General features: G+C 33.5%; 3 protein-coding genes across 3 annotated transcripts; 1 reads left to right on the top strand and 2 right to left on the bottom strand.

Annotated features, from left to right (window-relative positions):
* Nucleotides 1–45381: 45381 nt before the first annotated feature.
* On the bottom strand, nt 45382–49614 carry LOC139891104 (uncharacterized). Its single transcript, XM_071874032.1, has 2 exons — nt 49384–49614; nt 45382–46652 (listed from the first exon to the last, which is right to left on the bottom strand). The coding sequence occupies exon 2, from the start codon at nt 46427–46429 to the stop codon at nt 45668–45670; it is 762 nt and encodes a 253-aa protein (XP_071730133.1). The 5' UTR covers nt 46430–46652; nt 49384–49614; the 3' UTR covers nt 45382–45667.
* A 368-nt stretch (nt 49615–49982) lies between these two features.
* Nucleotides 49983–50809, top strand: LOC139891103 (VQ motif-containing protein 4-like). Its single transcript, XM_071874031.1, has one exon. The coding sequence runs from the start codon at nt 50020–50022 to the stop codon at nt 50659–50661; it is 642 nt and encodes a 213-aa protein (XP_071730132.1). The 5' UTR covers nt 49983–50019; the 3' UTR covers nt 50662–50809.
* Nucleotides 50810–53229: 2420 nt separating this feature from the next.
* Nucleotides 53230–56300, bottom strand: LOC139891102 (probable bifunctional methylthioribulose-1-phosphate dehydratase/enolase-phosphatase E1 1). The gene is made up of 8 exons (XM_071874030.1): nt 56064–56300; nt 55327–55506; nt 55077–55232; nt 54632–54781; nt 54459–54560; nt 53883–53992; nt 53675–53793; nt 53230–53523 (listed from the first exon to the last, which is right to left on the bottom strand). The coding sequence occupies exons 1-8, from the start codon at nt 56250–56252 to the stop codon at nt 53426–53428; spliced, it is 1104 nt and encodes a 367-aa protein (XP_071730131.1). The 5' UTR covers nt 56253–56300; the 3' UTR covers nt 53230–53425.
* Nucleotides 56301–72089: the final 15789 nt, after the last annotated feature.

Here is a 72089-nt window from a genome sequence, read left to right as displayed (position 1 = left end):
AGATGAATCCCTCAACCAGTTCAAATTCCTCGGATTCTGACAGCTATTCCGATATGGAGTTTCACTTAAGCTCTGAAAGCAGTGTCACCAGAATGAATCAACCAATTCATCTTATGGGTTCGTAGCCTACTTAATCATTGGAGACAAAAAGAAGGTGATCCTTTCCATCAACCAAATTCACCTCTTGGCGATGAACCTGAAACACTCACCGGCGAACCAATTCGGAACACCATCTTCTCACTCATTTCCAGAATATCTCGCCATGATTATATAATATCACGAATTCTAAATCTTATTCATTCACTTGTACCAACCGCCAATCATCCCAGAGTAATCGAAGAAGTCAACGAGCTTCGCGCCTGAGTAATGAATTTGAAGAATATGGTGCAAAATTTACCAGCTTCAGCAACATCATCAGCACCAACAGTACCATCAGTAACAACACCAGTACCATCAACAACCCAAGTTTCAACCTCACATGCCTCAACATCTCATTCTGTACCTCGAGTATAATCATCGTTCTACATAACGTTCTACATCATTTATCTTCGTTCGTCATGGCGGTTATGTAATCTCTAATGTTTTAGAGATTATATATTTTGTTCTAACGGTAAATCAAATGAGTTTAATATCACATTGATTCATTTAATCCATGATTACATCTGAAGAAAATATATATCTAAGTATATTTTAATAAAGATTGTAATTAAAAATTCTTTCGTACAAACAGTTAATGGTGAAAATATTTTAACGGGTAGGTAATACCCGAGGAATATTTAGATTTCACATTAATAAGTTACACTGTACATTCTTTCAATCTGATTCAACGATCTTTTACTATCCTATTTATATCCACAGATATACGAATCCGTTCACCGCAGAATAACCATTTTCATTCAATTTCATATTTAGATTTTGACCTATCAGAATCCAACAAGTGGTATAATGAAGAAAACATTGGATAAAATTAAAATTTGTTAGAAACAAACAAATTAACTATGAGAAATTTTGTTAAGAATCCACGCTAACAAAATCCTATCTAACTGTTCCTAGCTAACTGTTAATTCCTTATTACATTTATCTATCGCAATTTTAATTCTCGCAATTTTAATTATCGTCATTGGAATTCTGTTATTTATTTTACGCACTTTAAATATCGGGACATGTATACAATGTTTTGACATATCATATCGACCCATATATATATATATATATATATATATATATATATATATATATATATATATATATATATATATATATATATATATATATATATATATTTCGAAACAACCATAGACACTCTATATGCAGTAATGTGGGAGTTAGCTATACAGGGTTGAGGTTGATTCCAAAATAATATATATACTTTGAGTTGTGATCGAGTCTGAGACATGTATACAATGGGTCACGAATACGTATTAATTAATTCGAATATTATATATTAAACTATATATGAATTGTTGAATTACTAACTGTGGACTACCAACTGTGGACTACCAACGTTAGACAATTAAAATGAATTAAAATATTGATTATAACATATGAAACTAAACATCTCTTCAAGTTTGCCACTTGATTTCATCTTAAACCTCATTTGTATCTTGACGATTACAATCTGCGTTCAAACCTTTCATGATTCTTGAAAACACCTCAATCGAGAGGATGAACCAACCGCACTTCATCTATGGAAGAAAAGATTGATTGCATATAGTATACACCTGAAAACACTCGGAACCTGAGTAAACGTTTAACACGTATCTGTGATAGCTCTTTTGGCGTTGTTATTACCGAAAATAATTTTTACAATTCCTCTCCAAATTAGCCAATTTTGTCACAGCTCCAGCAAATCAACTTCAACTTTTCGTTCGAAACAACCTTATTATAACCTTGATATATACGTGTGCTCTTTTATTGTTACCGGGGAACTTTTTATATTCCATCATATTACCAGTAGATGTACCAGCAACCTCGTTGCTCCTTGGATTAAATCTCTTCGACAAAACACTATATTTATCTATTGAAGTCCTATCATGAACTCATCAGCATCTTGTAACAAGAATTGCCATACCAAGTATCGGGAAATCAGCAATCAGTATTTTGAATCTCACAGCGTTTCTACATCAAAAGTTATATATACGTATAACATTTATCTCTTAGAATTATGATATCTCATTCTGAAACTCTGAACAAATCACAAGGACTGAACCTGTACTTACCGAATCCAGATGATTCAATATCTAATGAAATCTTTAGCGAATACCTTGTTCCTTACTTATTCTAAATCCTTGAGGAAAAATTTTCTTCATCATCCTTCGTTCTTAGAAATTCTAAGATATCACCGTATCTTTTGTTATAAATATCCTCGATATTTCTGAAGATATTTTCATAACTATTCTTGTCTAAAATAATTTATCTCTTCGTGCTATCTATATTACATCATAAAAGAAACTATTTTAATTTCTATATTCTGTAACAATCGAGTTTAAATTATGAATGATTTCCTAGAGAAGTGTTGGGAATTGAAGCATGAGTTAGTATAATATAATGACGTCAGGCCAACGTAGTTATATTACAGTAAGTCATGCTGAATTTCTAATGGAATGTGATGATTCACGGACAGTATCGTCATCATGTGCCATGTTACACGACTCTTTCATTCTACTTAAGCTCTAAGCATATCACGGAAATATTTTCTTTGATATTTATGTTCTTCCGTAATTCCAACAGTTGCTAATAAATCGTGTTATTACATTCTCTTTCTGATTAGAAGATTTCTTTAAATTTCTTAAATTCCAAAAATTCAAACGTGACTACGTCAAAAGTTAAATCTCTATCTCAGTCTCTTGTGACAGCTTCACTCGTATGCTTCACATAATCAAATCGTTTTATCTATATTAATCAATAATGATAAAACTCTATTTATCAACTCATATTCATCATGAAAACATTTTTATTATTAGCCATGACGACCACGATCAAATTTCGGGACGAAATTTCTTTAATGGGTAGGTACTGTGACGACCCAGAAATTTTCGACCAAATTTAAACCTAAATCTTATATAGTTTCGACACAATAAGCAGAGTCTATAATATTGAGTCTTGAAAATTTTGGAACTATTTCATATATTCATTTGACCTTAAACTATTCCCGACGATTCACGAACAATAAATTGTAAATAAATATGTATATATATATATATATATATATATTTATATATATATAAATGTAAGTATATATAATAGATTGATAAGTTTAAGTTATTGTATTATTATTGTTAATATTATTATTATTATCAATGAAGTTAATATTATTAAAACTGATAATATTATTAGTACCATTAATACTATTAATATTTTCATTATCATTAGTAATAATAATAATAATAATATTATTATTATTATTATTAACATTATATTTGTATTACTATTACTTATAATATTAAGAGTATTATTATCACATTTATATTATTAATAAGATTAATTTATAATGTATAAAAAGAATAAATATATAGATATAATATATATACAACTTGGGATAAATACAGGTATACCAAAAATCAGTGTACAGATTATATACAAATACATACACATTTACAAATTATAATTAGTAATATAGTTATATATATTTAAATACAAAAACTGATTTATGCAATCAAAGTTATCTTCCATCACTTTCATAAATATATTGCTCTTTGATAAAGGTTATACAATGAATTCTGTTATGCATTACACTCCTACTTTTTTTTGTGTTTTTCTCATTTGTTTCTTCTTCTCCTACCATTCTTCTGTGGACTAACATACACTAACCAACAAGTAATTTACTGCTTCAATTGTTGAATTAAGATCCTCATCATCGTTATATAATTATTGTAGCTGAGATTAAAAGAAAGAAAAACAGAAAACTCATGAAAACATATCTCTCTTTCTCTGTTCTTCAACTTTTTAATCATATCTAAAAATCGAATCAATACTCGAATTCAAATCCTAATACAATCCAAATCTGCTATCAATCGTTTTCATTTTTTTCTTCTTTGTGTCTGCTTCAATTATTTTTTTTACCTTTCAATCGAACAACTTAGGATGATAAGTAAACCATTTAACCTTCTACTAACATTGAACCCGGCCACTATTCTGTTCACGTTGTCGTCTGAGCCAACAACAAACAACAGACCACCTCCTTCTTCATTCTTCTCTTTTCGTGATCTTGTTCCTGATTCAGTTGGACAAAAACCCAACAACACTTTCTTGTTCTATCCATGTTCAAATCAGGATCATCAAACAACCAACGATTCATCACTGTTGCAGCTGTTTGAAGACTTAAAACATCACCTAAAACCATGTCTGTTGCTGCTGTCTGTGCTACGGCTTCCAACAAAATCATTGTGAATTGCTGTTGGTTCAAATCTATTGTTGTTATCGTGAGACACAACAACCATTTCCTTCTACTTTGAAAGATGATCAACCTTACACCCGACAACCAATCATCACGAGATCATCATCATAATCATCTAACAAAAATCAAGACCCTCCTTAAATGATTTCAAATTAAAACTACCATTTTGTTCGGTTACCTTCTGTTACCACCGAGACCCTCACATCTCCACCAAATTTTTTACCCACTTCACAACCAACGAGCCATCATGAACAACCATCCACCTTCGCCTACAACTAACATCAACTTCTATAAATCTCTCATTCTCACTCTCTTCCCCATCGCAAAACAACCATGCAAAACACCATCCTTGAATCACCACTTACTATATATATAGTTCTTTATATTCTTTTGAAAGCCGCCAATATTACTCGAGCATTGTCCTTATTTTCCTTCTCTTTTGGACGGCAATTTCAAAAGTAAGCAGCCCCACTTATTTTTTTTAAAGGAAAAAGGAAACCGATTAAATTAATGCTTGAATCACATGTTATTTTTTTTATTTGCTGATATACTTGTTTATTTAGTTTGGACCCATGTGGCACATGTGGTTAGAACCACTTTGGCACTAGTTAATAAATTACTTAGAAACTTTAGTTGGTGATGAGCTGTAAGTTGTCTAAAGCAAAAGCAAAGTTCCATTGTTGTTTGTTTAATGGTTGTGGACTGCAACTTGAGCCAACCTTTATTATGATTCAGTGGGCCGTATAAATTTCTTGGACAATTATGGGAATGAAATAATTAATGATAGCTAGTCAACATCCTTCTTTTTCCCTTTTAAAACCTGTCTTAAATCGAACACAAGATTACAGAGTAATTGTTTCTGCAGTTGGGCCGAGGGCCTTTGGATGTCGTAGCGTGGGGGTACGAAATAGTTTATATTTTTACAACGAAAAACTATTAAATATGCTACAATTTTACACAAGTTTTAATTATTTATTTACAAATGGGATATACCTAAACCTTGCTACAACACTATAGGCAGTGTACCTAATCGTAGAGTAGTATAGTTTTTAGTAAGTTCGGTTCGTTCCACAGGGAGCTGGCTTATTTCACACTATATTTTAAACAATTATATTCGTACAAAATATATTATATTAATAATATATAAAAGGGGGTTTACCGTTTAATGACCGGTTTGTCGATTTTATATTTTAAGCGAAGCGTAAAGTAAATGACGATATTTAACTAACAATATAAAATAAATAACAATAATTAAAATGATAATAAATAAAAGTACGAGGAAATATGAAATAAAATATATTATTGCTTATTTAAACTTCCGTAATCATGATGTTTGACGTGTTGATTTTAGTTTATTCCCATGGGTTAATTGTTCTTTGTCCTGGATTATTTAATATGCCCGTCTGGTTTTTGTCCATAACAGTCCATCAGTCATAAATATAAAGTGCGAGTGTCCTCGTCAAATTATCCTTATATCCGAAGTCAAATATTCCAACTAATTGGGGACTTAAACTGTAACAAGGTTTTAATACTTTGTTTAATAATTACACCAGGATATCGACTGCGTGTAATCCAAGGTTTAATACGTTGTTAACAATTACGCCAAGTGTCCTTGTACATAATTTCACCCCTGTTTTAATAATTCCATAAACTATTAATCCATTCCAGTGTCCGGTTAAATGAACGATTATTCGTACATATAAATATCCCATCCATCGTGTTCGATCGAGTGTATATGGTTATTTATAGGGACATCCAATTGTAAATCTTTATATTAAAATTAACAAACTATCATTTAGTTAAACAAATATAAAGCCCATTAATAGCCCAGAGTCTAATTTCCACAAGTGTCGTTTTTTTATCCAAACCCCAATTATGGTACAAAGTTCAATTACCCAATTTTAATATTTTTAGCCCAACATCATGATTACTTCGTCTTAAATAAACATAATAATAACTTAAGTACGAGACATTAATTTAAAAAGGAGAACATAGCTTACATTGATTATTTATCGCGTAGTGTTACACGGACAAAGCTTCGACTTTAAAACCCGTAAAATAACCTTTGCATAACCCAAACTAATCTAATATAAAACTAAACTAATTTATATTATATATATATATATATATATATATATATATATATATATATATATATATATATATATATATATATATATATATATATTATATCAGAGAGAGATTGATATTGGGGATGGTTGAACTCGGCAGAAGCTCGTTCATTTTATAGGGAAATTCTGATTTTTCAAACTCCGCGAGTCGTGGAGTTTTAAGCCTGCAAACTCCGCGAGTCGTGGAGTTTGAAAATCCAGCTCACACAATTTTGGAACCTTGCTTGTCGACATAATTTATATATAAATATAAAATATAAATAATTAATATAATTATTTATATATTATATTATATTCTTGTGCATAGTAGACTTGTAATTTTTAGTCCGTTGCGTCGGGCGTTGATAGTTGACTCATGTCCCGATTCCGGATTTTCGAACGTCCTTGCGTAAAATTTAATATCATGTACTTTGCGTTTTGTAACTTGTACTCTTGTCATTTTGAGACGTTTCTCATCAATAAATTGAACAACTTGGATTGTATCTTGTACATTTGAGCTTTTTGGACGTTTTTGTCTTCAAATCTTCGTTTTCGCCTTTTGTCTTCGCACTTAATTATTTAAACAATTACAATGAAAATATAATACAATTACATATGAAAACCTATTATTTAGGAGGGCTATTGCTATGAAATATATGTTCCTTTTTAGTCTTATCAAATATCCCCACACTTGAGCGTTGCTTGTCCTCAAGCAATACAGAACTTGAAATAATATAATACATCACACGAATCACTTCTTTATTCTTCACACTTTGTACATCAGTGATTTTGATATGGTGGTATGAACAATGGTAGTAACGATGTGGTTTACAGTCCCACATGACTATGAAAATTTAGATCCTTAAGGAAATTGGATTTTTATGAAAACATTTGATCTTTTGAAAATTTATTCTAGCTTTTACCCTAGATAAGTTTTCCGGAATAACCCTTCACCGGTGTTAGCAAAATGTTTTTATGGGTTTTGTGGGTTTCAGATTTGAAAATTTTGGCTCAAAACTTATGGTTTTGTGTCACCCACTTGCTAACCTTGTATTAGGAAAGCAACACGTCCAGTATACTTGCTCCGTATATTACCTTTCGGCAAACTACCGTCCGGTTGTAAAGGAAAGCGATGAACAAGCAACTGTTAAGGCAATGTCTAATGACATGCATTTGATTATGGTCCAAAAACGTGTCGGACGCAATTACTATCCTTGGTAGGAGCAATAGTAAAGCTCACCCTTATAATTTTTCGGTCTGGCACAAGGTCCTGTCTTTGACCATGCTATGCAACCACCGTTCTTACGGTTGACACCCAATTTGGTTCAGGTGACCTAATGAATTCCAGGTGAATTCCTAGAATTTTACGTTCAATGGTAATGAACGCATTGAAAATAGGTTTTCAGAAAACAAATCGTTTTGTAATTTTGATCAAAATATTTTCTTGTTCAAGCTCGAGTTTAGATATCATCGAATTCCATGAGTTTGTAATTCTCAATCTTTAAGGTCAATCTCAAGGATTGAGTAATATCAGGCTTAAAAGCTGATTTTTAATCTTTATGGAGATTATCCTTTCTGGGAGTCTGATTCATTAGTCTTATCAAGCTAATTTGCACGGCGCCCTCCCCATTTTACGAGACAGATCCTCTCATGGTTAGGATTAGTCCGACCACGTGGCGACCCTGTTTGATGCTGAGGTCCATGGATTTCCTGCTGATTTTAGTGATGACTTTTCTAGATTTTTCATCAACCTACAGCTGGTTTGGACGACAACTTCATGACCTAAATCAAGAAGCACGTGTCTTTTTTGGAATACTTTACTTCCTTTTAATGATGGAATTGATTCATCGTGTAGATCCATCTTTTCTTTCAAATGTATTACAGTAAATCGGGTAAAACTGATTAAAATCGTCCAAAACAAAAGTACCTGCAATAACTTTACAGAAACATGTGATAGATAGTTTTTAATTGAATAACTTGGTACATTCTCCCCACACTTAGTTTCTTTCTTTGCCTTTTTATTCTCCTTTATTCCATTTTAAATGAATTCAATCGTTTTAGGGTGTTTCTCAATTTATGTCCTTTCCGAGGTAACGATAATTTCGGTATTAACACCTAATTTTCATCGTTCATAAATATGTATAAACATGATTTTGAATTCATTTATTTGAAATTTTTTAAAATTTTCACAAAATTTGGCAAATAAACTAAGTACAAACCCGAGAGAATTTATAACCTTTCCCCACACTTGAGATCATGCAATGCCCTCATTTGCATGAAATCAGACTATAATTATAACTTCACGAGGGTGATAAGTGTAGAAAAGTGATTAAAAATACCCAGTTTGTAATTACAAAGCTCGTCGAATGATAGATGGCGCGCCTCATCGTTCATTCCTTCTTGTTTTATCGCACATGTTTTTCTTCAAAAACGGTTGCTTTTCTGGACTGTTTGCTAATTTTTGAAAATGCATCTTTTACCCTAATAGTGCATTTTTATTAACTAGTTATGCACTAACCCGAACCCCTAATTTAACGTTAAGTGGGGTTAGACTTCCCCACACTTAGCTGACGACATGTGAAGTCGGTAGAATAAGTTCCACGAATTAGAATAGTGAGCCAGTTATTTACATCTCGGGTGGTGTATAATATATCAATGGGTTTAAAGTTTAGACTCTCCCGATCGTCACTACTTAATTCTTTTTTAAGTGTAGCTTTTAGTAAATGGATATGTCTCTTTTCTGGTTCTTGGTCAAATGGATCGATATACATCGACATACATATTATAGGGCGGACAATTCCTAACATTTCCTTCCGTTCATTCTCGGGATCAAAGGTTTCACCTCTATTACCCAATTGGGTGAAATTCGAGGTGTCATTATCTATTACAGCTCGTAGTTCATTTTCGGTAGATGACTCGTCTATTGAGAATATTGGGTTGGAAGGTTGTGGAATGGTGAATTTCGGGATCAAAGCAAATTCTTCTTCATTAATGGTACTTATTGGTCTCACCATTTTGTTCTCGGGGGAATAATTTTCAACGTTATCGTTTTCCCAAGAGTACCATTTTGTCACCCTTACTTCTTCTTCATTCATTGATGGATCGATGATTTCGTCGGTTGAGGCTAATGTGTCGATATGTTGTGAAATTGCTAAAGCTGAATAAAAAGTATCATCGGGATAATTGGTGATTTCGGAGCTCTCGAATTCATCAAAATTCGATGATATGAGATTTTCTTGCACACGACTCCTCAGATCAACAGGTGTGTAATCTGATAGAGTTTCAGCTTGCCGATTTACAAACTCTCTCATTTGTTCATTTTGAGCATCAAGTTCTTCGAGTTTGATTTTCATATAATCTAAAGAATTTTCAGGCACATAATTTTCCTCGTCTTCTGGTTGTTGAGCTTGGATATATTCTTGGAAATAATCCCAATTAGAATTGTATTCCTCATAATCGTTCCATTCAGGTTCCATGGGTGCATAATTTTCCATTGGAACGTAATAATAACATTCCCATATTGAGTGATAATCTCCACAGATTTCACAGCCAGTTATTGTTTCATCATTCGTGATCCAAGATTGACCGAACGAATTGTCATCAACAACCGTTTGAGAGTATTGATTAAATTGATTTCGGTTGTCATAAAGAGTTTCCAAGGCCTTGTTTTCAAAATTTTCCATTTTATTGCGATGGCCAAATTTTAGCTACAATGTGGTACATTCACTAATTATCCTATTAGTTATAAAAATATAAAAATTATTTAAAGTTATCAAATTAATAGACTTTTCTGCTTTTGCTCACGTTTCGAATAGCCAAAAGATGTAGCAGGGAGCCAGAACCCTTTAAATCGGAAGCTCACAACTCAGCCACTAACAAATCCAACTATTACTATGAAGCAGAAAATTTGGATGTCTATCAATTTAACCGCTTAAAATAATTTTTCGTTTTGAATTATTAGAGAAGAAGTAGAGAAAATTTCTAAGTCCTAAAACTAGCGTGGCGAGAAATAAAAAAGAAAAAGAGTGCGCGTCGAAAAACGTCGAAAAATAAAAATAAGAAAGAAAAACGTCGAAACTTAAAAGTCTAAAAATTAAATCTAAAAGTTACGCCTAAAGGTATTAAAGCTTACAGGAATTCTATATCCAAAACGGCAATAACTTAAAAGGCACTAAAATTTAAAACGGCGTCGTAAAATTCTAAAGCGCCTAAATCTTAATCTAAAGAAAAAGCACTTAAGGGATTTTACGGCAAAGCCTAAAAATCTAGAAATAAAAATAAGCTACGGCAAAATACTAAATTTAAAACTAGCTACGAACAATAAAAATACAAATATTATGCTAAAAACAAATAAAAATAAACAAAAAAAATAAAAATAAACTTAAAGTTGTAAAAAGTACAATTTTTATAAAAATATTATTTTTATATTTTTATTTTATAAAAGTATTAATTTTTATATATAATAAAACTAATTAAAAGTAATTATTACAAATTTAATTAAAACTAAAAATTAAATATTAAATTAATTAAACCTAATTAGGGTTTTAAAATAATAATAATTAATAATATTCCGTAATAAATGCGAAGTAGGGTTCCTGGGTGCGCCTGTCAGGGTGGCTCCGCGAGTCGCGGTGCTACGTAGCAGAAAATCTCCGCAAGTCGCGGAGTTTGCAAGACGTTTTTTTTTTTAAATTTTATATTGTTTTTCTAAAATGATATATAAATATATTTATACAAAAAAAAATTAAAAATATAGTGTTTCGCCGAAGTCCCCGGCAGCGGCGCCAAAAACTTGATGTCGTAGCGTGGGGGTACGAAATAGTTTATATTTTTACAACGAAAAACTATTAAATATGCTACAATTTTACACAAGTTTTAATTATTTATTTACAAATGGGATATACCTAAACCTTGCTACAACACTATAGGTAGTGTACCTAATCGTAGAGTAGTATAGTTTTTAGTAATTCCGGTTCGTTCCACAGGGAGCTGGCTTATTTCACACTATATTTTAAACAATTATATTCGTACAAAATATATTATATTAATAATATATAAAAGGGAGTTTTACCGTTTAATGACCGGTTTATCGATTTTATATTTTAAGCGAAGCGTAAAGTAAATGATGATATTTAACTAACAATATAAAATAAATAACAATAATTAAAATGACAATAAATAAAAGTACGAGGAAATATGAAATAAAATATATTATGCTTATTTAAATTCCGTAATCATGATATTTGACGTGTTGATTTTTAGTTTATTCCCATGGGTTAATTGTTCTTTGTCCTGGATTATTTAATATGCCCGTCTGGTTTTGGTCCATAACAGTCCATCAGTCATAAATATAAAGTGCGAGTGTCCTCGTCAAATTATCCTTATATCTGAAGTCAAATATTCCAACTAATTGGGGACTTAAACTGTAACAAGGTTTTAATACTTTGTTTAATAATTACACCAGGATATCGACTGCGTGTAATCCAAGGTTTAATACTTTGTTAACAATTACGCCAAGTGTCCTTGTACATAATTTCACCCATGTTTTAATAATTCCATAAACTATTAATCCATTCCCGTGTCCGGTTAAATGAACGATTATTCGTACATATAAATATCCTGCCCATCGTGTCCGATCGAGTGTATATGGTTATTTATAGGGACGTCCAATTGTAAATCTTTATATTAAAATTAACAAACTATCATTTAATTAAACAAATATAAAGCCCATTAATAGCCCATAGTCTAATTTCCACAAGTGTCGTTCTTTTGTCCAAACTCCAGTTATGGTACAAAGCCCAATTACCCAATTTTAATATTTTTAGCCCAACATCATGATTTCTTCGTCTTAAATAAACATAAAATAACTTAAGTACGAGACATTAATTTAAAAAGGAGAACATAGCTTACATTGATTATTTATCGCGTAGTGTTACACGGACAGAGCTTCGACTTTAAAACCCGTAAAATAACCTTTGCATAACCCAAACTAATCTAATATAAAACTAAACTAATTTATATTATATATATATATATATATATATATATATATATATATATATATATATATATATATATATATATATATATATATATATATATATATATATATATATATATATATATATATATATATATATATATATATGTATATATATATTATATATCAGAGAGAGATTGATATTGGGGATGGTTGAACTTGGCAGAAGCTCGTTCATTTTATAGGGAAATTCTGATTTTTCAAACTCCGCGAGTCGTGGAGTTTTAAAATCCAGCTCACACAATTTTGGAACCTTGCTTGTCGACATAATTTATATATAAATATAAAATATAAATAATTAATATAATTATTTATATATTATATTATATTCTTGTGCATAGTAGACTTGTAATTTTTAGTCCATTGCGTCGGGCGTTGATAGTTGACTCATGTCCCGGTTCTGGATTTTCGAACGTCCTTGCGTACAATTTAATATCATGTACTTTGTGTTTTGTAACTTGTACTCTTATCATTTTGAGACGTTTCTCATCAATAAATTGAACCACTTGGATTGTATCTTGTACATTTGAGCTTTTTGGACGTTTTTGTCTTCAAATCTTCGTTTTCGCCTTTTGTCTTCGCACTTATTTATTTAAACAATTACAATGAAAATATAATACAATTAGATATGAAAACCTATTATTTAGGAGGAATATTGCTATGAAATATATGTTCCTTTTTAGTCTTATCACCTTTACATTGCTGATTGGGCCGAATTAATCCCTTTCTCCTTTTGGGCTTATAATAGTTGGTGAGCTAGACCTGGTGAGATTATTGGGTTAACGTGATAGTTGGGCCGAGAGATATTGGACTAGGATGAGGATACGGGATATATAATTTTTTTCAGGATGATATTTAGTTATTAATGATGGCAATTCAATTTAAGGATGTTTGATAATATGCAAAAATAATAGATGTTATAAAAATATATAAAGATTATACTGGTATGTGATCATGACGCATAATGAGTTAATGGTGATGATATTATGATATTATGGTATTTGATAAATGATTATGATCACGAATCGATGATGAAGGGTATTCATGATGATAATGATTTTGTTGATGATAAAAGATAGTAAAAAGATTTTTTATGATCATAAGTATGGATATGTTATGATTAGAAAATATATATAGATGATTTGGTGATGATAGTTGATGATGGTAACGGGTTATGTATATATATATGGGTCAATATATAATTTAGAAAAAACAGAAAAGAGGATTTAAAACAATTTAGGATGGTAATTATTTCAGAAAAGCTGAGACAGAGGAATGGTTTAGATTGTTATCGGGTAGCGGGACGTCACAGGTTCAAAGTCGGACTTGATTTTTTTTAAGGGCTACTCCTTTGAGGTAGTTTAGTTATTTATCATTATCATCATTATTATTACTATTATTATTATTATTATTATTATTATTATTATTATTATTATTATTATTATTATTATTATTATTATTATTATTATTATTATTATTATTATTATTATTATTATTATTATTATTGTTATTATTATCATCCTAAGTATTATTAATGACACAATTAGTATTAGAATAGGTATTATTAGTATTACGACTAAGCTTATTGATATTAGTAATATTATTAGTATCATTATTTTAAGAATTAACACTTTTATTAAAACTATCATTTTATATAAAAATTATCATTTCTAATATTATTATTATTATTATTACTAGTATAAAAGTTATCATTTTATCATTAATATTAAAAGTATCATTTTTAACTCTATTATCATTATTATTATTTTAATCATTTCTAATATTATTTTTATTTTAACAAAACAAAAGATATATGTACATATACATACAAAAATGTATTAAATACACATAACATAACAAAATTTATAGTTTTATTTATTTTAAAAATATGAAACATATAGATTATTAATATAAAAATGATATAACTAATGAATAACTATATATAAAATTTGTTCGATTATTATTTTGTGTTAATATATATATATATATATATATATATATATATATATATATATATATATATATATATATATATATATATATATATATATATATATATATATATATATGATATAGGTTCGTGAATTCGAGGTCAACCCTGCATTGTTCAATATTATCATATGTATTTTTACTACAAAATATAGTATGGTGAGTTCATTTGCTCCCTTTTACTCTTTACATTTTTGGGACTGAGAATACATGTGCTGTTTTTACAACTGCTTTATTAAATGCTTTTGAAATACATTTTGAACTGCGAATACATGAAATGCTTTTATAAATGTTTGACGAGATAGACACAAGCAAAACATTCCTCGAATGAATTATGTGGACGTGATAATTGCCAGTATTGAATTATGTGGACGTGATAATTGCCACAATTGAGATGAATATTTTTCCCCTGATTATTATTGCTTGGTAACCTAATAATTAGGGAACATCACTAATTTTGAGAATTAGTGCACGCCTAATTGACGCGAATCCTAAAGGTAGCTACCAGGTTTAACACCCCCACCCAGAATGTTCACTAGACGGAAGGACTAGTGGGCGTGGTGTTTAGTACTTCGAAATTTATATGATTAATATACAGACGAGATTTTCTGTTTTGGGGATATTATTTTGCGCATTATATGTTAAGGTCGGTTACCAAGCCAAGCTATGAAAGTAATGAAAAGTGAATGTTATGTATCGAGAGAATGATTTTATACACAGGTTATGTGTATGTTATTTTGTGCACAAGATATGTGTACGGTTACTAAGATTTATGAAAGTTGATTTCGTACACGAGAAAGGTGTACTGTATTTAAAAGATATTGCATGTACATTACAGGTGGGTATAGGATTCGGGCCCATTTGTACCATGCAGGATTTAAATCTTGTGGTATATCAAAATGATGAATTTTACTATTTTATGATAAACTTATGAACTCACCAACCTTTTGGTTGACACTTTAAAGCATGTTTATTCTCAGGTATGAAAGAAATCTTCCGCTGTGCATTTGCTCATATTACATGGAGTCGTTCATGGCATATAGAGGTCAGAACCTTGCAATAGGACCAACTGTTGAAGACTTCATCCAGATAGATTAGGACGGGTCACTACACCCAAGTGTAACTAATGATAATCAAATTGAGGATTTTGTTCTAAAATCGTATGTAGAATGTTTGTTTTACTGTACTTGTGTTCACTTAGTAAAAGGAAACGTTTATGTTTTCTCATCCCAAATGTATGTTCAAAAGAGTAAAAGTGGGACTATGATCTCACCTTGAGTGCACGTATGAAAAAGTACTTCAACAAGTAAACGTGTGTAAGAACGAATGCTAGTCTTGACCTAAACAAATAGGTTTGTATCAATATCGGTAAACACAGTCGGTCAAAGTGTTCAATTAGTCCTATGGCTCGTTAAGACTCGATTACTATAGCATGTGAGTCAAGTTTTCACGTTTCATGTAAGATACAAGTATAAAATCATGTTAGAACGTTTGCACAAACATTTGGTTAAGTTTGGACAAAAGTCAACTTTGGTCAAGTCAAAGTCAATGAAAAAGTCAACACGTTCGGGTCGGGTCCCGAACTATTTTTCTGAGGTTTTTATTCATATATAAGCATGTTAGAACAAGTTACATGTGAATCGGAGGTGCGTAGCATAGCAAACATTTTTCGTAAAAGTGTAGGCTTGGTCAGAACCCAAACACGGTAAATGCCGCGCCGCGACCAAAGAGTGCCGCGCCGCGGCAATCAACGTGATCTGATGCCTGGTCTGTTTCAATTTTCCAAGTCCCAAACCAATTTTCATTTAAACACAAAACGTAAACCGTAAACTCTTATGACACGTATCTTATATCGTTGGAAAGGTAATTTGACAAGGAACACAACTAACCACTTTTCATCAAGAAAAAACATCAATTACAATAACCGAAATCTCGTCAAGTGATCATTAAAGGTTTATTTTCAAAGTTTCAAGTTCACAAAATGCATTTTAAAATTCGGGAATTCAATTCACACATGTGACATGCCGTTTTGAAGGTAATGAAACATACATTACAACTAAATACTTACTAATAACATTTCATGGCATTCAAAACATCAAAGGTTCGTTTTAAGTCTATCAAACCCTAACCAAAATTTACAAAAATTAATAATCATGTGTTTGAAGTTTTCTTAATCAACCTACGCATCAAAATGAAGCTAGTGATACTAGTAACACAATTAAAACATGAACTTTAACAATTTAACAACATTAACTCATCCAAAATCAAAGATGAAGCGCACCCATTTTCAAGTTCATGCTAGTTACTCTAAAACAACAAATCGAGCAAACAAAACATATATTCATGTTATACTTGAGCCATAGACACTAACTAACACCATTTCAAGTATATAAAACAAATTTAGAGAAATCTAGTGTTTTAGAAATGTTACCCAAACGAGATGAAATTGGTACCAAAATGTAGAGGATGAAGAGAGGATCACGAATATGTAATTTGTTTTGATGTTGGCCTCCTAGATCGAATTTAGATGATGAATGATTGAATTGGGTGTTTGTGTGTGTTCTTGAGATGGAGAGAAAAAGAGAAGTAAGAAAAAGAAAGAGGAGGTTGAATGAGTGGTGGTGGTGAAGTGGTTGACTAGTTGACCTAGTCACTACTTTGCCCACTTGGCAACTTTGGTCCCACAAGTTTCAAAGCGGGCGCGGGAATTAACCAAACGAATTATTTTGAATTACACGAGAGTACGGGAGATGTTATAATCCGATAGCGAAAATATTAACAATGTTAGCTAACGGAGGATACGAATCTAGATACGAAGGATATTATTAAAATAAAAAGACGGGCGTTAAAATAATTTAACGGAAAAATGCGGGATGTTACAACCTACAACTAGTTGTCCACAGTTAGATATACAGAAATAAAGCAATATATATTATCTCAAATCAATCCACTACCTCGTGTATACAAGTCTCAGGCTAGATCACAACTCAAAGTATATATAATATTTTGGAATCAACCTCAACCCTGTATAGCTAACTCCAACATTACTGCATATAGAGTGTTTATGGTTGTTCCGAAATATATATATAGATGGGTCGATATGATATGTCAAAACATTGTATTAGTGTCTATGGTATCCCAAGATTACATAATATATGTTAGAATACATGTATAATACAATATAAGTTAGTTAAGTAATGATTTGTATAAATTTGTTACAAATTTCACGTAGCTACAACAAGCAAAATTATCCAATCTTGTTTTACCCATAACTTCTTCGTTTTAAATCCGTTTCGAGTGATTCAAGTTGCTATGGTTTCATATTGAACTTAAGTTTATGAATCTAAATCGAAAAAGTATAAGTTTATAGTCGGAAATACAGGTTACAAGTCGTTTTTGTAAAGGTAGTCATTTCAGTCGAAAGAACGACGTCTAGATGACCATTTTTGAAAACATACTTCCACTTTGAGTTTAACCATGATTTTTGGATATAGTTTCATGTTCATAAGAAAAATAATTTTCTCAGAAGAATAAATTTTAAATCAAAGTTTATCATAGTTTTTAATTATCCAAACCAAAACAGCCCGCGGTGTTACTACAACGGCGTATATCCGGTTTTACGGTGTTTTTCGTGTTTTCGGGTTTTAAATCATTAAGTTAGCATATCATATAGATATAGAATATGTGTTTAGTTGATTTTAAAAGTATAGTTAGAAGGATTAACTTTTGTTTGCGAACAAGTTTAGAATTAACTAAACTATGTTCTAGTGATTACAAATTTAAACCTTCGAATAAGGTATTTTTATATATATGAATCGAATGATGTTATGAATATCATTAGTACCTCAGGTTTTGTGGATAAACCTACTGGAAATGAGAAAAATATATCTAGCTTCAAAGGATCCTTGGATGGCTTAAAAGTTCTTGAAGTAGAATCATGACACGAAAACAAATTCAAGTAAGATTTCCACTCGAAATAAGATTGTTAAAGTTATAGAAATTGAATCAAAGTTTAAATATGAGTATTACCTTATATTAGAAAGATATATTACTGTAAATAAGAAAGATTTCTTGAGGTTGGATGATCACTCAAAGTGGATTTGCAAGATTGGAAGTAAGCTAGCAAACTTGGAAGTGTTATTGGTGTGTTTTTGAGTAGTTGTTTTATAACTTGGTTTATGTATGGATTTATGAACTAGATTGAGCTAGATTTTGATGAAGATGATGAAGAAAACTTAGAACAATGGAAGAACACTTGAGATAGAGTAGTTTGATGCATGTAAGTTGCAAAAATGAAAGTGTTTGTGTACACCATGCTTCACGTGAATGTTGATCCATCATATAGGCTCCATTAGTTTGTTATTTTGTGAGATATTTCATACTAGATGTTAAATGATGGTTCCCACATGGTTAGGTAACTCACATTGGCTGCTAAGAGCTGATCATTGGAGTGTATATACCAATAGTAAATACATTTAGAAGCTGTGTATTGTACGAGTACAAATACGAGTGCATACGAGTAGAATTGTTGATGAAAATGAATGAGGATGTAATTGTAAGCATTTTTTTTAAGTAGAAGTACTTTGATAAGTGTCTTTATGTCTTTCAAAAGTGTATGAATACATATTAAAACACTACATGTATATACATTTTAACTGAGTCGTTAAGTCATCGTTAGTCGTTACATGTAAATGTTGTTTTGAAACCTTTGGGTTAATGATCTTGTTAAATGTTGTTAACCCATTGTTTATTATATCTAAAGAGATGTTAAATTATTAAATTATCATGATATTATGATATATTAATATATCTTAGTATGATATATATACAGTTAAATGTTGTTACAACGATAATCGTTACATATATGTCTCGTTTCGAAGTCATTAAGTTAGTAGTCTTGTTTTTATATATGTAGTTCATTGTTAATACACTTAATGACATGTTTACTTATAATTTATCATGATTAAACATAGTGTATCAATATCTTAAGATAATTCATATGTATTTAGTAAGACGTTGTCATAACGATAATCGTTATATATATCATTTTCGAGTTTCTTAATTCAATAGTCTCATTTTTATGTATATAACTCATTGTTACAATACCTAATGAGATACTTATTTATCATAATATCATGTTAACTATATATATATATATATCCATGTATGTCATCATATAGTTTTTACAAGTTTTAACGTGTGTGAATCACCGGTCAACTTGGGTGGTCAATTGTCTATATGAAACCTATTTCAATTAATCAAGTCTTAACAAGTTTGATTGCTTAACATGTTGGAAACACTTAATCATGTAAATAACAATTTCATTTAATATATATAAACATGGAAAAATTCGGGTCACTACAGTACCTACCCGTTAAATAAATTTTGTCCCGAAATTTTAAGCAGTTGGAGGTGTTGACGTATCTTCTGGAAATAAGTGCGGGTATTTCTTCTTCATCTGATCTTCTCATTTCCAGGTGAACTCGGGTCCTCTACGAGCATTCCATCGAACATTAACAATTGGTATCTAATTTTGCTTAAGTCTTTTAACCTCACGATCCATTATTTCGACGGGTTCTTCGATGAATTGAAGTTTTTCGTTGATTTGGATTTCGTCTAACGGAATAGTGAGATATTCTTTAGCAAAATATTTCTTTAAATTCGAGACGTGGAAAGTGTTATGTATAGCCGTGAGTTGTTGAGGTAACTCAAGTCGGTAAGCTACTGGTCCGACACGATCAATAATCTTGAATGGTCCAATATACCTTGGATTTAATTTCCCTCATTTACCAAATCGAACAACGCCTTTTCAAGGTGCAACTTTAAGCAAGACCATCTCTCCAATTTCAAATTCTATATCTTTTCTTTTAATGTCAGTGTAGCTCTTTTGTCGACTTTGGGCAGTTTTCAACCGTTGTTGAATTTGGATGATCTTCTCGGTAGTTTCTTGTATTATCTCTGGACCCGTAATCTATCTATCCCCCACTTCACTCCAACAAATCGGACACCTGCACTTTCTACCATAAAGTGCTTCAAACGGTGCCATCTCAATGCTTGAATGGTAGCTGTTGTTGTAGGAAAATTCTGCTAACGGAAGGTGTCGATCTCAAATGTTTCCGAAATCAATAACACATGTCTTGAATGGTAGCATGTCTTCAAGCATTTATATCGTCCTTTCGCTCTGCCCATCAGTTTATGGATGATAGGCAGTACTCATGTCTAGACGAGTTCCTAATGCTTGCTGTAATGTCTACCAGAATCTTGAAATAAATCTGTCATCCCTATCAGAGATAATAGAGATTGGTATTCCATGTCTGGAGACGACTTCTTTCAAATACAATCGTGCTAACTTCTCCATCTTGTCATCTTCTCTTATTGGTAGGAAGTGTGCTGATTTGGTGAGACGATCAACTATTACCCAAATAGTATCAAAACCACTTGCAGTCCTTGGCAATTTAGTGATGAAATCCATGGTAATGTTTTCCCATTTCCATTTAGGGATTTCGGGTTGTTGAAGTAGACCTGATGGTTTCTGATGCTCCGCTTTGACCTTAGAACACGTCAAACATTCTCCTACGTATTTAGCAACATCGGCTTTCATACCCGGCCACTAAAAATGTTTCTTGAGATCCTTGTACATCTTCCCCGTTCCAGGATGTATTGAGTATCTGGTTTTATGAGCTTCTCTAAGTACCATTTCTCTCATATCTCCAAATTTTGGTACCCAAATCCTTTCAGCCCTATACCGGGTTCCGTCTTCCCGAATATTAAGATGCTTCTCCGATCCTTTGGGTATTTCATCCTTTAAATTTCCCTCTTTTAAAACTCCTTGTTGTGCCTACTTTATTTGAGTAGTAAGGTTAGTGCGAATCATTATATTCATAGCTTTTACTCGAATGGGTTCTCTTTCCTTTCTGCTCAAGGCGTCAGCTACCACATTTGCCTTCCCCGGGTGGTAACGAATCCCAAAGTCGTAATCATTCAACAATTCAATCCACCTGCGCTGCCTCATGTTCAGTTGTTTTTGATTAAATATATGTTGAAGACTTTTGTGGTCGGTATATATAATACTTTTGACCCCATATAAGTAGTGCCTCCAAGTCTTTAATGCAAAAACAACCGCGCCTAATTCCAAATCATGCGTCGTATAATTCTACTCGTGAATCTTCAATTGTCTAGATGCATAAGTAATTAATTTCGTTTGTTGCATTAATACACAACCGAGACCTTGCTTTGAGGCGTCACAATATATCACAAAATCATCATTCCCTTCAGGTAATGACAATATAGGTGCCGTAGTTAACTTTTTCTTCAACAATTGAAATGCTTTCTCTTATTCATCTTTCCATTCAAATTTTTTCCCTTTATGCGTTAATGCAGTCAAGGGTTTTGCTATTTTAGAAAAATCTTGGATGAATCTTCTGTAGTAACCAGCTAGTCCTAAAAATTGGTGTATATGTTTCGGAGTTTTTGGGATTTCCCACTTTTCAACGGTTTCAATCTTTGCTGGATCCACCTGAATACCTTCTTTGTTCACTATATGACCGAGGAATTGAACTTCTTCCAACCAAAATGCACACTTTGAAAACTTAGCGTACAGTTTTTCTTTCCTTAACAACTCTAGCACTTTTCTCAAATGTTCTTCGTGCTCTTGGTCATTCTTTGAGTAAATAAGTATGTCATCGATGAAAACAATGACAAACTCGTCAAGGTATGGTCCACACACTCGGTTCATGAGGTCCATGAACACAGCTGGTGCGTTAGTCAAACCAAATGGCATAACCATAAACTCGTAATGACCGTAACGCGTCCTAAAAGCTGTTTTTGGAATATCATCCTCCTTCACCCGCATTTGATGATATCCAGAACGTAAATCGATCTTCGAATAAACCGACGAGCCTTGTAGTTGATCAAATAAGTCATCGATTCTCGGTAGTGGATAACGGTTCTTGATGGTGAGTTTGTTCAACTCTCGGTAGTCGATACACAACCTGAATGTACCATCCTTCTTTTTGACAAACAAAACAGGAGCTCCCCATGGTGATGTGCTTGGTCGAATGAAACCACGCTCTAAGAGTTATTGTAATTGGCTTTAGAGTTCCTTCATTTTTCTGGGTGCGAGTCTGTATGGAGCACGAGCTATTGGTGCAGCTCCTGGTACAAGATCTATTTGAAATTCAACGGATCGGTGTGGAGGTAGTCCCGGTAATTCTTTCGGAAATACATCGGGGAATTCTCTTGTGACGGGAACATCATTGATGTTCTTTTCTTCAGTTTGTACTTTCTCGACATGTGCTAAAACAGCATAGTAACCTTTTCTTATTAGCTTTCGCACCTTCAAATTACTAATAAGATTTAGCTTCGCGTTGCTCTTTTCTCCGTACACCATTAAGGGTTTTCCTTTTTTCCGTACAATGCGAATTGCATTTTTGTAACATACGATCTCTGCTCTTTCCCTTTTCAACCAGTCCATGCCAATTATCACATCAAAACTTCCTAACTCTACTGGTATCAAATCAATCTTAAATGTTTCACTAACCAGCTTAATTTCTCGATTCTGACATATATTCTGCTGTAATTAATTTACCGTTTGCTAATTCGAGTAAAAATTTATTATTCAAAGGCGTCAATGGACAACTTAATTTAGCACAAAAATCTCTACTCATATAGCTTCTATCCGCACCCGAATCAAATAAAACATAAGCAGATTTATTGTCAATGAGAAACGTACTCGTAACAAGCTCCGGGTCTTCCTGCGCTTCTACCGAATTAATGTTGAAGACTCTTCCACGGCTTTGCCCATTTGTATTTCCTTGGTTTGGGCATTTACTCTTGACGTGGCCCGGTTCTCCACATCCATAACAAATAAAGGCGACATTACTTGTCCCGACATTACTCGTTGCATTATTTTTGTTAATCACCGGTTCGTAGATTTCACACTTCGTCGCGCTATGACCACCTCTCTTACACTTAGTACACGTTGTCGTGCAGAACCCAGTCAGATGGTATCCTTCACCCCTCTGACATGGTTTTTGCCTTTTGTTATTATTGTTGGGATGGTTGCTGTTGTAGTTGTTGTAGTTGTTGTTGTTGGGACGTTTATTGTGGTTATTGTTAGGATTGCAGTTATTGTTGCGATTGTTGTTGCGGTTATTGGGATAGTTGTTGCAATTGTGGTTGTAATTATTGTTGTTGTTGTTGTTGTTGTACTTTTGACTCTTGTCACCGTTTTCCTCCCACCTCCTCTTGAGTTGTTTCGTGTTGGCTTCTTCGGCCGCCTGCTCTTTAATTCTTCCCTCAATCTGATTTATGAGTTTATGAGCCATTCGACTTGCCTTTTATATGGAAGCGGGCTCGTGTGAACTCACATCTTCTTGAAACCTTTCTGGTAACCCTTTTACAAACATGTCGATCTTCTCTTCTTCATCTTCGAACGCTCCCGGACACAATAGGCACAACTCTGTGAATCGTCATTCATACGTGGTAATGTCGAACCCTTGTGTTCGTAACTCTCTAAGATCTACCTTGAGCTTATTGACCTCGTTTCTGGGACGATACTGCTCGTTCATCAAGTGCTTGAATGCTGACTACCGTAACGCATAGGCAGTATCTTGTCCCACCTGCTCGAGATAGGTATTCCACCATGTTAACGCAGTACCTGTGAAGGTATGCGTAGCGTACTTTACTTTGTCTTCTTCAGTACATTTACTTATGGAAAACATCGATTCAACCTTCTCGGTCCACCGTTTCAATCCGATTGGACCATCGGTTCCATCAAATTCCAAAGGTTTGCAGGCAGTGAATTCTTTGTAGGAGCATCTTACACGATTTCTTGTGGAATTAGTTCCACTGCTAGAACCAGAATTATTGTTGTTATTTTGCATTGCGGCCTGCACGGTGGCTATGTTCGCAGCAAGGAAAACACGAAAGTCTTCCTCACTCATGTTCAAGTTCTGACGAGTCGTCGGTGCCATTTCCTTCAAAAATAGCCAAAAGAATTGAGTTAATCATATAGAATTTAAGAGTAGTCAATAGTATTTCGTAGCATAATATGAACTTATTTATAAAAGCTTTTCTTCATATTAGCATTTTATAGTTTTAATTCGGGTAGTACCTACCCGTTAAGTTCATACTTAGTAGCTATTATACAATTCAACTACTACGATTCTATATGAAAAACTTATTACAATAATATTTCCCGTTCAAACTTTTATACAATATTTTACAAACATACAATACCACTATTATACATATAGGATAAAATATAGCACATAATAACTTGCTACTCGGCAGCTATAAAGGCAATTCTAGTTAGTACGCAAGCTTTTCAGCAAAAGAAATAAAGACACGTAATTCATAAGTCCAGAAACAAGTCATGCATTCTGGTTGTACTAATATTATTTCCCATCTTTGGTTATGTAGCAGATAACCATTATGACCGTTAGCTAGGCAGCATGTTGTAACATCGTCAAAAGGACGAGGGTTTCGTAATGCCCAACAGCCCCATAACAATCTAAAAACCTTGTTTCTCACCTCAACTACCGAGTCCGTCACTTGTGGAAATGTTTTATTTAAAAGTTGCAACCCAATGTTCTTTTTCTCAATTTGATGAGAAGCGAACATTATTAACCCGTAAGCATAACATGCTTCTTTATGTTGCATGTTAGAAGCTCTTTCTAAAGAACGAAGTCCTATGTTGGGATATGTTGAGTCAAAATAGGTTCGTAACCCGTAGAGTAAAATTGCATCTGGGTTTCCCGCACTAAATACCTTAAAGAAAACTTGGTGTAACTTAAAGTCTCCTCAATGTGATATACCCCACCTATCAAAGGAAAGCCTTTTATAAACTAAGGCATTTCTGGAAAGTCTTTCAAATGTTTGACAAGTTAATTTCGCCATAACTAATTGTGCTGATGAATTCTGACCGACTCTAGATAAGATTTCATCAATCATATCCTCTGATAGGTCTTCTAAAATATTCGGTTGTTTACCCTTAACGTCCATTTTGTGTTTTTATACTGTAAAATAAACAAGGATTAGATTAGTAAAAGATAATTAATAAACAATACAAGCAATTTTTACATAGAACATAAAAGTACAAGCACACTACAATACATATAATACACAACATGATTTCAACCCTCTAATCTGAATCACTGGTTTCTTCTTCTTTGGACTTGGTTCATTTTCCTAATTTTCTATGGATATATGGTGTTCCTCTAATACGAGCCGTCGTTTTCCACAATGGTTTAGAAAAACCTTGTGGTTTAGATGTTCCTGGATTATTGTTAAAATCTAAGAAATACGGGCGTTTACGATATATATAAAGTTCATCGGGGTTGTAATCAGGTTTCTCTATTTTGATACCTTTTCCCTTATTGTTTTCTTTTGCTTTTTCAAATTGGGTCGAGGTAATTTCTATAACATCATCGGAATCCTCGTCGGGATCTGATTCATCAGAAAATTGGTAATTTTCCCAATATTTTGTTTCCTCGGCGGAAACACCATTGACCATTATTAAGTTTGGTCCGTTGGTTGAGGATTTTCTTTTATTTAATCGTTTAACTATAGGTATTAATATTTCTTCCTCCGAAACCTCTTCTTCTTCCGGTTCCTACTCTTCCAGTTCCTCCTCTTCCCGTTCCTCCTCTTCCGGTTCCTCCTCTTCCGGTTCCTCCTAGGGATTTTGTGAATCTTCCCAAAATATATTCGACTCTTCATTATTATTAGGTGAGTAGATGAGATTTGTACTAGAAGTAGACATCTATCACACAATATCAAATACGTTAAGAGATTAATATACCACATAATATTTACATGTTAATAATATATAGTTTCCAACAAAAAGTGTTAAGCAATCGTTTTAGAAAAAAACACGGTCGAAGTCCAGACTCACTAATGCATCCTAACAACCCGGTAAGACACACTAATGCAAAATTCTAGTTCTCTAAGACCAACGCTCTGATACCAACTGAAATGTCCCGTTCATATTGATTATAAACGTTCCATATTAATTGATTTCGTTGCGAGGTTTTGACCTCTATATGAGACGTTTTTTCAAAGACTGCATTCGTTTTTAAAACAAACCATAACCTTTATTTTATCGACAAGGTTATAAAAATCACCACCTAGATTATCCAGAAATGATAATCTAAAAATATCACACTTACACACTATCAATACATATTGGTTTACAATATTAATATATTACAACAAAGTAAATCTCGAATGCAGTTTTAAACAATATTATACATGCATGCAGACACCAAATCTTGTCCATATTTTAGCATGCAACAGCGGAAGCTCTTAATAATCACCTGAGAATAAACATGCTTTAAACGTCAACAAAAATGTTGGTGAGTTATAGGTTTAACCTATATATTTATCAAATCGTAATAATAGACCACAAGATTTCATTTTTCAATAACATACAATCTGTATAAAAATCATTCATATGATGAACACCTGGTAACCGACAATAACAAAATGCATATTGAATATCCCCAAAACAGAAATCCATCTGTATTAATAACTCGAAGTACTAAAGCATACCATTTTCCAGTATGGGGGGAGTTAGGGCCCGTAGATCTACCTTTAGGATTCGCGTCAATTAGGGTGTCTGTTCCCTAATTCTTAGGTTACCAAGCTAAAAGGGTGATATTTGGTATTCATAATCCAACATAGAATGTAATTTCAAGTACTTGTGTCTATTTTGTAAAACATTTACAAAACTGCATGTATTCTCATCCCAAAAATATTAGATTCAAAAGTGGGACTATAACTCACTTTCACAGATTTTTACTTCTTCGAAAAGTAAGACTTGGCCACGGGTTGATTCACGAACCTATAACAAATATGTACATATATATCAAAGTATGATCAAAATATAATTACAACATTTTTTATTACGTTTTAAAGATTTGAGTTTGTTAAGTCTGCAGTCCTCGTTAGTAACCTACAACTAGTTGTCTATAGTTAGATGTACAGAAATAAAGCAATATATATTATCTCAAATCAATCCACGACCTCGTGTATACAAGTCTCAGGCTATATCACAACTCAAAGTATATATAATATTTTGGAATCAACCTCAACCCTGTATAGCTAACTCCAACATTACTGCATATAGAGTGTCTATGGTTGTTCCGAAATATATATATAGATGGGTCGATATGATATGTTAAAACATTGTATTCGTGTCTATGGTATCCCAAGATTACATAATATATGTTAGAATACATGTATAATACAATATAAGTTAGTTAAGTTATGATTTGTATAAATTTGTTACAAATTTCACGTAGCTGCAACAAGCAAAATTATTCAATCTTGTTTTACCCATAACTTCTTCGTTTTAAATCCGTTTCGAGTGATTCAAGTTGCTATGGTTTCATATTGAACTTAAGTTTATGAATCTAGACAGAAGAAGTATAAGTTTATAGTCAAAAATACAGGTTACAAGTCATTTTTGTAAAGGTAGTCATTTCAGTCGAAAGAACGACGTCTAGATGACCATTTTTGAAAACATACTTCCACTTTGAGTTTGTGATGACCCGGAAATTTCTGACCAAATTTAAACTTAATCTTTAACGTTTCCGACACGATAAGCAAAGTCTATGAAGTTGAATCCTAAAATTCTTGAACTATTCAAATACCCTTCGATTGTTCTCAATGATTCGCGAACAAATATATGTAAATAGATACATATATATACTATAACTTGAAAATGTAACAAAGTGTTATGAAAATGATATTGTGCATTAACCTTATTGGTTTGATTATCTGATTGATATATTTAACTACGGAGTTAAAAGATTATCCCAAACGATTGAATTGAAAGATATTTATTGAGTCCCTTAAAGATTATGATATTATTACGAGTCTCTGTTGTGAGGTCCACGTTGATTTGGTAAATCGTTCATTTTTAACGATATTCGAAATAACTGGTAAAGTGTTTGTTTAAATAACATAATTTGGAGACATACAATAATAAGGAATATTAACTGTTGGAATTAGATATATGAATAACTTGTGATATGTATTTTAAAACGTATATATTAATATTGAAAATATATAAAATATAATATTAAACTGGTCATAAAACGAATTGTTATTATATATATATATTAACAAATAGCGAGACAATAATTTATAGAAGTAAATGACCAAAACACTCGAAAGTTTAATATATACTTTGAGTAGTATAGTTTAGGGATAATTTAAGGCTATATTTTGACAAAGGTACGTGACACGAAACGTAAAATGCAAGTTTTCTAAGCGTACGAAAATGCGTTCGAGAAACCGGAACCGGGACATGAGTGGAGTGATGACGTACGACTTATCGGAACAAAAATTACAAGTCAACTATGCACGTGAATTTAATATAATATATAATTAATTATTTAAATTAAATATATTATATATATTATATAAAAATATGTCGACAAGCTAAAAGTTAAAAAATTGTGAGCTGGATTTTGGGGGCATGCGATCGCATGAGAAATAGGCATAAAACCCATGCGATCGCATGGGGTTCAGTTTCAGCAAATGTACTATAAATTCTACAGTTTTCTGCGAATGTTTTTCACACACATTTGTATCTCTACTCTCTATATTTATATTATTATTATTAATATTTATATTATTATTATTATTATTATTATTATTAATAATATTATTATTATTAATTCTAATATTATTATTAGAAATATTAGTAGTAATATTAATTAGTATTATACAAAAAATACTACGACGAGGTCATAAGCGTGTCACTTTCAAAATGGGTTTTCAAGCGGGATAGAGCTAAGGAAACTTTGGGTTGTAGCTATGAAGGTTATGGGTAATATTCATGGGTACTATTCGCAAGTCAAACCTAGTGTTTATCATCTCCGTTGTGTCTACGTACTTTCCTACAATATTGAGTCTCAATATTGATACGTAAGCACTCGTATTTTATCTTTTATATATTAATTGTGTATCCATATCTAGTGCTCGAGTATATATATTTATACATGCTTGTATGCTAAATTTCGTCGTTAAACAGTTTATGATGAATCACGAATTAAATACATATGTTACTGGTAAAAGGTATATGATATGCATGTTTTTGGAAAGCTGGCGAAAAATCAATGACTTTTCATTTAGATATCGAATAGTTTCGATGAACGGATTAAGAGATATGATCAACTGAATTATGATTGACGTTAATTGAAATTGCTTTTGAATCTGCAATTAAGATTTAAACAACTTGTTTACGAGATTGATAAAATGAATTTTTGAAACGACTTTGGATAACTTTTTTATGTCGATCTCGAGCATTAGGATTGTGATACACTATGACCAGACCTAGCTTGATAGACATTTATTGACCAACATATGTTCTCTAGGTTGAGATCTATGGTTATTTAGTAATCCGAGTTTCAGTCACATTTTGGTGAACAACTTTATATGCTGCTAAGGTGAGTTTCATTTGCTCCCTTTTTAATTGCTTTTGCAATCTATATTTTCGGGCTGAGAATACATGCACTTTATTTTAAATACAATGGATACAAGTACATACTAAATTCTATACTGAGTTTGAACCAAAAATCCCTTAGCTTTGGTAACTAGTAACTGCCAGTTATAAGAACTGGTGGGAGCGAGTAGTAGTATATGGATCCATAGGGCTTGACATCCCCGTCTGTTCCAGGTATAGAAACCCTAGCCTGAACTATAAAATAGACGTATGCTATTTGAGGTTAGTACACGTTGGATTGCGTGTATTATACATGTTGGTTGCATGTATGTTAAAACAGGGGTACTTATTATAACGTTAAAGCTTAGTTACCAGCGTGCTCAATCTTGTAGAATATTTTGATAAACGCTTCTGGATGAAACAACTGAAAATATTGTAATCCACCTTTATATACAGATTATGCGCAACATTAAAATTATGAACTCACCAACCTTTGTGTTGACACTTGTTAGCATGTTTATTCTCAGGTTCCCTAGAAGTCTTCCACTGTTTGCTTATATGTTAGACAAGCTATGTGCATGGAGTCTTACATGGCATATTTTTCCAAGGAAACGTTGCATTCACCAAATCATCACCATGTATCTTATTTTGACTGCATTGTCAACGGAAGTACTATTGTAAACTATTATTTACAGTGATTGTCTATATGTAGAAATCATCAGATGTCGAAAACCTTTGATTTAAATATTCATTTATGGTATGCCTTTTCAAAAGAATGCAATGTTTACAAAACGTATCATATAGAGGTCAAATACCTCACAATGAAATCGATAAATGACGTGTTCGTCCATATGGATTTGGAGCGATCGTCACAGTTGGTATCAAAGCTGGTATAACCATGTCCATATGTGGTGGGTTAGTCGTAAAGGAGGTTCTCACAGTGTTACCTGTGATGAAGCATTGGCTCTTACTCCTTGCAATCCCTTACGAGGGTTGGCAATAGCCGAGAGGCAGACCCTAAAATCAGTATCTGAGGTACACTCAGTGGTTACCAGGCAGTTAGCTGGGAAGGCACTGGGTGTGACGGTGGTTATCCCCAACTGTATTACAGTTGGTATCAGAGCATTGGTCCTAGCGAACCAGGTCTTGAATGAATGTGTCTAACTCATAGTTTTTAAGATGCATTAGTAAGTCTGGACTTCGACTGTGTCTGCATGTTAAAAGTTTTGCTTATCATTTCTTGTCGGAAATTACATGCTTATCATTCTTAAGTCTAGACACGTTTTCCTGCATTTATTGCATAAATAGTGTATAGACAAAAATTCATATCTTAGCGTATCTGTTACTGTAAACTTTTCCTGACATCTTCCGAAAATTTCTCCGTGATTTATGGAATTTGGTATTATATATACATATGTAAATTATGTATTGAAGAATACCAAACTAAATTCTATAATCTAATTCATATCAAAAATCATCTCCCTAATTATACAAGATGGATCCCGTATCTAGTTCAAATTCCTTAAACTCTGACAGCTATTCCGATATGGATATTCACCTGAATTCCGAAGACAGTGTAACCGGAATGGATCAACCAATCAGCCATCACCTATTCTGGATGAATTGGGGATGGGTTCGTAGCCTACTTAATTATTGGAGACAAGAAGAAGGCGATCCCTTCCATCCACCACATTGCCCTCTTGGCGAAGAACCTGAAGCACTTACCGGCGAACCTGTTCGAGACACCATTTTCTCTCTTATTTCCAGAGTATCTCGTCACGATAATATACTATCTCAAATTCTGGATCTTATTCATCCGCTCGTCCGAACCGCCAATCATCCCGGTGTAGTAGAAGAAGTCAACGAGCTTCGCGCTCGGGTAGTGGCTTTAGAGAATATGGTGCAAAGGTTACAAGCACCAGCAGCATCACCGGCATCAACAGTACCACCAACAACAACATCAACAGTACCATTACCACCACCAACCACATCCGCAATGCAAGCCTCAACATCACAATATGTACCTTGAACATCAACGTCATACGCATCGTAGTTACCAAGAAATACCAGCAACAATAACCGATGAAGTATTAACTCATTTCCCCTGAAGAAATTTTATGTATATTTAATATATATGAATTTTAAAATCAAAATAAATCTTTTCGTACTAAGCTATTACGTGTGAATCTTAACTGGTAGGTACTACTCGGTTAGTTCATATTACTAATATGCAATGATGTACATCCTTCCTTAACAACTTAACCATTGTTAACTACAATCTCTGTTTCAACTTAATGAATTCCATTTCATAATAAACCAAGTGTATTATTCAATTACATAATTGATTTTACATTTTCATTTTTGATATACTCGAAACTTTCCAGAAAACATCATTTTTACCTTGCGAAGTAAGCAAGAGTTCCATAAGCACCAACATGATTCACTGAGGAAATATCAATAAAACTGAATAACGAAGTATTGATTACATTAGTAAAATACTCCACGAAGATTATGAAATCTTTAATGTTTTAGAGATTATTCATTTCTAATCCAGCCAAAAATTAAATGAGCTTAATATGATATTAACTCATTAAATCTGTGTTACATCTGAAGAAAATATACATACATATATTTTCATAAAGACGGTAATAAAAATTCTTTTGTACAAAGTATTAATTGTGAAATCTTTAACGGGTAGGTAATACCCGGGAAATATATAAGTTCGCAATTAATATGTTACACTGTACATTCTTCAACTTTGATTCAAAAATTATTAACAATGCTCACAACGATATACAATCATTTTCATACAAATTCAATTACATATTCTGATACTGACGGATCAGAATCCAAGTCATAACTCTGAACCGGTGACATCATTCTTAGATCTCTACATCTTTCAAAGCTATACTTTGACTTTAAATCTGTGCAAGATCCATTAGCATTGTTTTTACCGAAAATAACCTTGCAATTCCTTTTCAAAATATCCAGTATTATCAACCGTTCAAATAGTCAACGACGACCTTTCAGACTTGTAACTTTGGCATATACTTTTTTGTTACTGGGGAACCTTTCATGTTCCACCACATTAACAGTAAATGTACCAGCAAATTCATTAATCTGTGACTTAAAGTCTCTCCGAAAAACCATTATAATTGTTCATTGAAACCCTATCATGTACTCATTCACATCTTGTAACGGTAATTGCCATACCAACTACCGGGAATTAGCAATCAGTATTTCGAATTTCGCAGCAATTCTACGCCAACAGTTATATATATACATATAATGTCTATCTCCTAGACTTATTTACTTCAAAGGTGAAGTTTCTGAAAAACACCCAAACTGCGAAACTAGTTCTCCGAATTTTTTGAAAAATGCTGATGAAGCAGCAAAAACTGTAAACGACCTTAACAGTCAAAAGTTTGATGATAAAGAATAGTATGGTGGTAAAGCTGAGAAAAAGAGAAGGTTTGGAACTGAAAACGGATTAAGCAGACCATGAAGGAGGCTGTGGACAAATCACAAAGACTAAACCTGCCTTCAAAGAATAGAAATGATTCAGTATCTGCTGAAGTCATTAACGAATACCTTGCTCCTGACTCAAAATCCGTTACGAACAAATCTTCTTCATCATCCTTCGATATTAGAAATTCTAAGATATTATCATATCTTTCATTATAAATATCTTCGATATTTCTGAAGATATCTTCATAACTATTATCATTCGAAATTATTTATCTCTTCACGCTATCTGTGTTACATCATAAAAGAAACTATTTTAGTTTATAATTTCTAAAAATTTCGAAAAATGGATGTTTTTGAAGTAGTGTTGGGAATTGAAGCATGAGTTAGTATAATATAATGACACTTGATCAACGTGATTATATTATAGTAAGTCATGCTGAGTTTCTAATGGAACGTTATAAAGGTTCACAGATCATACCCTCATCATGAACCATGTTACATAACTCTTTCATTCTATTTAACCTCTAAACATATCAAGAAAATATTTTTCTTGATGATTCGGTCTTTTTCGAGGTATTCTGGTAATTTAACAAGTCAGATTGTGCCATTACCGTTTCTTTCTTAGAATATTAATTATGTTCATTCCGAAATTCATACCTACGAATTTTGGACCATTATTCGCTTTACTTAAAGTCAGGAAGAGAAAACGAAAGCATGAAGCTCCGAAATATAATGGAAAATTATAAAGCCCGAAAACAACCCCAAAATTACAAACCGTGTATATCAATGCGTATAGCAATATAAAGACACGGGAGAATGAAAAATAATATAACCCCAAAGTAATAGTAGAAGAAAATAACCTCCTCTGGTGGCAGATGAAAAAGAAGAATGAATGATATGATAGCCAAGAAAATATCAAGAATCAGAACTGGATGAAGCATTTTCACAAATCTTTTGTAAGTATGAAATAAGGAAGAAGATTATAGGAGTGGTGAAAATAAATGAAATGGAAGAGGTCAATTTATAGCAAAATATCAGACATAGCAATCGAGGCAAATTACGCATTTAATCAAAGGAAATCCTAATTTCCTTAAATTCCGAAGAATCAAATCTTATTTAAATTATGAAGATTTTCTATTCCTTAAATTCCAGAAATCAATCGTTACTACGTCAAGAGATAATACGAATCTCTATTCTCCATTTCACTCTATTATGATAACTTCCCTCATACGCTACGAGTAATTGGATTTTTTTTATCCATATTATTCAACGGTGATAAAAATTCTATTTATCAACACATATTCGTCATGAAAACATTTTTACTGTTAGCCATGACGACCTCACTCAAATTTCGGGATGAAATTTCTTTAACGGGGAGGTACTGTGATGACCCAGAAATTTCTGACCAAATTTAAACTTAATCTTTAACATTTCCGACACGATAAGCAAAGTCTATGAAGTTGAATCCTAAAATTCTTGAACTATTCAAATATCCTTCGATTGTTCTCAACGATTCGCGAACAAATATATGTAAATAGATACATATATATACTATAACTTGAAAACGTAACAAAATGTTATGAAAATGATACTGTGCATTAACCTTATTGGTTTGATTATCTGATTGATATATTTAACTACGGAGTTAAAAGATTATGCCAAACGATTGAATTAAAAGATATTTATTGAGTCCCTTAAAGATTATGATATTATTACGAGTCTCTGTTGTGAGGTCCACGTTGATTTGGGAAATCGTTCATTTTTAACGATATTCGAAATAAATGGTAAAGTGTTTGTTTAAATAACGTAATTTGGAGACATACAATAATAAGGAATATTAACTGTTGGAATTAGATATATGAATAACTTGTGATATGTATTTTAAAACGTATATATTAATATTGAAAATATATAAAATATAATATTAAACTGGTTATAAAACGAATTGTTATTATATATATATTAACAAATAGCGAGACAATGATTTATAGAAGTAAATGACCAAAACACTCGAAAGTTTAATATATACTTTGAGTAGTATAGTTTAAGGATAATTTAAGGCTATATTTTGACAAAGGTACGTGACACGAAACGTAAAATGCAAGTTTTCTAAGCGTACGAAAATGCATTCGAGAAACTGGAACCGGGACATGAGTCGAGTGATGACGTACGACTTATCGGAACAAAAATTACAAGTCAACTATGTACGTGAATTTAATATAATATATAATTAATTATTTAAATTAAATATATTATATATATTATATACAAATATGTCGACAAGCTAAAAGTTAAAAAATTGTGAGCTGGATTTTGGGGCCATGCGATCGCATGAGAAATAGGCATAAAACCCATGCGATCGCATGGGGTTCAGTTTCAGCAAATGTACTATAAATTCTCCAGTTTTCTACGAATGTTTTTCACACACATCTGTATCTCTACTCTCTATATTTATATTATTATTAATATTATTATTATTATTATTATTATTATTATTATTAATTCTAATATTATTATTAGAAATAATAGTAGTAATATTAATTAGTATTATATAAAAAATACTACGACGAGGTCAGAAGCGTGTCACTTTCAAAATGTGTTTTCAAGCGGGATAGAGCTAAGGAAACTTTGGGTTATAGCTATGAAGGTTATGGGTAATATTCATGGGTACTATTCGCAAGTCAAACCTAGTGTTTATCATCTCCGTTGTGTCTACGTACTTTCCTACAATATTGAGTCTCAATATTGATACGTAAGCACTCGTATTTTATCTTTTATATATTAATTGTGTATCCATATCTAGTGCTCGAGTATATATATTTATACATGCTTGTATGCTAAATTTCGTCGTTAAACAGTTTATGATGAATCACGAATTAAATACATATGTTACTGGTAAAAGGTATATGATATGCATGTTTTTGGAAAGCTGGCGAAAAATCAATGACTTTTCATTTAGATATCGAATAGTTTCGATGAACGGATTAAGAGATATGATCAACTGAATTATGATTGACGTTAATTGAAATTGCTTTTGAATCTGCAATTAAGATTTAAACAACTTGTTTACGAGATTGGTAAAATGAATTTTTGAAACGACTTTGGATAACTTTTTTATGTCGATCTCGAGCATTAGGATTGTGATACACTATGACCAGACCTAGCTTGATAGACATTTATTGACCAACATATGTTCTCTAGGTTGAGATCTACGGTTATTTGGTAATTCGAGTTTCAGTCACATTTTGCTGAACAACTTTATATGCTGCTAAGGTGTGATGATCGCTCCAAATCTATATGGACAATACGTCATTCATTGATTTCATTGCGAGGTATTTGACCTCTATATGATACGTTTTGTAAACATTGCATTCTTTTGAAAAGGCACACCATAAATGAATATTTAGATCAAAGGTTTTCGACATCTGATGATTTCTACATATAGACAATCACCGTAAATAATAGTTTACAATAGTACTTCTGTTGACAATGCAGTCAAAATAAAATACATAGTGATGATTTGGTGAATGCAACGTTTCCTTGAAAAATATGTCATGTAAGACTCCATGCACATAGCTTGTCTAGCATATAAGCAAACAGCGGAAGACTTCTAGGGAACCTGAGAATAAACATGTTAACAAGTGTCAACACAAAGGTTGGTGAGTTCATAGTTTTAGTGTTTCGCATAATCTGTATATAAAAGTGGATCACAAGATTTCAGTTGTTTCATCCAGAAATGTTTATCAATAGATTCTACATAACAGAGCACCCTGGTAACTAAACTTTAACGTTATAATGATAAATACCCCATTCGTTTTAATACACGCAAACCAACGTGTCCTAAACTCAAATAACACACGTCCGTTAAAAGGCCAGCGCTCTAGCTCGGACGGGGATGTCAAGCCTTATGGATCCATATACTGTTATTCGCGCCCACCAGTCCACATCCTATGTACTTGCAGTTACTAGTTACCAAAGCTAAGGGATTTTCGGTTTAAACTCAGTGTAGAATTAAGTATGTACTTGTATCCATTGCGTTTAAAATAAATTGCATGTATTCTAAGCCCAAAAATATATTGCAAAAGCAATTAAAAAGGGAGCAATGAAACTCACCTCAGCAGCATATAAAGTCGTTCACCAAAATGTGACTGAAACTCGGAATATCAAATAATCGTAGATCTCAACCTAGAGAACATATGTTGGTCAATAAATGTCTATCAAGCTAGGTCAGGTCATAGTGTATCATAATCCTAATGCTCGATATCGACATACAAAATTTATCCAAAGTTGTTTCAAAAAGTCAATTTTGACAATAGTTCAACAAACGAGACGTACCTTATATAAGGATTCATTTACTCGACTGGTAATATTTAAAAATCCATTTTATCAATCTTGTAAACAAGTTGTTTAAATCTTAATTGCAGATTCAAAAGCAATTTCAATTATCATCAATCATAATTCAGTTGATCATATCTTTTAATCCGTTCATCGAAACTATTCGATATCTAAATGAAAAGTCATTGATTTTTCGTCAGCTTTCCAAAAACATGTATATCATATACCTTTTACTAGAAATATATGTATTTAATTCGTGATTCATTATAAACTATTTAGCGATGAAATTTAGCATACAAGCATGTATAAATATATATACTCGAGCACTAGACATGGATACACAATTAATATATAAAAGATAAATTATGAGTGCTTACATATCAGTATTGAGATTCAATATTGTAGGAAAGTACGTAGACGTAACGGAGATGATAAACACTAGGTTTGATTCACAAATATACCCCCGAACATTACCCATAACCTCCTTGGCAATAACCCATAATTTTCTTAGCTCTATCCCGCTTGAAAACCATTTTGAAAGTGACACGCTCATAATCTCGTCGTAGTATTTTATGTATAATACTAATTAATATTAATAATACTAATAATAATAAGATTAATAATAATATTAATCTTAATAATAATAATAATAATAATAATAATAATAATAATAATAATAATAATAATATAAATAAGTTATACGGAGTGTAAGATGAAAGAAATATATATCACAAAAACTGAATTCGATCGCTTTATAAAGACTTGGCCTGAAAAAGTACCCTATGCGATCGCATGGTATTTTTGCTTCAAGGCCATGCGATCGCATGGCCCTCTGATCTGGCTCACAAACTTTTATTTTCTTGTTTGTCGACATATTTATTTATTAATATATAATATATATAATTTATATTAATTAATTATATATTATATTATATTCTCGTGCATAGTTGACTTGAAATTTTTGTTCCGATAAGTCGTACGTCGTCACTCGACTTATGTTCCGGTTCCGGTTTTTCGAGTGTCCCTTCGTACGCTGAGAAAACTTGTAATTTATATTTTGGGACACGTACCTTTGTCAAAATATAGCCTTAAATTATCCCTAAATTATATCACTCAAAGTGTATCTTTGGTCATTTACTTCTATAAATCATTGTCTCGCTATTTATTAAAATACATTTTAAAATCATTTGAAATTGTTATATCGCATATTGTTTATACATTTAAACTTAATTCATGTAATTCATTTATGTGTCATCGTTTATTTCTCAAACGTTCTAATTAACATAACTAAATATCAATTGAATCAATAACCGAATGTTATTATTGTTTTCAAATAACCTGAAGCTATATATTCATAAATATATATTCAATATACTTAAACACGTTCTAAATATACGTTGCAAGTTGTTCATAAATTCAATTCTAACAGTTATTATTCCTTATTATTGTATGTGTCCAAATTACGTTATTTAAACAAACACTTTACCATTAATTCCGAATACCGTTAAACATGAATGATTTCCCAAATCAACGTGGACCTTACAACAGAGACCCGTAATAATATCATAATCCTTAAGGGACTCAGTAAATATCTTTTAATTCAATCGTTTAACATAATCTTTTAACTTCATAGTTAAATATATCAATCAGATAATCAAACCAATATGTTTAATGCACAGTATCGTTTACTTAACACTTTGTTACATTTTCAAGTTATAGTATATGTATCTATTTACATATAATTGTTCGCGAATCGTTGAGAACAATCAAGGGGTAATTGAATAGTTCAAGATTTTGAGATTCAACTTCATAGACTTTGCTTATCGTGTCGGAAACGTTAAAGATTAAGTTTAAATTTGATCAGAAATTTCTGGGTCATCACATAAGGTGAGTTTCATTTGCTCCCTTTTTAATTGCTTTTGCAATCTATATTTTTAGGCTGAGAATACATGCACTTTATTTTAAACACAATGGATACAAGTACATACTAAATTTTACACTGAGTTTGAACCAAAAATCCCTTAGTTTTGGTAACTAGTAACTGCCAGTTATAAGAACTGGTGGGCGCGAGTAGTAGTATATGGATCCATAGAGCTTGACATCCCCGTCTGTTCCAGGTATAGAAACCCTAGCCTGAACTATAAAACAGACGTATGCTATTTGAGGTTAGTACACGTTGGATTGCGTGTATTGTACATGTTGGTTGCATGTATGTTAAAACAGGGGTACTTATTATAACGTTAAAGCTTAGTTACCAGGGTGCTCAATCTTGTAGAATATTTTGATAAACGTTTCTGGATGAAACAACTGAAAATCTTGTAATCCACCTTTATATAAAGATTATGCGCAACATTAAAACTATGAACTCATCAACCTTTGTGTTGACACTTGTTAGCATGTTTATTCTCAGGTTCCCTAGAAGTCTTCCGCTGTTTTCTTATATGTTAGACAAGCTATGTGCATGGAGTCTTACATGGCATATTTTTCCAAGGAAACGTTGCATTCACCAAATCATCACCATGTATCTTATTTTGACTGCATTGTCAACGGAAGTACTATTGTAAACTATTATTTACGGTGATTGTCTATATGTAGAAATCATCAGATGTCGAAAACCTTTGATTTAAATATTCATTTATGGTATGCCTTTTCAAAAGAATGCAATGTTTACAAAACGTATCATATAGAGGTCAAATACCTCGAAATGAAATCGATAAATGACGTGTTCGTCCATATGGATTTGGAGCGATCGTCACAGAGTTTAACCATGATTTTTGGATATAGTTTCATGTTCATAAGAAAAATTATTTTCCCAGAAGAATAGCTTTTAAATCAAAGTTTATCACAGTTTTTAATTATCCAAACCAAAACAGCCCGCGGTGTTACTACAACGGCGTATATCCAGTTTTACTGTATTATTCGTGTTTTCGGGTTTTAAATCATTAAGTTAGCATATCATATAGATATAGAACATGTGTTTAGTTGATTTTAAAAGTCAAGTTAGAAGGATTAACTTTTGTTCGCGAACAAGTTTAGAATTAACTAAACTATGTTCTAGCGATTACAAGTTTAAACCTTCGAATAAGGTAGTTTTATATATATGAATCGAATGATGTTATGAACATCATTACTACCTCAAGTTTTGTGGATAAACCTACTGGAAATGAGAAAAATAGATCTAGCTTCAAAGGATCCTTGGATGGCTTGAAAGTTTTTGAAGTAGAATCATGACACGAAAACAAATTCAAGTAAGATTTTCACTCAAAATAAGATTGTTAAAGTTATAGAAATTGAATCAACGTTTGAATATGAGTATTACCTTATATTAGAAAGATATCTTACTGTAAATAAGAAAGATTTCTTGAGGTTGGATGATCACTCAAAGTGGATTTGCAAGATTGGAAGTAAGCTAGCAAACTTGGAAGTATTATTGGTGTGTTCTTGAGTAGTTGTTTTATAACTTAGTTTATGTATGGATTTATGAACTAGATTGAGCTAGATTTTGATGAAGATGATGAAGAACACTTAGAACAATGGAAGAACACTTGAGAGAGAGTAGTTTGATGCATGTAAGTTGCAAAAATGAAAGTGTTTGTGTACACCATGCTTCACGTGAATGTTGATCCATCATATAGGCTCCATTAGTTTGTTATTTTGTGAGATATTTCATACTAGATGTTAAATAATGGTTCCTACATGGTTAGGTGACTCATATGGGCTGCTAAGAGCTGATCATTGGAGTGTATATACCAATAGTAAATACATTTAGAAGCTGTGTATTGTACGAGTACAAATACGAGTGCATACGAGTAGAATTGTTGATGAAAATGAATGAGGATGTAATTGTAAGCATTTTTGTTAAGTAGAAGTACTTTGATAAGTGTCTTGAAGTCTTTCAAAAGTGTATGAATACATATTAAAACACTACATGTATATACATTTTAACTGAGTCGTTAAGTCATCGTTAGTCGTTACATGTAAGTGTTGTTTTGAAACCTTTAGGTTAACGATCTTGTTAAATGTTGTTAACCCATTGTTTATTATATCTAAAGAGATGTTAAATTATTACATTATCATGATATTATGATATATTAATATATCTTAGTATGATATATATACAGTTAAATGTTGTTACAACGATAATCGTTACATATATGTCTCGTTTCGAAGTCATTAAGTTAGTAGTCTTGTTTTTACATATGTAGTTCATTGTTAATACACTTAATGACATGTTTAATTATCATTTATCATGATTAAACATAGTGTATCAATATCTTAATATAATTCATATGTATTTAGTAAGACGTTGTTATAACGATAATCGTTATATATATCGTTTTCGAGTTTCTTGATTCAATAGTCTCATTTTTATGTATATAACTCATTGTTACAATACCTAATGAGATACTTACTTATCATAATATCATGTTAACTATATATATATCCATATATGTCATCATATAGTTTTTACAAGTTTTAACGTTCGTGAATCACCGGTCAACTTGGGTGGTCAATTGTCTATATGAAACCTATTTCAATTAATCAAGTCTTAACAAGTTTGATTGCTTAACATGTTGGAAACACTTAATCATGTAAATAACAATTTCATTTAATATATATAAACATGGAAAAGTTCGGATCACTACATTCATCATCCTAATTCGATCCATCTATCATCTATATCATTATCAATCATCATCCTACATACTAAACTAATCATCATCATAATTATAATCATTATCATCGAATCATCATGTACTATTATTATCAACATCATCTGTTCACCATCATCCTTATTTATCATTATGCATCATCGATCATCCTTTCATTGTTACTATAATCATCATCACAATCATATCGTGCATCATCATATTCGTTCATCATTATCAACTTCATACATCATAAAATATCACGTTATCATGTATCATCACCGTACCATCATCGTGATATCATCACTCATCATTCTTTGATTCATTTTTATTACAACTGTTATCATGATCATCGTTACCCCCGAGTACCTCCTCTCGTTTCACCCTTACCATCATCATAATCGTCATCAACACTATTAATCTTCGGCTACCATCTTAATTCATCCATATCATCGTTATCCTAGTCATTATACTATCATTATCATATAAACAATCATAATGATTCGGTCCAACACACAAGTATACCTAGCCCAAACAATTAAATCAAAATTTGGCCCAACATAAAAGTTTAGATATTTTACGGCCCAATAACATATGTTACTTTGATTTGAACGAGAGATTAGTGAAAGTGGGGTCGTTGGTAAACACATCATCATCCTTAATGATCATAATGTCTTCCACTGTATCCTATCCTTTTTAACATAATCATCCGTTACATTACCATTTTTGGGGTCACTGAATCTTCATCATCATGGTCATTACTTCTTGCTCACCATCATACGTGTATCATCATTATGGCGTAGCCATCGTGATCATCATATCAACTTGCTATTTCCATCGTTATTTCACTACCCATCTTATCGAACATCATCATTTTCGAGGAAACAAACATATACCACTGCAGCAAAATGATGATTGCAGATCGACCTTCGAAAATTGGCAGCCAATGGTGGTGGTTATCGAACTGAACATACACAGTTTGGCCAAATGAGTTACGGTGAATATTGTGATGGAGGTTGGTGATGGTTTTCTATTATTACCGAAGATAGAGAGATGTATGAGAGAGAGAGTATGATTTCGGGTCGTGGTGGTTCACGGTTGTTATGGTGGCGAGAGTTATAGTGATTCTTCTGAGAAGAAGCTCGATCATGGTGATTGGTGGTGGTTAATTGCTATGGCTCACGAAGAAATTAAAAGGTGAAGAAAGGTGGTGTCGAATTATGGTGATTGAAGTGGTACAAGGCTGTGATGGTGGTGGCCGGCGGTGGTGCAAGCTGGCGTGTGAGGTGGTGAAGCAAGGTGATTGGCTTGTTTGGTGGTGATAGCCGATGGTTAAAGGGGTGATGTTTTTCGGATGGTGATAACAACTTAACCGATGGTGATGGTGTTTAAGATGGGTGGTGGTTCTCGTAGGTGGAGGAAGTGGTGAAGTTCATGGTGATGGAGTTTTGTTTGGGCCATTCACGATGGAAACCGAGAGACAAAAATAAAATCGAAGGTGATGATGGAGGTGAGATGGTCGCCGTTAGTTGAGAGGTTGAGATGGTGATTTAGAGATGATTCTGCATCTTCTTCTATATGTAGAGATATATATTTACATATATGTATTATAATAATTATAATATTAATAATAATAATATAATAATAATAATAATAATAATAATAATAATCTAATCATTTGAATGATAAGAATGCGCAGGAGAAACAGTAAACTCAACACAGTACAGCAACCTCTTTTGTATTTACCTACCGACAGGTTATCACGGATAGCTATATCGTGTCCATTGCTAAACAGTTAAAATATAAAAGTGTTCTTAAAAATCTCAAAATTTTAAATTAAGTTCATTTATTTATTCTGGTCACTAAATGTTTGAAACCTGATCAAAAAGGTTCGTCTAATATTTATTTGTAGTTCCAAGTAATATGTACGGAGTATAAAATTTAAACTAAAAAGGTAAAAATATTTTTGTCAAACTTATAATCTTCGTAATCTTTTTACGGACTAACTTTTATCTTAATCCTTCATATATATGTATTAGATCTATATGAACACTAACGAAATGTCAACCGAGTATTACAATTAATTAATAAATATATTCAATAAACTTTTATATCTATATATAGATTTATTTTTAATAATAAATTTTTATTATATCTTATATTATTTTATTTTATAAAATTAATTCTAATAATATAATATTTCAAATTATATTTCTAATTAATATATATATATATATATATATATATATATATATATATAAATATATATGTACATATTTACAAATAGTTGTTCGTGAATCGTCGGGAATAGTCGAAGGATAATTGCATATATGAAAACAGTTCAAAATTTTTGAGACTCAACCTAACAGACTTTGCTTATCGTGTCAAAAATATTAAATCGTATCGAGAGTTTGATTTAAAATTAGTCGAAATTTTCCGGGTCGTCACAAACAAAGCCCCTCAGACTTTTTTCAAAAATTCAAATCGACCCCCCAAACAGGGGAGTAAAGTGTCAAATAACCATTTTCATAAAAAATCTTAAATAAACTCCACCCAAATATTCAACGGGTAAATCTTCTCGCTCGCAACGAGTTAAATTTTTCCGACACCATCGTTAAACTCAAAATAATTTTAGAAACACAATGTCACTAACTATACGTAAAACGGACGCTTTTTAAAAAAGGCTAAATATTTGGGGTACTTTTCATACACGTTGATTTTGCGTTAAATTTTTAAAAGTCCACAATTCCATAGCAAAACGCAGAGATGCACATATATTATTAATTTAAAATAACATTTAAATCTTTCAAGGGTTATACCTTTTAGTTCGACTCGAGTGCGCTTCAACGACATCATCGTTAGCTACGAAATAATTTTACAAACTAAACGCAAAATAATACATTTTTTTTTTTTTGAAAAGCAAAAATATTATTATTATTATATGGAATATTACAATACAAGTCCCTATATGCTTTTATACAATGCTATAAACGAAACGGATCAGCTGAGAAAATATGGAATAATTATCTGAACTTATGATCGGGGGAGACGTAGACTAGATAACACTACGAGGGACGAACTTGCGTAAAAGAACAACAAGCGGGGAAGGAGGGGACAACCGTGCCGATCAAGCGACTACAAAGTTGACACACAACCAACCCATTTAATCTAACCCACATAGGCTATATAGAATAACGAAACCATCCCGATTTGAATTAAGTTATGTTAACCGACGCCTATGCGGTTTGAAGGAGGTGACACGTAAAATGACGGGTTGAGTAGCCATTGATGCCAATCGATAGGTGTTTTCTTCCGTGAACGATTTGAGATCCAGCTAAAGCTTTGAGATTGGATCTCGGAGATTATCACAGCGGGGTTCCATATTTTTCCGGAAAAAATCTTTAAGTTCCTATGTTTCCAAATAATGTAGCACGCAATCCATTTAGCAGCTTGCCATATTGAAGAACCAATGGAATTATGTGATATGCCTTGATCCGAGATGATGGCATCATTGATGTTAGAGATACTTATGTTGTTTTGATTCCACCAATCGAGAAATTGTATCCATATTGAAGATACTTTTTGACAATTTAACAACGCGTGATCAATGGTTTCAATTTGGTGCTCACATAAGGGACATAAGATGGTGTGAAGGTCAATTCCTTTTTTATCGAGTTCGCTTCTAACCGGGATTTTTTGTTGAACGGCCCTCCATGAGAAAATGAATATCTTTTGTGGAACGAATTTGTTTTGAGGTAGTGAAAGGTTTCTAGAGTTTGTGCCGTATTTAAGCTTATTGATCAGATTTGACAGTGCTGCTGAAGTGTAGATGCCGGATGTGTCAAGGGAACATTTCCATGAGTCGGGGCGATCTGAAATAATAACAGATGTTATTAGGTTGTTGAGCTCCGTGAGATAATCCTTTGCACGACCACTAGGAGGGCGGGACCAATCCCAGTTACCGATCGAGGTAGAGTTAACGTTCATTATTCTATCAGCAACAGTTGCTTCTTTGCGGGATTCCAACAGGAATAGTCTATGAAATGTATCTTTTAAGCACTCAGATCCGATCCATATATCATGCCAGAAGCTTATTGATGTGCCATTTCCTATGCGCTTTGAAATCGAGGATGTGAAGGTTGTGCCTATATTGTCAGCAACTTTTCCAGCTTTAATAATCTCTTTCCAAATGGTGCGACCTGAAATGTTCCTGCATAAAAAGTTAGTATCCAACCCTCCCCCCGGCCCATAAATGCTTTTGATTATTTTTACCCATAATGCATTATCTTCGTTTTTAAAACGCCACCACCATTTACAAAGTAATGATATGTTTTTAGCAAAGAGGGACCCCACGTTTAAACCCCCACAATCGTATGGCAAAATTATTTGGTCCCATTTGATCCAATTAATTTTATTATCGTTTGAAGATCCTCCCCAGAAGAATTTCCGTCTTTTAGATTCAAGTACCTTAAGGATAGCGGATGGTGCATGAAATAAGGAGAAGTAGTATAATGGGATACTACTAAGAATTGATTTGATGGTCGTAAGTCGACCTCCGAAAGAAATAGATTTAGCAGCCCAATCTGAAAGCCTTTTGTCGAATTTCTCAACGATCGGCTGCCACGAGGAGGCGTGAGATGTGGGTACACCAATAGGAAGTCCAAGATAGGAGAACGGGTATGACCCGCAGAGCAGTTCATGTAGCAAGCCATTTGTTCGGTTTCGGTCGTAGATGTACCTATACCGTAAAGTTTGCTTTTACGGAAGTTAACTTTGAGGCCTGAAATATTTTCAAAACATTTTAGTAGTTTGGAGATATATTTGGCGTTTCTTTTATTCCATTCGCCGAAGAAGATTGTATCATCAGCATATTGGAGGTGTGTAATATTGAGATTGTCATGTCCGATCTTTAATCCTTGCAAATGACCATTGGCTAATGCTCTTTTGACAAGTATGTTAAGACCTTCAGCAACAATGATGAACAGGAATGGCGAAATGGGGTCACCTTGTCGAATTCCCCTTTCAGGGGAAAATTCTTTGGTGGGAGAGCCATTGATTAGTACAGAAATAGATGATGACCAAAGGCATGCCCGAATGAAACCAATCCATTTTGGACCAAAACCCATGAAGTGCATGGTTTTAAATAGAAAGTCCCACTCAATGCAGTCAAATGCCTTTTCGAAGTCAACTTTAAAGATTAAACCTTTTTGTTTTTTACGTTTTAATTCATCAATTATTTCGTTTGCAATTAGGACACTATCTAGGATATTTCGACCTTTGAGGAAAGCTGTTTGTTCACTACCAATGATTTTATGAATGACCATGGCAAGGCGATTGGAGAGTATTTTGGTGAGAATTTTATAGTAGCTACCTATTAGACAGATTGGGCGATATTCATTTAATCCGATTGGGTTGGGTTTTTTCGGGACTAATGTGAAGAAAGATGCATTACATCCTTTGGAGATTTCTGAGTTTTCCCAGAACCAATCTAGAGATTTAATGAGGTCGGTTTTAATCAGTTCCCAATGTTTTTTAAAGAATCTCATGTTGAAACCGTCCGGCCCAGGAGCTTTAGAGCTATCGCAATTACATATGGCTTCCCATATTTCTTTTTCGTTAAATTTAGCTTCTAGGAGTTGATTGTCCAAGGAAGAAATGTATTCAAGATGTGAAACATGATCGAAAGGGCATTCGTCACGTAAGTGTTTGGATCGGAAGATGTTGTTAAAATAGGAATATGCTTCTTGTTTTATTAGATTAGGATCTTCAGTCCATGTACCATTAATTGAAAGCCCGTGGATGTTGTTTTTACTTGTTCTTCTTTTGATATAGTTATGAAAGTATTTCGAATTTTCATCACCCTCAAGCGCCCATTTGATTCTAGATTTTTGTTTAAGCATGTTTGTTTTCTTTTTTTCTTTGACGATGTGATGCATTTTTTCATCGATCCATTTTTGTTTTTCAGTTTCGGATAAAGGTCTAGTTTCGGCGGTTTGTTCCCAATTATTACATTCAGTAAGATGATCACGTATTTGGGAGTCTAAGTTATCAAGTTGATTACTATGTTTTTTAAGTTCTAATTTAACGTTTTTTAGTTTGTTACGGAAAATGCAGTCAGGCCTATTCCCACTAATTGGGATCAACCAAGCCTTTTCTATGATGGTGTCGGCATCTTTTAAATCTAGCCATGTGTCAAAGACACGTATTGGCTTAGGGCCAGAATCGAGGAGGTTATTTCTTAGGATAATGGGACAGTGGTCAGAAAGGTCCCGATCAAGAGTTTTGGAGGATGTGTTGGGCCAGATAGTGAAGATGCCATCGGAAATGAGGAAACGGTCAAGTTTACTAAACTTCATTGTTTTTTCACAAATCCTTGTAAACCTTTTACCGCCTAAAGGAAGATCAATTAATCCAGAGTTATTTATAAAGTTATTAAAATTATCTGCCCAATTTTGATTATACTCTGTGTTCATGCGTTCTGTTTTGTTTCTTACTTCGTTAAAGTCACCAAAAACAATGTGTGGGATATTAAGGGAGTTAGTAAGGGATGAGAGTTCGCTCCAAAGTCTAAGTTTTTTTGAATGGGAATGGGGGCCATAAACATTAATGAAGGCAATTTCAGAGTCATGACCCGCCCACGTGCCACAAATTGCAAGAAAGAATTCACCCTCAATAGCATAGTTGAACGAAAAGATATTAGTATCCCAAATAGTTAGGATACCTCCGGAAGCACCATCCGAATCCTTTTGGACGAATTTAAAATCAGAATTACCCCAGAAAGATTCAATGGTGTTGTCACGTGTTTGGCCGCATTTGGTTTCCTGGAGGCCTAGAATTGATGGTTTTTCTTTATAGCAAATACGTTTAAGCCAGCTTATTTTACCCGTTTGTCCAATACCCCGAATATTAAGAGAAATCGTACACATGAGAAAAAAACTTACAGAATCGATGTGACGGAGGTGGATTCATGGGTTGTTGCGACGAATCCCGATGCTTTTCCCGAATTCGAACGTATCCAAGCTTTTGCTAGAGGTAGAACCTGTCTTTTTAGTCTTTTTGTTATGTACCATGTCCATATGAGATCCCTTCGAGAAGTAGGATGTGCTACCACCACCGTTAGACGAGGACTTACAACGTTTAGCCAGTTGAGAGATTCTAAGCTTTTGGCCACTTCTAGCCAGTTGAAAATCGAACTCCCGGCGCGAAGTGAGGGTTCGAAAACTAGTTTATTACAATATCATAATCAAACACATGGGTAAAAACAAAAATACGATATCGCCCTAATACAATTCAACACTAAGATCATCCCTTATGAGCAAAAACGATGCTTGTCAAATCCTATGTGGCACGAAATGGTGAAAACAACCACATAAAAAATGGTGTAGGTAAACTGTAAATTCAGCTCTAGTTGACACAACTTGCTATATAAAGTGAAAGAGAAGCCTTATTGAAAGTGGCTTAAGCCTTAAACTTCATCTTCATAACCAAATACAAATAAAAAACACAACTTTTTTTCTTTCTTTCTTGTTTTTCACTCTCTCTCTCTACAAGTAGAGTTAGAGAGAGAAACCCCAACAATGGAAATCACATCACGATCTCATGAAAGAGAAAACCCATCTCCGACCAATTCTCCGGGCAGCCACGTCAGCAGTAACAACCAAACACCACCATTAACTCCAAAACCCATTTCAAGATCCGAACCGAATCCAAATCCAACAACTTTTGTTCAAGCTGACACTAACACCTTCAAACAAGTAGTCCAGATGCTAACAGGATCCTCCGAAACAGCTAAAAATGTTTCATCTAAACCGACCCAACAATCAGATCCAGCTCCATCTAAAGTATCCATACCACCCATTAAAACGGGTCAACAAAAGAAAAACGGGTTCAAACTCTACGAACGTCGAAACAGTTTAAAAAACGGGTTAATGATCAACCCGAATTCGGTACAGAACTCCGGGTACGGGCATGGGTCGTCACCCAGGTTTCATGAGATACTTTCTCCCAGCATTCTTGATTTTCCGTCGTTGGTTTTAAGTCCGGTGACGCCGTTATCTCCGTCGGTCGGAAACTCGTCGGAGGAAGATAGAGTGATTGCGAAGAAAGGATTTTATTTACACCCGTCGCCTAGGGCGGTGACACCACTTGGGACGGCGGAACCACAGCTTTTGCCATTGTTTCCGGTGACGTCACCCCGAATGGTAGGGTCGCCAGAATGATCACAATTATATTTATATTAATTAATTATAATTATATAATGGGTGGTTAAAATTATAAGGTTAGAGATGTGTTTTTTTGCTTGAATTATACTACAATTTGAATGTGCCTTGTCTGTAATTTTAGTCCATTTTTCCTAAAGAAAACTTCAAAAGAAATAAACTTACATTTAAACTGAGTTTTATATTTATTTATATACTTATTATTAAACGTGTATTTAAGTAAGGACCATCTGTTAGCTGGATCACATTGACAAAAACTTCAGTTTACTCCCAAATACTGTAAATATTGATGATCATAACCATAAAATATGATTATTTTGTACTCCAGTGTTTTATATTCTATGACATGTTTTTGAACATGTTTTTTCCAAAAAATTTGCGAATCATGTCTGGAACAAAGATGTGACCTAAATGTCTGAATACTATACTAATGATGACAGTTTGTTTTTATGTTCATAAAACAATTTAGTTCTATCTGTAACACGTAAACTTAGAAGCATATTTCTAAAAAAAACAAACAGTATGCAATAAAAACACATAAAAACGCGCATACATAATGTAAGATATTTAGACTCGAAAACAAACACCACCATAATATGATAGATTGATTGAGTGAACTGATAATAAATGATAATTTAGATGGTAATTACACTTTTAAATAACAACCGTTGTGAGATTCACTACTGTAATATTTGAAGAGGTTGGCCTTAGACGACAAACATATTTGGCAACTGGGCAACTTTATTTGAACGGTTATAATATTACCTACCGGCTGTTTTTTTTGACCAACTGATGTGATATTTACATCTTTTTATATTAGTTTATATACTTTATTTCACTTTTAAATATAAGAATACGATGATCCATGTATTATTTTCATCAATTATTACATCATACTTCCTTAGCTAGACAAAAGTTGAGGTATGGTATTGTTTAAGTTTTGGTTAACCAAACTTAGAAAAAGAAAAATTGGTCAAAGTTAACTATGTATCTACTCAAGATATCTACAATATATGGTATTAACGTGTATTATTCGGTTTTGTATTGGTTAGTCTGTTTTAAAGTTTTTTGGATTGTTAGGTAATGACGTACGTCACGCCATGGGTGACGTCACGTTCAACGCATGGCGTCTAGCACATGAACCTGTTGGGAATCTAAGGCTGTATCACGTGTAACACGTGATATCTAGTAAACGTTCAACTCATGTTCAATCTACCGTCACGCCATGGGTCACGTGACGGACTGTCAAGGTTGACTTGGTATTGCTGAGTTGGACCACATCCCTACATTTCACGAACGTGGAATAGGTTGTAGGCTTGATTAGGAGGTTCTAGTGGCAGTTACAAATCGTGGGTGCTATTATAATGGCTATCATGCATAACCGTCATTTATTATCTATAAATAGCATCCTTTGGCCTCATTTAATGGCCAATCGACCAACTGATCATTTCACACACTAACCTTCCATAGCTTACCTTGGAGGCTCGGAAAAAGACAAACAACATCACCACATCCATCTCCCATTTAACCGAAGGAACCCCTTCCAAAGGTTAAACTTCCTTTTTTAATTCATTTGCACTCAGACCGAGCAATTTTGGTTTGATCATTAGGGAATACTCGTTTAGTTGGTTGTTTTCTAAGTGCGAGCATCTCCGTTTCTCCCGTCTATTTGTATTCTCTGTTGATGGCATTTTTCTTTGAAAAACGACGTCGAATCTATATGAGTTTCATTATTTTTGCCAAAAAAAAAATAAAAAAAAACTACAGTATATGCTATATTGTTTGGGATGTAGTTTTCTTTTTGTTCTTTGTGCTAGGCTCGTTTCTATTAGTAGGGTTAAGGTTGTTCTTGTTTTGTTCGTGTTTTTATCTTCATCTTGAAGTGCCTTGATTTCTAATAAATTTTCGGGGGAGAAAAGTATATTAATAAAAAACTATATGGCATATACTAAATAACTATATGTACTAAATTTCATTATGTCATGAACAAAAAGGTTTGCATTTGAAAATGTGATCGTTTTAAAAGTGTACTATACTACTATTAAATAAAGTGTGAACGTAAAATGTGAAAGTAAGACGTGAAAGTATGTCATGAACTAAAATGTTTACTAGCGTGTCCTCCTCATGACCTGATCGTTACTGAAGAATCCTTGGTCCAAGTCCTGGTCATTACTCAGAAATCATTGTACGCGAATTTCACGGTGATGGCCAAGAAATACCAGGTCGTGACTTGGATTTCCCGATCATGATCGAGACATTTTTGGTCTTGACTTGGTTTTCCCCGTCATGACTATGAAATTTAGGGTCGCGACCTAGATTTCGGGTCATGTTTGAAAATTATCAGGTCGTGACTTGGAGGTCATGACCAAAAATTTCAAGTTGCGACTTGGATTTCCCCCGTCATGATCGAAAATGTCAGGATTGTCTAAGAAATTTCAGGACGTGACATGAAATTTCCCGGTCATAAGCCATACATCCAAGCAACAGGCAAATCTCAAAGGCTATTTGCAAATTATTTATTTATTAATTCTTTTTTTATTTATGAAATGGGGCAATTTTGCAGGGAAAATAAGATAAATTTCAGGACAAATTGTTATAGTACGTTTCAGAAAGGGAATTTTTGTAAAAACCCCTTAAATATTAGTAGCAGCTATTGTAACAACTCCCTGTATAGAAGATATCAGGTGGCTCTATTTTTTAGGTATTTGTATAACAAAGGTAGAATATGGTAGCATAACTTACATCCCATGCAAAACAAAATCCATCAAAATGGTATTTCTGTAAAAGACTCGATTGTATCAAATCCGTGATCATCGGGAAGCGGTCCATTTTCGGGCCTTACAGAGATTATCACCTCCAAACCTGAAACAAGAAAAAGCAAACTATATACAACTGAAACTGAAAGTGTAATCCAACTCACATCGCTGACAGATTGTACTACGATCATTCGCACAGTACAACCCTTAAGTGCATCGAATCAAGCGTGCTTTTGTATGAATGTGTTGCAATATACCTGCTGCCTTGGCTGCCAGGGCTTCTTGAAAGACGTCAGTTAGAAATAGAATCTCTGAAGGCTTATCGACCCCGAGAGATTCTGATATTTCAATATAACTTTTTGTTTCTCTCTTGTTACTGCAAATTGAAGAATTGTAGATGATAGATGAGGCTTCGTAATATAAATCATGGGGTCGTAAAATTTATAGAGAAGAACCAAAACCTACCCCACTGCAGTGTCGAAAAATCCACACAAATATTTTCTTAAGTCGCCGTGATTCGTGTATCCAAATATTAACCTTTGTGCCAATCTGCTACCACTTGAATAAATGTAAACCTGATCAATGAGAACATACCCACTTGTAAATAGAGGTGCTATACTGTTTAGGATCAAAGTGGAAAAAATTTAGATTTTCAGGACAGGTAGAAATGGGTCAGGTCGGTTCAGGTCAATCTGCAAGCACTTTTTGTCCATTTTTTGTGTTAAAAAGAGTTAATGCACAGGACCCATATTTTTACATTGGTAACTTTAGGTAGAAGTACGCATTAGAATGCACTCGTCACAACTTGTAATGATCTGTTTTTCCCTTTTTAACTAGGTATTATTGTTACTTATTTAATCCTTTAGTAATAAATCATATCCCAAGCTAACCCATTTATAAGTAAACCACTAAAAATGTCACCTGCAGTTGTAACCGAGACAAGTTGGTTTGTCAAAAAGCCTGGTAAGCTGATTTAAACCGAACCAAGCCGAACCTAACTTAAGCTCATTAAACCCATTTGAGCCTGAAGTTGAGACCCACCTTTACACCAGAAGCATGCCATCTTTCAAGAGCTTTAGGAACATCATCATAAACAACTCCTTTTAGTTCATTTTTATGAAACCCAGTACGCCAAATGTGCCCCTGCATCATCAAAAGTCAGCAGCGAGATTCTTAACTAATATTAAGCGTGTTTCTAAATGCGGTTTGCTTACTTGTAATTGTTTTAATGAAGTAATTTTCCTATCAGCTTTAATCATTTCTTCAACATTAATAACCAGAGCCGCAATCACCTCCTCTTTGCCCGCATCATCAGATGGAACAGCAACCGCACCCACAACTCCGTTTTGTAAATCATTTTCTACCTTCAAGAATAATCAAGGTGCACAAGTTTATACGCTTCTTTTATGCAATCTAGAGTTAGGAAAATGGGCGGTCAGAGAGGTTGGATAGCAGGTCAAAAAAGGTAAATCCTTTTAAGCATAGGGACAGTTTGACCAAAGACACCTTTTGTCATAAATTTTACATATGTAGTTAATTTTTCAATTTACGGGTTGGACTTGCTAGAGATAAAAAAACAACCCCATATCGACCCATTTAGAGCTAAATGGGTCGAAAGTTTCACCTCTCGCGAAATATGTCAAGTTTATTGAATCTTACTTGAGACCGTAACAACTTGATATCATCTTTTGTGTCAGCAGTATCATATGTTTCCTCCAAATGCATGCGGACATTATCACGGGCATATGGGAAAAGAACATCGGTAACATATGAAATAGGAGTAGTCGTCCCCTCAATGTCCAAAACAACACAACGCTGCAAAAAAGTTTCTCAAAGTTGTATAGAACCAAATGCAGTACACACATTTTTAGCTACAAACACGAAGTACTAAAATTCTTTAATAACCTACAGGAGTTGTTCCAGCCTCGCTATTGAATGCGAGAGCACCTGCCTTGAAAGACGTGTTTGTGAGCCTGCGACCCAAAACTCCTTTGGATTTTTGGATGCTACCATGTCCGGGAATCGCAGGGTAAGGGCCCGATTGGTGAGATTTGATTGCAGCCTCAAAAGGATTGCGGTAGCATCCTGCCTATAACATTGTGGACTATATATTAAGGAAAGCTTTAATTAATTGAAGTTTTAGTGATTAGATATATAAATATATAATGTTGAGCCTTCGACAAATTCTGATTATTTAAAGATAAGGTAAATCATATATGAAGTTATAGCTACTCCACTGTAAATATACCACTCGTTTTCAGAAATAAGTGTACTCGTTTCTACTGTTTCAAAATAAACAACAATGCAACATTATATTCCCAAAAAAGATAGAAGCTTTATCATTAAATATAAAGGAAATCAAAGATTGTCCCAACTTGTACAAGATTATATCTTTATACAGTCAGAAAGATCACAAGATTTGAAAAAAAAAAATACTGAATTTATTTCAATATGTTGATGAAAAGAGGAAAGCTATCTGAAAATTTAAGAAGGTAAGGTTTTATCAACACATAAATAAAGACAAGGTTTTTCCAATTAATTATCTAAGTTGCAAAGACAATTTATTACCACATATTAATTAATTTCATTTGGATGTATAATAATATAAGGTGTAATTATATAATGTATATATATGCATGAATATACCGGATGGAGACATAATGATGAGTTGGTGGTGGACTTTAACAGCGATGGTTTCGCCGGTGCCGGAGACCTAATCAAGGTTGTAAAGCTAACGGCGTAGGTGATAGCTCTGTTATCATTAATTGGGTTTCGATGACGTGAACGCCTTATTTGGGACGGTGTCAGTGTTTGAATGCTGCTAATTGCCGCCATTGCTATTGCTTCCGGCTACTTCCAAGTTCCAACTGTAAAATGTAGATGGGTGGTAGTTTGGTACTAACATTTTACAGGGCGTTTGGGATAGTATTTATATGTACCCTCTACTACTTTTTTCCTAATTAAAAAGTGCCGATTTACTCCTTTTATTATTATTATTATTATTATTATTATTATTATTATTATTATTATTATTATTATTATTATTATTATTATTATTATTATTATTATTATTATTATTATTATTATTATTATTATTATTATTACTATTTATAAATACTCCGTAACATTTAGAAGTATATATAAAATTTAATCTTAATAACTAGAAAAAATTCCACCCGCAGCAACAGCGGTTGTATTTAGATATACGTTTTCTGATACCTAATATATCTAATGGTTCGTGTATTATGGTAGAACATTTTAACATTTTTTGTGAAACTAATATTAAGCTAGAACTGAGGGGAAAAGAGGACAGAAGGACTCAAACTCCGATTTTTTTTTTTTTACTAACTCATCAATTTATCACTTGTTTTAGCCACCTATTTGATATATATATATATATATATATATATATATATATATATATATATATATATATATATATATATATATATATATATATATATATATATATATATATATATATATATATATATATATATATATATATATATATAAATTAATCCAAAATATATTTTTTTTAAACTCTGTTTCGAATATAATTAGTTGCGTTTTGTTCGTAGAATTATTTTCAGTTGAATGTGATAATGGAGAAATTTAACTCGAGGCTAAAAAAGAATAATTCCGTTAAAAATTTGAGTGATTTTTATTTAATGTTTATAGTATTAAATTTTGAAAATTACATTCAACCTCCCAACTTTGTGCATATTTATTATTTTTAACCCTGAATGTTGACAATTATTACCTCTGTGTGAGCCCTTTGACCCTTGTCCAAAACGACACAACCCTCCCACAACTATAGCCTCCTAAACGAACAAAAAAATACTACCTATTTGTGACGCCCCGTACAAAACCATCGTGTACGGTTCATCAACAACAGGATCATTACAAGGTCAAACACTATATGCTGTTTGAAAACCAGTTTTGCATTCATAAAAAGATAGCGTTTTACAAAAGATAACGTGCTTTCTATGAATAGAAGCATAAACATAAGTACGTGACCCAAAGGTCGTTACAAAGCCATTGTTTGAAAATAACGTAAGTTACGAATGCAAAATAAAAGTTCCATGATTGAGACATCTCTAAGTAATGCAGCGAAAATCTAACACAGCAGGTCTGTAACAGCAAGTCTATAACACCAAGACAGTAAGTCTAACAGCGAAAGCAACAACGTCTAAGCACCTGGGAAATACACGCTTAAAATGTCAACACGGATGTTGGTGAGCTATAGTTTGTTTGTAATCAGTAATGTAACGTAGACCACGAGATTTCAGTGCTTCAACCAGCAGTTTAAATCAGTATGAAAAGTATATGCTTAACCGTGGGCACCCGGTAACTAAACTTAACGTATGTATATCACCCCCTAAAAGTGCACTTGGCGAGTGCGTTTGTCCTCGAAGTATTAAACACCCGTTATCTGCTAGCGCGACTAGCCCAAGTGGGGTTGTCAAACCCTATGGATCCATATCTAAGATTCGCGTTCATGGTTAGGAAACCAATGATTAAACGTTACCTAGCTAAGGGGAATATTTGTGCCGTTTTGTAACCCACACATATATAAAGTTTAAGTACTCGTGTCTAGTATGTAAAGCGTAAAAAGCACATGTATTCTCAGTCCCAAAAATAGTAAAAGTAGTAAAGGAATGCTATAACTCACAGTGTATAAGCAGTAAAAGTTGATATGAAACGTATGCAAGTAGTAAGTCGGTCCGAAAGGTTGTCAACCTAAGTCAAATGTCACTAGGTAAGTATGTTGTCCCCATAAGTTTAAAAGTGAATAAATTAAGTTTAAGGGTCATCATCATCATCATCATTCATCAAAGCTAAGGTAAGTTTAACAAGAATAGAGATCGAAACAAAAGGCTAACTTTGGACAGCTGTTACGACCTCTATACAAATTGAAAAGACGCGTAGTCAGTGGCCATGGCTTCGTATGTGATTCCTCTAACCGCTGACCAATTTTCAGAACCTAAATCGTCATCGTTTGGCTGTGGCGACGGTTTAAGTGCGAGTAGGTCAGAAATTTTTAGCACAACGTTACAAAGGCGTAGTGACTTTCGGAAGGCTATAAATCCTAAAACGTATATCGAATTTAGGCGAGGCCTAAACGAAAAGTCATCTACTCGAAACGAACTATCTGAAAATCAACTTTCCATAAGTCCAGAGAGTTTGATCAGACCCCGAAAAATAGCAAACAAGTGCTCCAGTATGTTTCTTGGTGCTTGATGCTCATCACGGTTCTCATCCTTGATAATTGTAGCTTCAAGTGTACAACTCATTGATGTGTTAGCATCACTGTGACCAAGATTCAACCATCAACACACAATATGTTAAGACCAAGTAAGAATACAACTCACTTAAGAGTTTTAGAAGGATGATGAACCAAGGTTACATCATATTCTTAGTCTTAACACAAATACAAGTTCTATTTATAACTAAAGCTACAAAGTTTCCTTCAATCAAACAAGTATGAACACAAACTTGATCAAATAAAGTAATGGAACCCTAAGATAGAGAGCTTGGAACCTTTTCACACAAGTTATGAGATTACAAAGCTAGAAAGCTTGAATCTTTGGTGTTCTTGAAGCATAAAGCTTAGATCTTCAAGTTACATGAAAGATCATGAATGTGACGACCCGAAAATTTTCGACGAAATTTAAACTTAATCTTTATATGTTTCCGACTCGATAAGCAAAGTCTGTAATGTTGAGTCTCAAAATTTTTGAACTGTTTCATTTGCTCAATTACCCTTCGACCATTTCCGACGATTCACGAACGACTATTGTAAATAGATGTGCATATATATATATATATATATATATATATATATATATATATATATATATATATATATATATATATATATATATATAATATGAAATATTATATATTGTAATTGTTAGAATTAATTATGTAAAATAATAATAATATATAATAATTATTAATTAAAAAGTATCTATACATATAAATAAAGTATATAGAATATATATTTTGTGGTTTCGAAGTTATTTAGTAAACGACGGTAACGTTCAATTGTCATTGGATTGATAGTAAATGAGTTAAAAAAGGGTACTTATGTGATTTTAAAATAAACGGTGACCCGAAACTGAGTTTTATAAATTATAGGCTTATTAAAAATATATTTAGGAACCATTTGTTGAAATTTAAAACTTTTTATATTTTACTTGAGATTTGGAGTGAATAGTAAATTAATTTTTATTTAATAATTAATGACAGAATTTTATACCATAATGACTAGAATAAATAAAGATAATTAATTTGGAATTTTTCTGAAAACTTTTATCCGTCACTGATTAACCACGGGGCACGAGATTTAGTCCGTGAATTCTAGAGTCTAATAGTGTCGGCAGTTTATTATTGTAACTGTGCTTAATTGAGTCATTTCCTTGTGTACTGTTTTCAATTTCACATGTTTAGAATATTATTAATATTTTATTTTGTCAAACTTATATCCGTGAACCCATAATATTATTGATTGAAATATTGGAATTACTGTATTCGTTCTTTTCACATGTCCACTATCACTTATATTATAGATATATAGATATAGATGTATGCCTCCACTATCACGATCCCATTAGCCATCATATTGCACAAAAACTGTTATAAGCAGGCCCTTCTACATCGATTATTTTTTTCCCTTTTTATTGAAACTTCACAAATACTAACAAGTTATTATCTAGAAATCAAGATCATGATACAATAGACTTGTGCATAAGAGTTCCAAGGAACTGAGAAACAATATTTAAATGGTCCATACCAAAAATCTTAGAAATATTCTGTGAGAGATCCCAACTCTTGAATCCACTCATGAAGGTTTAAATGGATTTTTGTCCAAACAAGGCTTATAAGCTTATATCTGAGGTGTGAAGACCCGTCCTAATCCATCCGGACGAAGTCCATATCGATTATAAACGATTCGCAATAGTTGATTACTTCGCGAGGTATTTGACCTCTATATGATACATTTTACAAACATTGCATTCAATTTTAAAAGACAATCTTTCTTTACAACGAAAATTGACGGCATGCATACCATTTCAGAATATATCCAACTATAATTGACTTAATAATAATCTTGATGAACTCGACGACTCGAATGCAACGTCTTTTGAAATATGCCATGAATGACTCCAAGTAATGTTTCTAAAATGAGCAAATGCACAGCGGAAGATTTCTTTCGTACCTGAGAATAAACATGCTTTCAAGTGTCAACCAAAAGGTTGGTGAGTTTATTAGTTTAACATAAATAAATATTTCCATCATTTTAATAGACCACAAGATTTTCATTTCTCATAAATATATGTCCCATGCATAGAGACAAAAATAATCATTCATATGGATTGAACACCTGGTAACCGACATTCACAATATGCATATAAGAATATCCCCATCATTCCGGGATCCTCCTTCGGACATGATATAAATTTCGAAGTACTAAAGCATCCGGTACTTTGGATGAGGCTTGTTGGGCCCGATAGATCTATCTTTAGAGTTCGCGTCAATTAGGGTGTCTGTTCCCTAATTCTTAGATTACCAGACTTAATAAAAAGGGGCATATTCGATTTCGATAATTCAACCATAGAATGTAGTTTCACGTACTTGTGTCTATTTCGTAAAACAGTTATAAAAACAGTGCATGTATTCTCAGTCCCAAAAACATATATTGCAAAAACATTTAAAAAGGAATTAATGAAACTCACCTAATGTATTTTGTAGTAAAAATACATATGACGACATTAGACAACTGAACAATGCAGGGTTGGCCTCGGATTCACGAACCTATATCATTTGTATATATATTAAAATGTATAATCGTATTCGAACAAGTTTATATATTATAACTTGAATTATATATTATACTTTTTTAGTTTTTATATATATTTAAAATGTTTAATATCTATATATTTGGTTATATTAATATATCTCTATGTATATATAATTAGTATTATATGAAAATATTCTTAATTCATTATATATAAGTATTTATATAAATAATGTTATTATATTTGGTATGTGATATATAAACTATTAATATGATTATAATATATATATTAAGTATATTTTAGGTACAAAATATTTATTTGTAACAAAAATGATAGTTTTGATAATAATGATTTACTAATAATAATAACTTTCTTAATATTGATAATACTAATATTAATAACGATATTGTTAAAATATGTTTATAATAATAATAATAATAATAATAATAATAATAATAATAATAATAATAATAATAATAATCCTAATACTTAATAATAATAATAATAATAATAATAATAATAATACTAAGTAATTATAATAACTTTAGTAAAGATAACAATTTTAACAATAATAATTAGTACTAACAATAACAATAACAATAATAACAATAACAATAACAATCATAATAATAATAATAATAATAATAATAATAACAATAATAATAATAATAATAACAATAATAATAATAAATAAATAAATGTGAGAAACTACCTCACAAGAAGTAAAAAAAAAGTTGCTGCTCACGCCCAGGCTTGGGCTCGAACCCCCGACCTCTCGCTACCTCAAAAACACCACTAACCACTCCACTGATTCTACTTTTCTTCTTATACACCTCGTCTAAAATGATTAAGCCGTTTATTTTCTGTTTCAGTCCTAATAATACAACATGGGACGCAGCCCAATCTCACCATGGAATCCAAACATCAAGAGCAGGCCCAAGTTTGAAATTCTAGCCCAACTAATGACCCAATATTTAGAGCTTCAATTGTAAAAAAAATAATTACGCCGTAGCCCGGTTTTGATCTCACGACCTCTTGCTTAAGAGACAACTTAGTAACCATCGAGCTGCCACTTCACTTTTGTTTTATTTAACTCGATAATTTCATTTAACACGTCTTCCTAACATTACCCGTATAATCAAACCCAACATAAAATTAATTTCTTGGTTTGTGTTATAAGTTGTTTTGTAAACACAAATAGGGAAACAATCAAATGAGGTTATCGATTCATTAACAATCATCATCATCATCTCGTCATGATGATCACGAACATAATCATCATGAGGTAATCGTCAATATCATCAATCAACATCATCAATCAACCTTATCATTGTGATCTACCAATACTCTTCGCTTAAAAGAACCAGGAAGAAGGAAAAAGAATGGTAGCGAGATGAATAACAAGACAGTAGTCAATAAATCCTCACCTTCGTAATTGTGTTCAATATTCAACGTCATCATCATCATCGACGGTTCTAACAGAAATAGAAGAAATGAAGTAGCAGTAGCTGCACATCGTAGCAGTTAAATTCTTCTTTGGTTAATCTTAATAGAAACACTATAATTGCAGCGGTTAGCTGCACAACCCAGGTAAACAGAAAGATGACGTGACAGAAAAATATAAGTGGGTTTCATTGAATAAGGTGGTGATCTATTAGTGGCGGTTTGGTGGCCTGAAACAGCAGTAATAGGAGTGTTGCTGGTGGCGGTGGTGTTAATGATGGTAAACCAAAACATTTAAAAGTGATTGTTGATGGTTTTCAATAAACACGAATATGAGAGAGGGAGATAGAGAGAGAGAGGAAGAGATGTGAAGGGTTGCGATGGTGATAGGTGATCCGGTGGTTGAGGTGGTGGCGTGGTGGTGGTGCTGTGTAAGATCCTGTTTTCTTTTGGGTTTGGACGTCGTCCAAACATTGGGACGCCGTCCCAATTGCTTGGACGCCGTCCCAGTTGTTTTGAGCTGGACGCCGTCCCAAAACTTTGGACGCCGTCCCACTATTCTGAGCTGGACACCGTCCAGGATTCTGGACGCCGTCCAGATGCACTGACGTAGAATTTTTTTTTTTTTGGTACGCGTTTTGGGTTTACGAAGTCGGGTCGTTACAAGTGGTATCAGAGCATGGTCTAAGGGATTTAGGTGACTTGAGATTGGCGCCTAGACTTAGACTTTTTGTGTGCGCGTTTATGCGGGACTTGTAGGACCTTGGGTCGGATCGGGATGGTTAGTGCATAGGTTTATGTGAACTAATCATGCGCTATTTGTTGTGTGTGTTTAGCAATCATCAAGCGAGATGGACGTTGTACTAGCGAGTTAACGCGACGTGCTCGATTAGTAGTGACTAGCTACCATCACTACGAGTGCAAATCGTGTCAAACAAGTAATGTACGACGATTGTTGAGTGAGATGAAGTAGTGTGGCGTATATGTATGTATATATGTAATCTGTCCTTCCGTTTTGTGGTTTAACCTAATTCGTTTTATAGAATGAAGACGAGAAATGGTCCCGAACATGATAATGGAAGTACAAGCGGGGACGTCGAGTTCTCAACCAAGGTTGAGGCCATCTTTAAGAAGTTAAAATCGGATTTTCTTGCGGACGTTCGAAAGGTCTTCCAAGATTCGGTTGATGAGCAAATAACCGATCTAATTAATGAACGAATGAAGGCCACTATCGAAGAGGCCCTTGACGCTAGAAATATCTACCCTCGCGGTGAAGAAGGTGAAGGAAGGCGGGACTTCCACTACAAGAACTTCAAGGATGCTCAACCCCCGATGTTTAATGGGGTGCGGGATCCTTTAAAAAGTACATGTTGGATCTCCAATATTGAGGGAGCTTTCCGTACCGCGGAATGTCCTCCCGAAAAGAAGGCGAGGTATGGCTCTAGCATGCTACGAGAAGAGGCTAAGTTATGGTGGGATGATAAAATCAACTTGTATGGTGAGGAACAATGTATGGGCTTGACGTGGAAAGAGTTTAAGAAGGAGTTTTTCAAGGAATACCGAACTTCTTCCGATCTCGATAGAATCCGGGACGAGTTGCACCATTTGCAACAAGGTTCCATGGATTTGGTTACCCTCATGTCTACATTCTTGGCAAAGACTCGTTTTTGCCCGGAATATGTTGGTGATGATCATAAGCTCATGAAGGATTTCTACCGTACTTTGAATGATGAGTACAAGGGGAAGATTAGTCGGGGTATGGCTAAGACTTTTGATGAATTGTTTGAGTTGGCTCGGGGTTTTGAGCCGGAGGTTCCAAGAAAGAGTGATTTCATTTTTTCCAAAAGAAAGTTTGAAGGTTTTTGTTACTCTAACGCCTCAAGCAAGAAGAGCAAGAGCAAGAGGGGGCCGAAAGTGTCAATAGTGCAAAGAAGGGCACTACCGGTGGGTTTTCTTATACGTGCTACAATTGTGGGCAACCGGGTCATATGGCTCGTGAATGTCCGAAACCATTTTCCGAAAACAAAATCACTTGTTTTAATTGCGGAAAAGAAGGGCATAAGAAGCCGGAGTGTCCCGACTTGCGCAATGATAATGTTAAGCGGTTAGAGAAGGCGGCGGGTACGGCAAGGGGTTGAAATTATTTGATGACCAATGATGAAGCCAAGCAATCAAACGAAGTTGTCTCAGGTACTTTCGTGGTTAATTCTAATCCGGCAAGAATTCTATTCGATAGCGGTGCAAATTTGTCGTTTGTGTCTCCTAAATTTGTGCCTAAACTTGATAGACCGTTAGCTAAGTTAAGTCGTCCGGTAGAAGTCGAAATAGCGGACGGCAAGACGGTGCTAGTGGTTGATGTATGTGAAAATTGTGATGTTTTTTTCGGTGCCGAAACCTTTAAAATTAATCTCATTCCCATGACCTTGGGCGATTTTGATATTGTCGTTGGTATGGATTGGCTCGATCGTTATAGAGCCAATATTGCATGCCATGATAAGTTTATTCGTGTGAAGACCCCAAGTGGGGGAGAGTTAATTATTCATGGTGATAAGCGAAGGAGACCGGTGCCGATATGCACTTTTGCACGGGCACGTCGTTTTGTTGTTACTGGTGGCATGGCTTTCCTTGCTCATGTTGTTGATACTCGTAATGAGCCACCACCCATTCATGAAATTCCGGTGGTTAGTGAATTTAAAGACGTTTTTCCGGATGAATTACCGGGTGTTCCGGCGGAAAGACAAGTTGAATTTCGCATTGAGTTGGTTCCGGGGGCTACCCCCATTGCTAAAACTCCTTACCGTTTAGCACCAACGGAAATGCAAGAGTTGTTAAATCAAACCAAAGAGTTGCTTGAGAAGGGTTTTATCCGACCGAGTGCTTCGCCATGGGGTGCTCTGGTGTTATTTGTGAAGAAGAAAGATGGTAGTATGCGTATGTGCATTGATTACCGTGAGTTGAATAAAGTGACGATCAAGAATCGTTATCCATTACCTAGGATTGACGATTTATTTGATCAACTTCAAGGTGCAATGTATTTCTTTAAGATCGACCTACGGTCCGGCTATCACCAAATGCGGGTCCATGAGGAAGACATAGAGAAAACGGCTTTTCGAACGCGTTACTGGCATTATGAGTTTGTAGTTATGCCCTTTGGTCTTACGAATGCACCGGCGGCATTCATGGATCTTATGAACCGAGTGTGCCAACCTATGTTGGACAAGTCGGTAATAGTGTTCATTGACGACTTACTAGTCTACTCGAAAAGCATGAACGAACATGAACGTCATTTGCGTGAAGTATTAAAGATGCTACGAAAGGAGAAGTTGTATGCAAAGTTCTCCAAATGTGAATTTTGGCTAAGGGAAGTTCAATTCCTTGGTCATATTGTGAATGAAAACGGTATCCAAGTAGATCCGGGGAAGATCGAGACGGTGAAGAGTTGGGGACGACCAACTACGCCTACGGAAATCCGAAGTTTTCTCGGATTGGCCGGTTATTATCGTCAGTTTATCCAAGATTTTTCTAAGATCGCCTCTCCATTGACGAAATTGACAAGAAAGAATGCAAGATTTAATTGGGAGAACGAGCAAGAGATTGCTTTTCAATTGTTAAAAGAGAAGTTGTGTCAAGCTCCGGTGTTAGTGTTGCCGGAAGGGGTAGAAGATATGGTGGTTTATTGTGATGCTTCCTTAAATGGTCTCGGGTGTGTTCTAATGCAAAGAGGTAAAGTCATCGCTTATGCCTCTCGACAATTAAAGGAACATGAAACGAGGTATCCGACTCATGATCTTGAGTTGGTGGCGGTAGTGCATGCGTTGAAAATTTGGCACCATTACTTGTATGGTGTCAAGTGTATGATTTATTCGGATCATAAGAGTTTGAAACATCTCTTTAATCAATGAGATTTGAATTATTGCCAACGTAGGTGGATGGATGTGGTGAAAGACTACGATTGTGAAATACTTTATCATTCGGGTAAGGCGAATGTGGTCGCGGATGCGTTGAGTCGAAAGAGTCAACATCCGGCGATAAAAGTGGGGTCGTTACGTTTGATTATTACCAATGATTTTCTTGAAAAGCTTGGTGAGATTCAAATAGAGGCTTATGTTCACAACAAGCATACGGAGCGAATCGTGGGCCAATCGGAGTTTATTACTATGGGTCCGCGTGGTTTGTTGTCTTTCCAAGGAAGGGTGTGGGTGCCTAAGATGGGTGATTACCGACGAGTGCTACTTGATGAAGCACATAAGTCAAAATACTCCATTCATCCGGGCGCGACGAAAATGTATCTTGACTTGAAGAAAGATTATTGGTGGCCGGGCATGAAACGTGATGTTGTGAAGTATGTTGAGCAATGTGTCACGTGTTTACAAGTAAAAGCCGAACACCAAAAGCCGTATGGTAAGTTGCAACCGTTAGAAATCCCGAAATGGAAATGGGAGCACATTACCATGGATTTCATAACAAAGTTACCTAAGACGGCGAGAACCCAATTTGATACGATTTGGGTGATAGTTGACCGGTTGACGAAAAGTGCTTTGTTTCTTCCCATTAAAGAAGCGATATCGTCGGAGACTTTGGCTAAGTTGTTTATCAAGGAAGTGGTCTCGCGACATGGGGTTCCTATATCTATTATTTAGGATCGAGATACCCGTTTTACATCTCGGTTTTGGGAAAAGTTTCATGAAGATATGGGCACGCAATTGAAGTTGAGCACGGCGTATCATCCTCAAACAGACGGTCAAACCGAACGTACGAATCAAACTTTGGAAGATATGTTACGGGCGTGCATCATTGACTTTGGTGGTAGTTGGGATGAGCATTTGCCTTTGGTGGAATTCTCGTACAATAATAGTTATCATACTAGTATCGGGATGCCACCTTACGAAATGCTTTATGGGCGTAGGTGTCGAACTCCCGTTTGTTGGGGAGAAGTGGGTCAAAGAGAGATCGGGAGTACCGATTTGGTTTTAGAGACAAATAGCAAGATCAATTTGATTCGGGAACATTTGAAGAAGGCTCAAGATAGGCAAAAGTCGTATGCTGACAAACGTAGACGAACGATCGAATTCCAAGAAGGCGATATGGTGATGCTTAAGGTTTTGCCATGGAAGGGTATTATTCGATTTCGAAAACGGGGAAAGTTAGCTCCTCGGTTTATTGGTCACTTTAAAGTTTTAGCTCGTGTTGGTGAAGTCGCGTATCGGTTGGAATTACCCAAAGAGCTTGCGGGGATTCATAATACATTTCATGTTTCCCATCTCCGTAAGTGTCTTGCGGATGATTCATCATGGGTGCCATTAGACGAAATTGAGCTAAACAATAAGTTAGAATATGTCGAGGAACCGATTGCTATCCTTGACGAGAAGGTGAAAATGTTGAGGAATAAAGAGGTGAGAACTTTCAAGATTCAATGGCGGCGAAGTAAAGGTTCCGAGTTCACTTGGGAGCCCGAAGAGTTCGTGTTAGTTTATCTTCCCTCGTGTCATGCGGCGTGGATTGCGAGGTCGCAATCCGGTTCAAGTGGGGGAGAGTTGTAAGATCCTGTTTTCTTTTGGGTTTGGACGCCGTCCAAACATTGGGACGCCGTCCCAATTGCTTGGACGCCGTCCCAGTTGTTTTGAGCTGGACGCCGTCCCAAAACTTTGGACGCCGTCCCACTATTCTGAGCTGGACGCCGTTCAGGATTCTGGACGCCGTCCAGATGCACTGACGTAGAAATTTTTTTTTTTTGGTACGCGTTTTGGGTTTACGAAGTCGGGTCGTTACATGCTGGTCATGATGGAAGGTGAAGGTGGTGGTTACCGTATGGAAAGGAAAAAAAAAATCCATCGATCTCTAACTCTATATCTATGCATATAATTATAAGTAATATAAATCTAATATTAATAATTATTAATAATATTAATAGTAATAAATAATATAATACTACAAGATAATCAAAATATCATGTATAGTAAGCTATCAGTAAGTTTGTCGACATCCATACTTTTCGGATATTATTTCGTGGTCCATTGCTAAACAGTTAACGTATTAAAAGTGTTCCTAAAAATCCCAAATTTTTAGATTAAATATATTTAATTATTTCACTCGTTACCTGTTTGAAACCTGATCAAAAAGGTTCGGTAATTATTTATTTTCTGTACCAAATAATATGTACGGAGTACTAAAGTTTAAACTAAAAAGATAATAATATTTTTGACAAAATCTAAAATCTTCGTAATCAATTTACAGTTCAACTTTTATTTCAATCTTTCATGAGCATGTATAATATCTATATTAAAACTAACAAAACATCAACCGAGTGTTACCGACGTTTACTAATTAAGCTCAAAATCATTCATTTTCCATTTACTCTCTCTCTATATATTATCAGTTTTAAATAACAAGTTTTATCACATAAATATATATTTTTAAACAAATAGAATTAATATTATTTTATATATTTACAAGTACTATTTATATACATATCTATATACATATATATATATATATATATATATATATATATATATATATATATATATATATATATATTGTAATAGTAGTTTTCATTATATCGCATATCATTTTACATATCTATTTCCTACAATTAAATCATATATTATTTCAAATAATATTTCAAATTATTATATATATATATATACATATATTTAAATATATATGTATCTATTTACAATTAGTTGTTCGTGAATCAACGAGAACAGTCGAAGGTCAAATGGATATGTGATACAGTTTAAAAATTTTAAGACTCAACATTACAGACTTTACTTATCGTATCAAAATCATTTAAAGTTAAAGTTTAAATTTGATCGAAAATTCCCGGGTCATCACAATACCTACCCGTTAAAGAAATTTCGTCCCGAAATTTGAGTAAGGTGGTTATGGCTAACAATAAAAATGTTTTCATGAGGAATATGAGTTAGAGTTTTTATCATTATTGGGTAATATAGATAAAACAATTTGATTACGCGAAGAGTATAAATGAAGCTATCGCAAAAGATTGAAATAGGAAAAGTAAAGATTCGTCTTAACTCTTGACAGAGTAAGGGTTGAATCCCAAAATTCAAATGATTTAAAGAAAATTTCGAAATCTAAAAGATTTGATTCATCGGCGAGTAAGGAAATTAAGATCTCTATAATTAAATACGGTGATCTGCCTCGATTACTCTGTCTGATATTTCCATTATAAATCAAACTCTTCCGTTTCATTATTCTCACCATTCCTATACTTTCTTCCTCTATTCCATCCAGTTCTGATTCTTGATATTTTTCTATCTATGTATCTGTCATCCTTCTTTTCAATCTTCCACCAGAACATCTGTTTACTTCTACTATTGCCTTGAGGGAACACTATTCTTAATTATACTGTGTCTTTATATTGCTATTTTTATTAATATCCATGCTTTGTAATTTATGCGTTGTTGTTGATTTTATATCTTCCCTTATATTTCAATGACCTTGCTTCTGTCTCCTATAATTATTGTCATCCACAGTTAATGTGCTCTCTTATTTGCTGCGATTTATAGCCCCTTTCTATTTCGGAGCTTCATGCTTTTGTTTACTTTTCGCAAGTAACGGTCCAGAATTCATAGATATGGAGTTTCGAATTATCATAATATACAAGGTAGAAAGGAAAGGTAGTAGCACGATTTGTTTTGTCAAATTACCCGAATCGCTGAGAATAGAACTATCAAGAATATATTTTCTTGATATGTTGAGAAGTTAAGCAAAAAGGAAAGAGTTATGTAACATGGCACATGATGACGTTATAATCTGTGAATCATCATGTTCCATTTAGAAACTCAGCATGACTTACTGTAATATAATCACGTTGATCAAGTGTCATTATATTATTCTAACTCATGCATCAGTTCCCAACATTACTTCAATAACATTCATATTTTAAGCTCGAAAGTTTACATAATATAGAAACTAACAGTTTCTATATGATGTAACACTGATAGCACGAAGAGATTAATGATTTCAGATAAGAACAGTTATGAAAATATCTTCAGAAGTATGGAGGATATTTATAATGAAAGATATGATGATATATTGGAATTTCTAATATCGATGGATGATGAAGAAGATTTATCCGTAAGGGTTTAGATTTGGAAGCAATGTATTCGCTAAAGATTTCATCGGAAACAGAATCATTTTGGATTCTTTGAAGTCAAACTTATTCTTTGTGATTTGTCCACGGCTTCCTTCATAGTTTCGCATAATTCGCTTTTCGGTACCAAATTTTCTATTGAGTGTTTCCAATACTCCATTCTTTATCATCAAACTTTCGACGGTTAAGGTCGTTTACGATTATCTACAGTTTTTTTTTTTTTTTTTTGCTGCTTCATTCAGCTTTTTCAGAGTTCAATGTATTAATTCGTAGGCTGGGTGCTTTTCAAAATTTCATAATGGAAGATCATTATTCTAAGAGATAAATGTTATACATATAACTGTTGATGTAGATATGCTGTGAGTTTTCAAAGTACTGATTGCCGATTCCTCTACATTTACTGCTACCATATCTGAATCATTGGTTATTGATCCGAGGTGATTTCAAGAAAATTCTGTTTTTAGATGATTAAACGCTGACGATAATATGGTGGAATATAAAAGATTCCCCGGTAACAATAAAAGAACACGCATATATATCAAGATTATAATAAGGTTGTTTCGAACGAAAAGTCGAAGTTGACTTGTTGGAGCTGTGACAAAATTGGCTAATTTGGAAAGAGATTGCAAAGTTTTTTTCGCTAATAATAACGCTAAAGGAAATAGCACAGCTACGTGTTAAACGTTTACTCAGGTTCCGGGTGTTTTCAGGTGCCTAACTATATGCATCAATCTTTTCTCCCGTAAATGAAGTGCGGTTGGTTCATCCTCTCGATTGAGGTGTTTTCAAGAATCATGAAAGGTTTGAACGCAGAATGTAATCGTGAAGATACAAATGATGTTTAAGACGAAATCAAGTGGCAATTTGAAGAATTGTTTAGTTTCATATGTTATAATCAATATTTTAATTCATTTTAATTGTTCAATGTTATTAGTCCACAGTCGATAGTTCACAGTTGACAGTCTAATAATTCATATATAGTTTAATATATAATATTCGAATTAATTAATACGTGTCGTGACCCGTATACGTCTCAGACTCAATCACAACTCAAACAACAACAACAACAACAACAACAACAATACCCAATCCAACGAAAGTGGGGTATGGGGGAGGTGAGTGTAGACAATCATTCCTCGTACCCTAGATTAGAAGGAAGTCACTACTCCACCCGCTGGTATATAACCCGCGCCTAGATAAGGTCGTCCCTCCCTCTACTCTAGCGCAAAAGAGATTGCTTCCTAAAGGACCTCCGGCTCGAAGAGCTCATAAGAACGAAATAGAGAGGGCAAATGATACGTATCTGTA

The sequence above is a fragment of the Rutidosis leptorrhynchoides genome, chromosome 2 (genome assembly GCF_046630445.1).
Source record: "Rutidosis leptorrhynchoides isolate AG116_Rl617_1_P2 chromosome 2, CSIRO_AGI_Rlap_v1, whole genome shotgun sequence".
NCBI classification, from domain to species: Eukaryota; Viridiplantae; Streptophyta; class Magnoliopsida; order Asterales; family Asteraceae; genus Rutidosis; species Rutidosis leptorrhynchoides.
Note: the sequence above shows the minus strand (reverse complement) of the source record. Positions and strands in the feature narration are given on the sequence as shown.

Bases quoted from the DNA above. Each gene is read 5' to 3' on its own strand.
- LOC139891103 (XM_071874031.1), top strand. From the start codon at position 50,020: ATGGAAATCACATCACGATCTCATGAAAGAGAAAACCCATCTCCGACC.
- LOC139891102 (XM_071874030.1), bottom strand. From the start codon at position 56,252: ATGGCGGCAATTAGCAGCATTCAAACACTGACACCGTCCCAAATAAGG. The intron at 55,507-56,063 runs GTATATTCATGC...ACAATGTTATAG, and splicing joins CATCATTATGTCTCCATCCG to GCAGGATGCTACCGCAATCC. The intron at 53,794-53,882 runs GTAGGTTTTGGT...TTCAATTTGCAG, and splicing joins TTTTTCGACACTGCAGTGGG to TAACAAGAGAGAAACAAAAA.
- LOC139891104 (XM_071874032.1), bottom strand. From the start codon at position 46,429: ATGAACGTTAACTCTACCTCGATCGGTAACTGGGATTGGTCCCGCCCT.